This window comes from Camelus ferus, chromosome 36 (genome assembly GCF_009834535.1).
Source record: "Camelus ferus isolate YT-003-E chromosome 36, BCGSAC_Cfer_1.0, whole genome shotgun sequence".
NCBI lineage: Eukaryota > Metazoa > Chordata > Mammalia > Artiodactyla > Camelidae > Camelus > Camelus ferus.
This window is the reverse complement of record NC_045731.1, coordinates 13,572,288-13,644,376: the sequence shown is the minus strand read 5'-3', so window position 1 is coordinate 13,644,376 and position 72,089 is coordinate 13,572,288. Positions and strand designations below refer to the sequence as shown.

Genomic DNA, 72,089 nt, shown 5'->3' with positions numbered 1-72,089 from the left:
TCGCATGCATATTTTTACCTTGTGTCTCTGCTTTAATTTGATCTATATATTTATTTCTGCTATTTCCAAACTCTGTAAGTATTTTTGGTTTGGCAATTCCACAGCATCATCTGCGAATTGTAGCTCTCACTTCCTTATAAGTCCTCCCTGATCTCCTCTGTCAAAATCTCCTCTTTTAATCAGTCCTACGCCAAACCAGCTCCTCAATGAAGCTCAGTTGGATTAAGCCTATAAAACTCCAGATGTTAAGATGAAACCCTTTAATGTTTGTGGATGTGCCCGTGATGAATTAAGTTATGCATTCATTTGCATGTTTTGCAGTCCAAAATCTCTGATACGATGTCACATCTGAGGCAGGAGGGAAGGGGGCAGGGCACAACCATCAACCATTAGAAGAATGACAGTCGATTGAGGATAGAACATAAACTGGTTAGAACCAACCAGGCCCAAGATGGTAGAAGATTTGACTTCCAGTAGACCTTGAGCCTCATGGCAGACCCACTGGTACTACAGTAGCATGCTAAATGACACACCCATAGGTGCCATGACAGTTCCCAGGCTGACCATAAAAAGCCAAAAAGTGAGCAGGGACCCAATTCCTGGAAATCTCTACCCCTTCCCCAGAACAGTTGGAACAGTCCTACCGCTCATTTGCATATGAAAGTACCCAGCCCATAAAAATGAAGAATCCCACATCTTAGAGCCTCTCTCGCCTTCTGAGAAGGCCCACACTCTGTCGTGGAGTGCGTACCTCCTTAAGTAAATCTACTTTAACTTTACTAAGGAATGTGTATCTCCCAGGGCCGCTGTTCCTTCTGAGACTGACCACATTCTGTCAATGGAACGTGTATCTCTCTGAATAAATTTGATTTCTCTTTACTATGGCTAGCTCTTGAATTCTTTCCTGCATGAGACAAGAGCCTGTTCTCCAGTAACACACCCATCTCTGATCTGAAATCATTTTAAGTTCTCCCTGACATTCTTTTGGCTCATGACTTCTTATCTACTCGCCTCTTCTATTATACATCTGTTCCCTTGGTCAGTTCGAGTATAATCACATTTCTTTTCTCTGAAAGCTAACATTTTACTTCTCCTTTACCTAAAAATTCTTTTATATGCTGCTATTTATTTAAGTGAACTAGGTTTCTAGAGAACAGTGACCTGATTTATCCTATTTTGTATCATCCAAAAGCACTTCATTCAAAAGCATTTGATTCATCTTTGTTGAATAAAATAAATCACAAAGTAGATCATACCATTTCTGCTGCTTTTCATGCCTTTTCTATCATACTAGAAGCTCTACACAGGTGTGGGTTCCATAGCTTCTTTTTCTATGCCTATACTGTGTCTCAACCTTTTAAAAAATAAATACATTAATTAATGTATAATGTACATGCTGAAATTTTTTAAAATAAATCTTTACTATACAGCTCCATGAATTATTGCAAATAAAGTATAATGGTGTGTTGCCAATACAAGATGGAGCAACAAGCACACAATTTACTCTACTGCATGAAACAATAACAACAGAAAAAAGTCTATATATGAGAAAGTAATTTTTAAGACACTAGATGTCAGGTAATTAAAGAGAATGATTCTTAAGGTATGGGGAATATATAAAGTGAACTCTTCAACTGCCTGACATTATTATCTTGAGAGAGTTTAAAAACGGGAACAAGGAGAGGGAATTCAAGCAAAGCTCAGTGAACTTCCTGAACTGAGGAGTCATATTGAGACTGTGGGTAGGACAAGGCAGCTCAGTGAAGCACTGATCAGTGTACGCATGTAAGGACACAGCCTCAAGCTGAGGACCATGCAGACTGACTGGGGGAAGCACTAATCAGCACTCAGAAGGGATAGGAATAGTGCCTGCTTCTCCAGGCCACGCTGGAAACATCACACCCAGTGGATAACCAGGTAGGATGCTCAGAAGGGTCTTATCTCAGCAATGGAAATTAATTAGTGCTAGATTAAATGCTGCTCTGTTCTCAATTAAGCCTCAAAAGAGAGACTGAAAGGATTAAATGGATTCTAAATAACTTAATTGTATCCTGGAACTAAACATAAGCATATTTATAGAAATACAAGGATATTGAGCACCCAATAAGGTAAAATTCATATCTAGCATTGAATAAGAAATTTACAAGATGCACAAAGAAGCAGGAAAATATGACCCAATGTGGTAGAAAAATTAATCAATTAAAACTGTACCAGAACTAACGCAGGCATTAAGATCAGCAAAAAAGGAAATTAAAGCAACTATTTTAACTGCAACTTGTATGTTCAAAAATTAAGTAGAGATATGGAAAGTATAAAAATATAGTCAATTTGAATTTCTGAATATCAAAGTTGTAGCATCTAATGTGAAAATACACTGGTTGTAACTAATGGCAGATTAAATGTTGCAGAACAGAAGATGAGTAAACTTAAACACATAGCAATACAAACTATCCAAATGAAAAGCAAAAGGCAAAATTTGAAAAAATAACATTAGTTCAGTGGGCTGTAGGAAAATTCAAGCAGACTAACGTATGTGTAATTCAAGGTCCTGAAGAAGGAGGGTGTTACAAAACTTATTCAAAGAAGTAAAGGTTAAGGACATTCCAAATTATATTTAAAACAACAACAATAACAACACAGATTTAAGAAACTCAATGAAACTGAAGCACAAGAAATAGGAAGAAAACCACATAAGGAATATCATAACCAAATTGCTCACAATCAGTAATTTAAAAAAAAGTCTTAAACAATCAAAAGAAAACAGACATAGCACACAAAGCAATAATCATAAGAATGAGCATAAATTTCTCGTCAAAAACAACACAGATGAAAAGAAAGTGGAGCAAGACGTCTGAAGTACTGAATGGAAAAAAAAAAAGCCAATCTAGAATTTTACATCCAGCAAAACATTGGAAGAAGTCATCATCCAAAGACTGGCACTCAAGAAATGCTAAAAAAAAATGCTTGAGGCAAAAGCAAAAATTCTTGAGGACGTGCAAAAAAATGATGAACATGAGAAATGGTAACTGCATGGATAAATATATGAGATATTTTTCTTATATTTAAAATCTCTTTAAAAGTAGTTGACTGTTTAAGCAAAACTAACAATAATGTGTTGTGCAGTTTAGACAATACAGTATATGTAAGCAAAAAAATATGAGAACAATAGCACAAAAATCAGGAGCAAAGAAATGAAAGTATAATATGGTAAAACCGGGGGTTGGGGGAGGGCTCATTTCAGAGATGCAAGGATGGCTCAATAACCAAAAATCAATCAACGTAAAGCATCATATTAATAGGACAAAGACTCCAAAAAATCTCATGGTCCTATCATTTGATGCAGAAAAAAGCACTTGGCAAAATTCAACACCTATTTATGACAAAACTGTCAGAAATTAGACATAGAGAACGTCTCCAACATGATGTACAACATCTACAAAAGATACACAGTTACCATCACACTTGATGGAGAGATAACTTAATGCTGTCACCCTAAGGTCGGGGAGGTCAGGGCACCTGGTCTTACCTGTTCTTCTCTCTTTCAGTCGACACAATCCTGGAGGTCCCAGCCACCACGATAAAGCATTTTTATAGCTTTCAGAATACATGTCTTACTAGATTCCAAAAATTTTATTTAGGAATGACTAAATATATTTCATTTTTAATTTTGGTTCCTAGTGTTCATTACTAGTTTATAGAAATACATTATGACTTAGTATTCGACAAACTGTTTAATGTACTACAAACTTACTTATTTTTTTTAGGAGTTTTATGTAGATTCTTTGGGATTTTCTATGTAGACCATCATGCGACTGCAAATAAGGACAGTTTGATTTCTTTCTTTCAGATATGTATGCTTCAATTTCCTCTTCTTGCCTTATTATATATTATAACTACTTATCCAAGGAGAATAAAATGTTATGCCCTACAAAGGTCTGTCTGTGAATATTCACAGCAGGTTTATCTGTAATAGCCAAGATATGGAAACAACAAAATGTCTATCAGCAATTTAATGTATAAAAAACTGGCACATTAATACATGTATAAATGTATAAACACACATGGAATGTTAAGCTCATCAGGAAAGAGGAATTAACTGCACTCATAGTCTCAAAATAAGCATGCTGAGTAAAGGCAGTCAGATGAAAAAGAGAACACACAATATAATTCAATTTGTAGGAAACTCCAGAAAGTGCAAACTAATCTATAGGAGTGAAATGGTTGAGTCTTATGATAGGTGTGCATTTAACTTTCAAAGAATGTTCCACACTCTTGTTCCACTCAAATTGTATTGTTTCTTTGGCATTTGGTTATTTATTTTCTTTTGTTAGGCCTGGTTATTTTTTTTATTAACTGCTGGACATTTTGTTTAAAAAACTGTAGGTAAAATGCTATATGAGTTTACCCTCCACTGAGAATTCAATGTTGCTTCCGGCAGGTGGACGTTCTAGGGCAGACGGTCTCTATCTTTCAAGAATTAAAATTATAGCAATGAGTCAACAAATAAAACTTCTACATACCAATGCTTACTGCTAAAAAAAAAAAAGAATTTAAATTTTACAAAGATGTGCTCATTCTCGCCAAGATTGTTTATGTTGTTTTACCCTTCATCCTGAAAGATAGCATATTTGAATCTAACTGAAACCTGACAGTATTTATCCAGGTTCCTCTTTAACTACAACTTAGTTTCTCCATCCTGGGGTTACTGAAAGTTAATTTAGCATTTCAGTTTCTCAGTCCCTAATTTTTTTTTTGACATCATTGCCAATTACCCAGAACAAAAGGACCCCAAATTCCAAGACCAACTCATTTGACTCCTGTGTTCTTTGAGATGTTGATCCTACACATTTCTGCTACCTTCAAACTTTTGTTTTTTTCTTGTTAAACTTTCCCATTTGTTCTTGGCATAAACTTTTCTTGGTCTTCTATGACCTGGAGTGGAACTTGTTGAGGATTTTGAAGCTCTTTGGAATCTGGAGAATAAGAATGTCTAGTTTAAGATTACTGTCATCAGTGTTTTCAGTGTTCACCCTCTGGTCTCATCTTCTTCCACCTGCTTTCACAACTTTATCCTTTCATTTTGTCTTCTTTCTTTTCAGTCGTTCCACTCCTCTTCCAACCCATTCCTCCCCTATCTGGTATCCTAACTTTTCCTTCCTTAAATCTCTTACTAAAATTTGTACTTTGAGGAAGACATGATAAACTCATTCTCACTGATCTCCAAATATCGATTCCACAGAGTTTCCTCTTGACATGAAATATTCAGTGAAATGGAGCTAGCTTTAAACTATCTTGTGTGTGAATTTATTATGGGACTAGAGGTTATGAACATGCCCGAGCTTCTGTCTGGAACTTTTGTTGTGTTAGAGAAACTTAGAGTAAATTTTCTGGAATTCTTTCTTAAGTAAGATTAATTCCTTGTAAGCAAAATGAAACACACCAAAGCAAATGTAATAGCATATGGGCATTTATGTGTGGTCAATTTTCTCTATATAACACAATTATTTTTCCATGAGGTGCCTAGAGTGCAATTCTTTTCTACTTCTCCTCTGCTTGTTGTTAAAAAAGATCATTTCAAAGCCAAAACTAGTGAGGCAATACCCTAGAAAAGAACAAAGGGAGGAAGTAGAAGCTATGTTATTTGTTTGTGGCGTTAAGTAGCTAATGCGATCCAGTTCTGTGGTTTTCGAACTTCTCCTTCTAGGGAACGGTGACATAATAAATACCACTAAAAGAAACTCAATAGTACCTATTTATGGAGATAAACCCTAGGATGAGATGCTTTCTACAGATACTGAATAGATTGGAGAGCATCAGATTGATGTGTAACTGGGAAAGCCATACAAAGAGGGGTGGTTGTATTTGATCTTGAAAAAAAATAATGGTAATTTGATAGATTAAAAATGCAAGGAGGGGGTATTAACTGCATTCCATAGGAATCAATATAAGAAAATATTTTGAAGTTGGAGAATTCAGAATATGGGAAGAGACTCGTGAGAAGTCTCAAATAAAGGACAGGGTGCGCGAGAAGGACTGGCCGGCCGGGTTGTAGAAGGTGAATTTTATGGCTGATGAAAAGTAATTTGGCCTCTTTGTGTACAATACGGAGCCACTGAAATTTTTGACTAACAAGTTAGACATTAAATAGATATTTAACACACCAGGCATTTTAGACCCTACAGGTGTGGTCACAAGGGAGTGACCCTCAACTCCTCTTCTGTGTTGACAACCACACAAAATAGGAAGTTTCCTTTTAGAGAGTGATTTTTAGTGCATGGGATCCATAGACAAACTCTGAAGCACGATGAATGTGCATATCAACTGTCACTTGTATGTGGGGTCTCTTAAAACAGAAGGGCTAGAGCTTTCACAAAACTGTGGGGACCGTGGCCCTAAAAACCTGAGGGATAAGATCAGAAAGCATGCTTACTGAAGAGGATTCCATGATAGACCTTGAAACAATTTATCAAGCAAGTACAGATGGTACTAGGCATAAGGCAGAGATCTTTTTCAGACAGTTTGTGTGTTACAGCTGGGGCTGTTAGGAAACATGCTGAGACGGGGTTGAGGGTGCAAAAGGTTTATTGGAGATTAATACCTGGGATAGATAACAAGAGGGAGGAAGCAAGACTGGACGGGAGTGATGCAGATCGGACAAAATCTTGGCCAACTCAACCGGAACCTCCAGAAAAGAGTTTGTGCATTAGAAGAATCTCAATGTGGAGACAGAAAGAAGCAACCTAACACTAAACCACTTTGTGACTCACTGTCTGGGAGTGAGTCTAGAAAGACGTGACTATTAACTCAAAAGCTGAGATGAATCCTAAAGACACTCCCAGCTGGAAGCTGTTGGCTAAGCTACACTTCTTGCAGTTGAACAGTAAATTGTTTCTTGAACGGAGAGCCGAGTGGACACTTCCAGGGCTGCCACAGTGGATGCAGCCTGTGCGTGTTGTCGTATTTGCTGCTAAAGAACTTACGATAATATTCATCGTGCACCTTCAGTTGTAATTAAGGCACAGAATTGAGACAGGAGGGAAGAAGGCAGGGCACAACCACTGAAGGAATGGCACAGCCACTGAGGACAGGACAAAGCTGTTAGAACCAAGACGGCGGAAGGTTCAACTTCCAACAGACCTTGAGCCTCACGGGACACGCACAGGCGTCATGACAGATCCTAGACTGACCATAAAAGGTCAAAAGGTGGACTAGGGGCCCAATTCCTGGAAATCCCCCATCCCTTCCCCAAAGTAGTTGGAATAACCCTCCCACTTGTTAGCATATGAAATGACCGAGCCCATAAAAAGTGACCCCCCCACCTAATGGTCGCTCTCTCTCTCGCCTCTGAGACAGCCTGCACGCTGGCTTTGGAGTGTGCATTACTCTTACTTTAAACTACACACCCTTACACTTCACGATCTCTCTCCCTCTCACCTTCTAAGATGGCCCGCATTCTGCCTACGGAGTGTGCATCTCCTAAGCCGCGCTCCCTTCTGGGTGAGAAGGACCCCACCCTGTGGAGTGTGTCTCTCTCCAAATAAACCTGCTTTCACTTTACTATGCCTCATTCTTGAATTCCTTCCTGCGAGAGGCAAGAACCTGTTCTCTGGCAACGGAATCATAGGCGTAAAGTAAATTTTCAGCATGTGGAACAAAGCCCTTCTTGCTCTTCTGAATGTAAATATTGATTTCATGCAGACTTAGTTCAGAGAAATGAAGTGAGTGCTGCAGCCCACAGCAGTGCATCAATGTGCAGGTAGCTATGGTCTTCTGTAGGTTCTTCCGTTTACTGCAGTACATGAATAGTCAGCTACAAAAATCTGGATGCTTATTTATAATCAAGTAAAGGATTAAATGTCCACATGTTCAGCAAAAATTCTATTTACACAGGGTAGATTTTGTGTGAGCCCTGAGTCGTACTACTGACCTAAGTGAGCTCACGTCTGAGTTGGGGTGGAACCTATGAGGACAAGTAGAGAGTGGCGGAAGCACAAAAGAACGCATAGGAGGCTGGTGCGATTCAGGTGAAAGGCATTTTGGTGAGGCGAGGGCTGAAACTGTCACAAAAGATGTTTTTTATTCAGGCTCGTTACTTTGTTCTCAGAGGCGGAAGTTGATCACACCAGCTCTCTCAACTGGGGACAAGTTTAGGTCAGTCAGAAAATTTATCACCCCTATCCTTTGAGAATAAAAACAGTAAATAAATGCACTTTAACCGCACTGAAAGTTTGGGCAGGTTATTTTCTTTTTTCGTTTTGGAATCTTACCAGGGAGTGTATATCTAGAATTCCTAATCACTCAAGGGTTTTGCTTTAATTCCCTCACAGCATCAGTTATACCTATTGGATGGCTACGAAAGTGGTATTAACAAAGCCAATGAGGAATTTCTCTGTATTTTCAGGAGAATACTAGCTAAGCACTCACACCTATGCCTGATCTTCTTCTAACACTTTACAGTACATCTGCCAGCTTTAGGGCTATGGATGCTGAGTAGAGGATGTACAATGCTTTACAGAAAAAAAGGCATTCCAGAGAATTTGGTTTCAGGTGGATGATTAACTATCTTTGATTGTCCGCTCAGTCCCAGCTTATTTCCTTTGTTCCAAAATGAGAATTAATGGCTCTTTCTTTCACTCTCAGAAGTGTCTGGGTTTGCATAATATAGTATATTGTCACCTTGGTGACAGAGGCAGCCCCCCATTTCCTTTGCCTTTAGTCGTAGGACAGCGTGCTTTTCCATCAGGGAAGTCTACTCCATGGTATGTTTAAAATCATCATCTTAGATCTGAGAGGTCAGAGACTATATCTTGTTTGTTTTGTGGTTGTTGGTGGTACCCAAAAGGCTTCACACCTGATTGGTGCTCAAACGTGAACTGGATTGAAGAGTCCAGTAACAAAACTGAAAATAAACTTGAATGAAAAATGCATTCCTGGCAAAGCACTAAGAGTAACAGTAATAATGGGTCAGTGGGTAACGAATCTTTTGAAACATGACAGAGGTCACCTAAGATTCCATACTGGAATATGTTTATTGTTGTGTTGTTTGATTTTTCTCCCTTGGTTCTGAGATTCCATCTCCATTCCAAGTAAACATTCCTTTGAAAGGTCTTTTCTCTCCCCCAAATGGTTAGACGAGCATCTAGTCTCACTTCCTTTGCTATAACACCTATTAATCACCACAATTAATGTTGTTAATATTGTTTGTTCATTCACTCTGTAAAGCTCTTCTTGATAGTGTTTATTGAAGTAACAAGAAATATTATTATGTTTACTGCTAGGATGTATAATTTTCAGTTTCAGATTTGGGGGTTTATATACTCATAACTGTATGTAGAAAGCAGAGTACCTTCTCTCTCCACATCTTCCAGGACTACATTTAAGTGAATCTTAGGACAAAGAATTTTAACCACTGAGAAGAACAAAAGGAGTTTAACTTCCAAGAAATTAATAAAGATGTCCTTGAAGATATCAACAACAATAGCTAATTTATTTGTACCCAAAGCAGTAACAATCTTCTAGTGCCTGTTGTTAGCTAGTAGATGCAAAGACATCTAAAAAAGAAGATTGCAAATATAGTCCATCTTCACTGACTTGTTCCAAATTAATTTGCTCCCCATTTCAGCCCTCTGTAGATGAGACAGGCTATTATAAGAGGGTGCTAGTGTGGACAAGTATGAGCAACAGTGTCTCTTTTCTTCTAAGGAAAGGCAGAGGACACGTTCAAAGACCTCTGTGGATCATCGTGGCCGCTGCGAGGTGCCCTGTCTCCCTCTCTGCGGTGGTGACACCTTGACACCTGGAAGATACTGAATGTGGAGTGGTGGTGTCCATTAGTCAAACACATTTCTTCAGATCTGTTTTTAATATTTTTATAAACGAGGTCATGTGTCCATTTGGGTCTCCCCAAAGGGAGATGTCAAGACAGCTAAAAGTTCAAGAGATTTATTGTGGGAAACACTCCCGAGGACAGTGGAGAGCAGGAGCAGGGAAGCAGAGCCTTCAGACCACAGTGCGGTCCGACCCGGGAGGAGGAGAGAGGAAAGGAGGAGGATTCTGCGTAGAGACAAAGTGCTGATCAGGGTGATGGGGAGCCCCTGAAGCCAAGCTTTCCATCCAGGGAGACCTGTTCTGGACAGGGCTTGCCCATCTCTTGCCCTCCCACCATGCTCAGTCAATTGATGGGGAGCAGGCAGGGGTAGGGTGCTTTTATCAAAACGCTCTGCTGGATCCTTAAAGTGGGGCAGCTGCAGGTGCTCAGGGAACAATTCCCCTCCCATCAGATTCTCTCTTTATCTCTCTCTCTCTCCTTTTTGCAATTTTATTACTTTTTAAAAAATTGTAGTCAGTTTCTGGAGTACAGCATAATGGTTCATTTGAGATTTGCAAACAATAACTACTATATATAAAAATTAGAAAACAAATTTCTTCTGTGTAGATTCTCTCTCTCTCTCTCTTCTTTTTTTTAAATTGAAGTACAGTCAGTTACAACGTGTCCATTTCCAGCGTACAGCACAATGCCCCAGTCATGCATAGACATAACATGTATTCGTTTTCATATTCTTTTCCATTAAAGGTTATTACAAGATACTGAATATAGTTCCCTGTGCTATAAAGAAGAAATTTTTTTTTAATCTATTTTTATACATAGTGGCTAACATCTGCAAATCTCAGACTCCCAGATTTATCCCTTCCCACCCCCTTTCCCCCGGTAACCATAAGATTGCTTACTATGTCTGAGAGTGTGTTTCTTTTTTGTAGATGAGTTCATTAGTGTCCTCTTTTTTTTTTTTTTTTCTTTTTTTAGACTCCACATATGAGTGATGTCATGTGGTATTTTTCTTTCTCCTTCTGGCCCACTTTACTTTGAATGATGATCTCTAGGTTCATCCATGTTACTGCAAATGGCATTATTCTCTCTTGATGGAAGATTTGAGTGGTCCACAGTCATGGCTGTCACAGGTAAGTTTCAAAGCTTGTAACGTCTTCAACTCTAGTTCTTGGTTAAAATTCCAAGGAAATCCCCACCTAGATATCCTTATTTCCCTCTCCAGCCACATACTCTCTTAGAAATAACGGGGAAAGAACTGAAAGAAAATCTGTCCCCAGATTCAAAATATCCTCACATGATTAAAATTTGAGAACTACTTTTTGTAAATTGTGAATGTTCTTTAAGGACGATAATTTCTCTGCAATGAACTTGAAAAAACTTAGCTTCCAACTACGCCCCACTTCCTAATCCCAACTGTTGAATCAAATGCTGCTAAACTGTGACCCTAGTCTTGCTGCCTCCGTATCCTTCTGCCATTGTCCCATAGCATCTGAGAATTAAAACAGTGAACAAGTCTTAGGACAAAACTGAACTTTGGTCTTCCTCAACCTGTTTTATAAAATCTTTAGACTTGTTACTCTGCCAAATGCTCATCTTGGAGTTATAGTCACACCACAGCATTTGAACAAAGGCTCTGGCCATTGGTTTTTACTGATTTATCTTCTTCCACAATCACTATTGTTCTAACTCTCTTTCTGACTGTCTTTGCTCATTCCTTCCTGGGTTCAATTCTAAAATATTCCTTAATTCCCTGGTTGCATTGCAAGTGAATAAAATGTGCCTTCTGGAAAATTTTTCTGGGATTTTATTGTTCAACAGTTTTCGTCCGCACAGTGTGAAGGTTATGTTTCCACATTATCGAGTTCCCCTAAACGGTACAGATCGTCTTTTGGCACCTGGCTATGGTTAGACATAACAACACACCCTAAGGAGCCTTTCGTGACAGCTCAGTCCCCAGAACGACTCACAGCCCGTGGGACTGAGAAACCACGTGTTGATTTCATAGCTCAGTGATTAACAGAGGAAGCGTTTGCTGGTTTCTTCTAGAGGTGCCTGAAGCAGTTACAAACGTGTGGTTCCTATAGATTTAGTTTTGTGTGAGAAAAATCAAGCACACAAAAAAAATAATGGCATAGTTTGGAGATGATAGAATAATTCAAAGACTCTTCTTTTCTGCAATAAATCTGTTATCTCCCTGTTGTCTAAGATTCTTCTGAAGGAGAAGGTCTAAAACCCACAGCATTATAGTACACTCATTTGTCATAAGCAAGCATGTGGGGAGGAAGATTAGACTTGATATTTTAAATCGTTTTAACCACTGACTCGGAGCATCTTGGAGGTAGGACCCCTGGGTTTCTGCATTAGCTTTGTTAATAGTGTCCTGGCATATTTTGTCACAGAACAGAGCTTGGACCAGTTACAGAATTTCATTTACCAAATGGGACACAAAATTCTAGGGGGCAGGACTGCAGAAATTGGGAAGGGCCTGGCAGGACCATTTCGGGGATGCAGGTGCTGCTGGGCTGTCAGATAGGTTGTTGGATGAGGGGGTTAGAAAGCAGACCAGCATGAAATAGAAGCCCAGTTAGATGAGCTAGAAGCAGGTGGAGAGAGATTCTGGTTCAACAATTGGCTTAGGAAATGACAATGGAGGAGACTTGAATTTTGAAAAGAGCATTGAGGATGCTGTGAATGGAGCAGAGGAGGCTATACTGAGGGGGGAAAAAAGAGAAGAAAGACACTGTGACTTCATCCTTCTAGGTTATAGAATAGCTGACTTATTTTGACAACTTGTGTGAGGAGCTCTGCTAAGAACTGTTCACGTGGGATGTGAGAGGACACCTGTTACCCCACTGATCGCCAAGACTGACTTGTCTGCTCCGCCTGGCTAGGCGGGTGTCCCTCACCACTCCGCGGAGCCCCTCCCCTGTCGGCCCGCATGGTCCAAGAAGGCGTCCCTCATGAAGGAGGACCTGTTCTTCCATCAGGGGTTTAGGGGTGACCATGCTCCCCTGCTCGAACCTCCAAGCAAGCCCTCAGAGCCCATTTGTAGGAGAACAGAGCATAGTCAGTGTTTTTTTAAAAAACACATTTTAAAATTTTTCAAAAAAGAACTTTTACAAACATTCATGAGTTATGATCTTGTGTGTGGTGGTTCAAAACACATTCTCTAGTGCCAGAATATCTGGGTTTATAGCCTGGTTCTCATTTCCTAGCTGTGGGTCTTGACCTAGTTAATTAACCTCTCACTGGGTGGCTGCAAAGATAAAATGAGTTAATTTGTGTAAAGTATCTAGAATAGCATGTACTGAGCTCTCAGTGAGTAACAGTTATTATTTTATAGCTGCGACATTCAAGGCAGAGAGTTTTAACTTGATCAAATTGGTAAGTTTGAAATTTTCCTTACTCCTTGCTTACTCTATGTTGTTTTGATCCAGGTCATGTTTCTTTTCACCGCGCTACACACGCCCCAGGAATGGGCACAAAGACCGTGGGTTAGCCTTTCAGGAGCTGTATGCCAGCTCTATTCAGGGTTCGGAGCTTGGATGTCTGGACTTTAAAAGGAGCTAAATGAAGGAGGGTGGAGACGGCTCAAGAAGGTTGGAAAAGTGTCCAGTGCTGCCTAGCTGACTCCATTACCTCTGCTTCGTTACAACCAGAGAAGCCCGGCCACCATCTGGCCCAGATCAGCTCACCCTGCTTCAGTGCTGTTTGTTTAGTGCATTAAAGGTGTGTTGATGGCCACAGATAACTCCAGTTGTGATGATCCGCCTCTTCTATGATTAGTCCTTAATTTCCTTAAGTGGTTATGCAAAGCACTCAGCAGTACTCAAGGGGGAAGACTGCAACTTTAAAGGCTTTTAGCAGCCAGGACGACAGCATCTTTGGAAGCGGCCAGATGCAAGAAACAGCGGGAAGTCAGCAGTCGTGCTGGTCTCCAGAGCACACACCTCGTGTCAATGCACAAGCCTCACCTGGGCTGCAGACAACTCCTCCATTTGGAAGATGAGAGGTCGGGATTCAGATCCTCAAAATAATCCAGGAATCCTCATTTTTATGGGAGATTCCTTGATTTTCTTAAATATTTGATCAAATTAAGGAAAAATGAATGCTCTGGAAGTCAATCAAAACATTATCAAAGGAGTTTGGCTTCTAATTAAAAGTCTGGGGACCTGGTAGAGAGTCTAAACATAAAACGTAACATCTAAATGACTTAAGTTTTCTCCCTCAGTTCTGATCAATTCCTTGAAAGAGACAACTCTAATGTGACTGAATAACTGATGACCAAGTTGACTTTTTCAACAGATACATATTAAGTGTCAGTCACTCTCCAACGTGTCATCGATACAACAGAGAACGAAACAAAGTCCCTGCTCTCATGGAGCCCACGTCCCACTAGGGGCAGACAAATAAGTAATACAATGATTTTTTTTTTCCTGGAAAAAAATAAAACAGAAAAAGAAGATAGGAAATGCCAGAAATGGCATGGTTGGGAGCATTCTTATTTTATAGACAGTGGATAAAGAAGCCTCCAGGGGTAAAATGAAATTTGAACAGAGAGCAGAAGAAAATAAGGGAGCCATCAATACAGATTCTAGGGGAAGAGAATTCTAAAGAAAGAGAGGGAAGTACAAACACAGAATTTTTATTTAAGGGACAGTGAGACCAGCTGGCTGGGTTCACAGTCTACAATAATTCAGCGTATTAGTTATGACCTATCTTTTAATAGTGTTTTGCTTGTCCTTTGGCTCATAAAGGAAATTAGGAAAGATTTTGAATGATTCCTAGACACTGGCCAAATAGTATCAAAAATTCCACACTGTTACTTTCATCCATCTTTTTACCAAGTGAGATTTACATTATTTTTCTTTAAAGACAGCGCATTACTGGACAGTTCATAGGTCACTTTCCTCCAATGAATATTCCTTGAGTATAAAAAAAAGATAGCATTAAATCACCAATAAGTTGCATTTCAATAATACTACACACTCATGCGTCAAACCATCACCATACTCTAAACAACATAATAATGACGATGAGAACCACACTGTCTACTAAGGAGTATGTGGTTGACATATTTCCTGTGAGCAAGGTCTTCTCCAGTGGCAACAAATGGCTCATCAGTCGTCTCCAAAGCAGTCTTTCCTCCACAGACCTTGCCCCACGACGCCACAGGCAAAGGGCCAGGCTGATGAGCAAGCCCGCGCTGTGTCTGGGGATGCTGTTCTCACGTTCGTCTCAGCACTGACCCTGTTGTCCTGAGCATTATTCTCAGTCCAGATGAGCTAATCTTCCCGCCCCCAAGAAGGGAGCCCCTTTGGCTGTACGTGGCTTTTTACATAATTGAGAAGCACCGGTTGTTCGTGGGTAACCAAGTCTCTGAATTTTAAGACCCCCAGAGCAGGATCCAATTTTTCAACTTTGAAATGTATGAGAGCTTAAAATGTTAAAACCATAAGGTCCCAAGGTGGAAAGCCGATTTCAAGCATGTATAGTTCATGCCTATATTTGATGCTTGTGAAGAATCTATATTTGATGCTTGAGAAGAAAAACTTTATGTGTTAAACTGAGTATTCGCTAAAATGTGTGATGTCTCTCTCTGGCTTAAATGATCTATCAGCTGAAGATACAGCTACGTGAAGGCTCAGGGAGTCGTATGGGACAGACAGAAGTGGACGGCTGGAAGTGATGCTTGCCTCTAAGGCTAAAAAGCCCCGATGGAATCAACTGCTTCTCCACAAACTCATCAGAAATATATTTTGCAGGCAAAGATTTATCCTAGGGATAGGCAAGAGGAGAAGAATCATGATGTGCAATGCTGGACAGTGGTGATAATTTGATAAATCAGAGAGAAAAATGGCACTTTTTAAATAATCCTTCCCGTGTTTTCACCAGTAAGATCTTAACAATGTGATTTTTTTTTTGCTTCTGTTATTATTTGATCCAAATCCTTTATTATATACTCAGGCTTCAGTGTCCTGGGGACTCATAGGCCATATGTATCAGTGAGATCGAAAGTAAGGTGACATCCGCCACAGTCAGCAATAAGGGTGCCTCGATATGTGGAGAAAACACTGCAAGAAAAACTGGGATGTAAGTTAAAAATCCTTTCACTCAGTCAATCTCTGGATCTAAGTAACAGTTTGAGATAAAAAATGTGCTTTTATAGAGTGGACAATACTTTGGTCAAGTGGAGAAAATTCATGCCATTAAAATTACTGATATATTCTTTCATGAATCCAATCATTTATTCAGCATTTTATAGTTTAACTCATTTATTTATTATCCCAAAACTCAGGGAGCGTCTAAGGAATGCATGTTGCTGAAATTTTCAGAGGAGAAGGCAGAGTCACGTTCATGGGAAAGTAAATTCAACGTCGGCTGGGATGTATGCAAAGTGTGTAGAGTGTGTATGCTGTGACGGTGTGGCAGAAAACCTGCACTCGGCTGACAGGTAAGTGTAGGTCCCAGGCAAGAGAAAGGGCCTCATGAAGAGGGATGTCGTGTAGAAAATTCCACAAATACTAACATGTTAAAACTGTTTCTCAGAGAGGTGACGTAACATGGCCATGATCATACAGCTGGTGATGGCAGAGTTGGAAGACATGTATTTGGGTTTAGGTTAGTGATTATCACCTGGGAGAGATTTTTTGCCCCCAGGGGAAATTTGGAAACATCTGGAGACATTTCTTGGTTGGTTGTCACAACTTTGGGATGTGCAGCTAGCTTCTAGTGGACAGAAGGCAGGGATGCTGCTAAACATCTTCTGATAAACAGGATGGTCTCCCACAGTAAAGAGTTGTCTTGTTCTAACTATCAAGTTCCAAGGTGGAGAGACGTGGTGTAGAGGAAGGAATATAGAAAAGGAGGATGGAGACAGAATCAGAGCAAGCAGGAAGAGGAGAGAGGATGGGAAGGAGGTGTGGACCACACTGTGACATTCTGTTCTTCACTCACTTCTGATACAGAAGAGAGCCTCCAGTTCTGCACATTTCCTTCTGGGGCGGCCTTTCCATGGAAAAGCACCTTGTGAACAGTGTTTTAATTCTGGTTTACTAGTGCCATATGTGAAACCAAAAGCAAGTTTTTCTCCTCAAATTGAGTGTGTCCTTCCATTGAGGACACAGGCTGGCCAGGATTGAATAAAATCAGAGTAAACCTCAGTGTTACCTCCCTTTCTCCTATAGGAACAATGTCTGCCCAGGGGAGACGGAGGCTAGCAAGTGTCCCACCCCAGGAGGAGTCAGCTGAGGCTGATGACCGAAGACTGGCATGATGAAGAAGGCAGGCATCACTTTAGACACCTGGGTGACTCCCAAGAGCACCAGATGCACCTTGTCTGCGCAGAAAGGACACCAGTTGTGTGGGCAGTTTCCCGCATCGGCATGAACTCAATTTACATCGTTATTAGGTACTTCTGGATGAGAAGTCACGGAGCCCATTTTATGAAATAACTGGATACTCTTGTCAAGAATGCCATGCAGGCATCCCTGGGTGTGGCTGCCCACACAGAAGTAAACTCGTGATCCTTTCAAATTAAGACTGCTAGAAGTCACACACTCTTCCAATTCAGAGACAGAATTTGCAAATAAGATTCATAATGCCACTCTCTTACAGAGTTACACCATCCTGTTTAGGCAAGAAAGTCTTCCTACGAGGTGACATTCCTTGGAGCGTTAAGCCTCCATAAGGGAGTCTCGTATCAGGAATATCTGTCAATTCAACCGTTTTGTTATTCTTCACATTACAGGTCAAAATACCACCAAACCTGAGAGTTTAAAGGCACTTGAAAGTTTCTAAAAGATTGCAAAGTACGTGTAGTAAATATAAATATTAAAGTTAAAAAAAAAGACTCTAACTTTAGTTTCAGGTAATCAAGCAAAAAAAAAAAGAGAGAAATTAACTCCACACTGGGGCAGGATTTAATTTTTTCTGAAAGTTAAAGAAAAGAGAGTCTGCTTGATCCTGGCTCTCTCCTCTCCCTTCCTCTTCCCCACTGCCATGTGGCAGCCCTGGATAGGGAGAACTTTTACTGCTGTAAATTGTATTTACTTCTCTGAATTCCTGAGCCCTGATACTAGGTTCTCTGTGGGAGCTCGATAAATATTCATTGATGGGGATGGTAATGAATACTAGATTTTTTTGGCTCCCTGCTTTCTGACTTTAATCCAGCCATTTCCTTCTCTCTTCCCTGGGGGAACTGGCAATCTGTTTAAAGCATGTTTGCACTTTGGAATCAGGAGAAGCCAGCATAATTATTAGCTCCCAGTGATTCTCAAACTGTCAGTTAATTCTCAGGTCTTGCCATTTTCTCTGCTCTACACACAGAGCTAAGTTTACATATAAGTGAATTAGGTATCACCTTGAAAGATTTATTTCAGACACGAAAAGATGGCTAGAAAAATTCCTTTCTCTCTCAAAATATTGTGCTCCTGAACACACCAGTCTATGGTTGCCTTAAATTTTATTATTATCTAACACCAATTCTTTGGACTATAAACTGACCTGCCTTAAAAAAAAAAAAAAAAGCTAATTACAGAGCAAATTAAAGAAGCCAATCTGAAAAGGCTACACTCTGTATAATTTCAACAATATAACCTTCAGGAAAAGGAAAAAAAAAAAATGGAGCAGTAAAAAGATCAGCGACTGCTAGTGGCTGTGTGTGTGCGTGTGTGTGGCGGGGTGGTTATGGCTAGGCAGAGCACAGAAGCTATCTGGGGCAGTGAAAATACCCTGTAGGGTACCCTAATGATAGATAACCCTCATTATACATCTGAATAGATCCACAGAATATACAGCACCCAGAGTGAGTCCTAATGCAAACTATGGACTCTGAGTGATTATGTGTCAGTAGAGGCTCACCAGTTGGAACAAAGGTACTGTTAGCAGACAGTGAGACCCCTAAATTAGGAGGCCATCAAAGTGTGAGCTGGTGACTGTGAAAGAATCCACAGCAGATACAGAGGGACAAAGTGAAAAGCCGCTTTATTGCTCAGAATAGGAAGAGGAAAGAAATGTGCTTTATTGCTCGAGCGAGGAAAAGGCACTGGAGGGGGAGCCGTCAGCCAAGAGGGCTGACTGAGACGGCTCTAGCTCTGGGCCGGGCCAGGTGGACTTCTATGGGAGGCTTCTGCCATCATGATCTCCTTCCCCGTGTGCTGGAGCCAACTGCCTTCTCTCCCATCCTCGCGTGGGCTTTTCCAGTGGTCATGGCAACTGTCAGCTGTCATGGCGCAGGTGGGTGCATCGTTTAGCTGATATATTACAGTGAGAGTGTAATGAGGCTCAAGGTCCAATGGAAGTCAGATCCTCCACCATCTTGGCCTTAGTTGGTTCTAACCAGTTCTTGTTTCTTCTCTCTGCGGCTGCATCCTGAGACTTAGAGAAGAGTAATTGGTTTCTATGCAAGGGAGGGGCAGGGGTATGATCCTGGGGGCAACAACCTTGGTAACACTCTGCAAGCTAACTGAAGGAGAGGCTAGGGAAGAAATCTGGTCATCATGCAGCTACTTTTTCCCTCTGGTGGCTGTTACAGTATCTGTAAATCAGTTCAGGAATGTGCAGCAGTCAGTGAGTCTGTGACTCTATTGTCTTTATCATCAACGGCTTGAGCCTGCTCTTCTGTAACTCAAGGAGGCCTGGGAGACGTTATTTTTATAAATAAGAGGCAGGGGTTGGGGGGACGGGCACCTGCAGGATCCTGCTGGTGTCAGTACCGCTCTGTTGGGGGATGTTGATAATGAGGGAGGCTATGTATGCGTGGAGGAAGGAGATACATGAGAAATCTTTGTATTTAATTAATGTATTTATATAAACTTCTCTTCAGTTGTCTGTGAACCTAAAACAGCTCAAAAAACATAAGCTCTTAAGCTAAAAAAAGAAAGAAAAGAAAAAGCTATTTCATGTAACTCTGAGTGTGGCAGGGATCAGCATGGGGGAAGGACTTGGTTCCGGTCTTAGCTCTGACCAGCTGTGCACCTTCACAGAAGCCATTTAGTCACTTTGGGACTTCATTTACTTACCTAAAGATTGATGGGGCTGGAAAAATGTATGTCTAAGTTTTCTTTGATCTCATGCTAAATTTCTGCTCACACAAAAAAATAAAAACGGCTCTCACATAGATAAAAGAAAGAATATGTGCTAAAATATTATTTATTACTTAAATGAGAGAATAGATAAGATGTCACAACCCATTTATAGAAGAATTTAAAGAAGAATAGCATTTATAGGTCTAGAAGAGTGAAATAAATATAAAAATGGAGATCAAGTTAGCTTTTTCCACCTTAAGGAAATTGGTTGAACTGCTGCTACAAAAAATTTACATCTGTGTGCAGAAACTATGCTTCACTGCTATCAGCTATCTACAACTCAGAGAGTTGTGAAATAGCTCCCATGGAATCAGAACCTCAAAACTCTAAACAGTGTGTTCTAGAAAACACAGTTTTCCATCAAAACACAAATTTCCCTTTACATTACAGAACAAGCACCAAGTACAAGGCACGGCCAAAGTAGGTACTCAGGATTTGTGATCTGTCAGAATTTCTCCCCGACTGATGACTTCTCTGCGGTCTCAGCGTCCAGGTCTGTTGCCTAACGTTTGGGATACTCAGAAAGCAACTGGCTCTTGTTTCTCTAGCCGGGTATCAACTGGATGACACAGAACAGTTTCCACATGAACTTTCGGTCAGACGGCATTTCCTGATCCTGGGAGGGAGAGTCTGTTTGTCTTTCCCCACTTCTCCTCCTTCGAGGCAGTGCAAGCTCCCTGAAAGACAGCAGGGGTGCTTTATACCAGAGGCCTTACCTTCATCTGGCATTGGTGGTACTTCGAATTTGGGCAGGGCATCGCTCAAGTGGGGGAGTGCACGCTCAGCATGCACAAGGTCCTGGGTTCAATCCCCAGTACGTCCTCTGAAAATAAACAAATAAAGCTAATTACCTCCCCCCACTAAAAAAATAGTAAGTAGCAGAACAGGGGTCCATTCCTACTTATGACTCGCTTTTTATGAGGGATATACCTAAAGACTGCAGGTTAAATTAATACGTCCCTGTCCTTCACTAACCCTTACTTTCTATTCGACAGCTCACCGGGACCCATGTTTTCTTTCCTATGTTTACCTCTTACTCTAATGAGGTTTCTTTTCTCTTCCTCGCTTCTCTCCTTCCTGTGTAGGTCCACTGACTCCAACAGAAACTTAACACTTGGAAACAGACCCAACTCTGCCTCTGAGCTGTTCTTTCCATTACTTGTTAATAAAAATTCTAAAGCAAACAGATACGGTTTTATGATTAAAATGTTACATGGCTTCGCCAAAATCAGGGGTGCATGTGCGGGCTGGGCTGTTGGTGCTGTGCTGGAAGGCATCTTCATAACTGGAGGCTGTCACTGCTTCCAAGATAATTTTCAAGAACATCAAGGATAAAATTGATCTTTGTGTTGAAAGTGCTAACATTACATTTTAGACTCAGATGAATGAATGTTTTTAACAGTATTTGCTTTTCTAGATAAAAGGCCCTTACCAATATTTGTTTTCTAGGCGTCAATTCCTTTTCAAGGCCTTATTCTCCTACAGAAGTGAAAGTGAGGTTTTTTTTTCCTTCTAAATTCATTTCTAATTTAGTTTCTAGACCAGAGCTGGCTAGGATTCTCATTTTTCATCACAGGAGAGAACATTGGCAAGACAGTTGTGCTTCAAGCAGAATTTCACTGGACTGGAACCCAAAATCATTTAACTTGAATGGATGACACCTTGGCCGGTCCTTATCTCCTGGGTGTGTCTGTGTGTTTGGTCACAATGTAACTTCCATAACTGGGGTTCCTTCCTGCAGTGAAGAGTCGACTGAATTATAGGAGAGTGCCAAGAAGGGCTAATTTAAGTCAATTTGGACTAATGCAGACTTTGAATTCATCAGAACCTTGAATAAAAATATTTTAAAAGAAAACCTGTTTTATTTCATTTAAATCAGCCATAGCTTAGAATTAGGATGGTAATTTATTTATTACAATCAATAGACTAAAAAAATGCCAGCGTATCAACAAGGTATTTTCAAGATCAAGAGTGCTTTAAAGCAGCCACTCCTCATAATAAACTTGTACTTTTCTGTAAAATGATTTTGATACTAGTAATGGGTTGGAAATATCTGAATTTTCCATATTGCATCAAATATCAGTGTAGGGCTGTACACACTGTGAAGGTTTAATGATCACAACAACAAAATCCATAATATTGACTAATTATTATCTGTCAAATATTTTATCAAATTTATCAAGTCAATATTTTGTCAAATATAAAGGCTGTAAACGTACACATTGATTTCACCGTCATAATAACTATATGCAGCTGACGTCTTTGTTACCCGTTTTACAGGTAAGGAAACTAAGGCATGGTGAAGCTGAGTAATTGGACCAAGGTCTAATGGTAAGCAAGTATTTAAGCCACATTTGAACTCCAGCAGGCTGGCCCTGTACCCACTTCTCTTGACCACTCTGGCACTCTGCCTTTGACTAAGGGGTGATGTACTTTGGGTTGATATCTTCAAAGGTAAACTCAAGAGAAGAAGAAAATTTTGATATTCATGCGATGTCTCCTGTGTCCAAGGCTCCCTGCTGGAAAATCGACGTGACTCATCTTCACTCCACGTATGTGCGAGAGGTACGGTTCTCCTCACTTTTCGGACGAGAAAATGATTCTGAAAAATCTGAATTAACAATCCAGGTGGCCAAGCTGGGACGCTGGGGAGTCGATGCTCCCTTGTGTCTTTGCATTCCAAAGCTCTGATTCTTTCCAGTCCATTGCATTGCCTTCTAAACACTTCCTGAAATTTATTTGACCACAGGTCAAAATAGAATAATTAAGCTTTCTTTTACCTGGTACTACAGGTAAAATCAGAGTACTTATTAAAAAAAGAAAGCTTTTTTAAACTGATAATCATGGCTGTAAACAGCCTGGTTTTGATTAATCTATAGCAAGTAAAGAAAAACAAAACAAAACAAAAATGGCAAAATAAGTTTGCTGTTACTGAACTAAATATTATTTGGTTAAAAGAATACTGAATGGTGTTTTAAGAAAATTAAGTTTAAATCCAAGCTTTAAAATTTACTCTGTGTTTAAGAAAATTCTTCACTTTTTTGGAACTTGTTTACCCATTAAAGACAGAGTGTGACCTATGGGGAGTTTTCATTGTTCTGTAGAATCTTTCTCCCAACTGTAAATCATCTGCTCAGATTAAAGTTTATGCAGATGACCTACATGTCAACAAAAATGAAAATGTTCTATGAAGTGGAAGAGGTGGGCCTGACACTTGCCCAGTAGGAATTTAATTTTGCCCATTCTATGGCCGTTAAGTGACTACAACCACACAGTTGAGAAAACAATACAAAATCAGTCACAAAACTGTGCGAGATCTCTTCCACCCTTGGCGTTCTACAACCAGCGACAGAAAGCCTCAGCATTTGTTTTCTGCGTGACACGAAAGATGACGGTCATAGTATGTGCAGTGTGGTCCAATGTATCGAACCGGGTTAGGTCTTTGAATTAACATTATTTCCACACATTTCACCTCCATTCAACACTGGAATGTAAGAAGTAGAATTTCCTTTATATGGTAAACTTAAATCCATTTTATTTTTCAAAATATTGTTCCATTCATAAAGTTATGCATTAATAATAATTAGTTATAGATCACTTGAACCATACCTCAAAAAAGGACATACCTCCAGTGCAACACACTTGCATTGAGAGATCATTGATTCAACAATTGACCTATGCCTTAGATGATATTTTGGGAGGAGAATCAAGCACACGGAAATGATACTCTCTGCAAACAATAAAATTCTCAAACAAGTTTCACAAATGCTCAGGGAAGAAGTCCTTAAAGCCTAAGATAAGTGCATCATGCAGCTACTTTAAGGCGTCTCTAAAAACAACATTCATGCAAGTGCATGCAATGGTGTTAGTCAAGACTCTGTCCTGGTAACAAACAGTCTCGAAGTATCAGTGGCTTCAAACAACAAAGGCCTGATTTTTTTTTGCTTTGTAAAGTATGCTAAGGGGTCAGGCGATTTTCCAGATGACCAACTCTCCTTCATTCCTTAGAAATAGTCACTTCTTGGCTCATGGAAACAAGGAAAGAGAGTGCTTTTATCTGAATTTACACATTTGACTTCTTAAATTTTGTTTACCAAATTAAGTCATTTAGGTAAGACCGACATCAAGAAGATGGGGCATCGCGATCTCCACTTGTTCCTGTAAGGAAGACAACTGGAAACTTCGGTGAGCAGCACTAGTATCTGCCGGAGCTGGAAGTGAGTGACAGTTGGAGCGCGTGCAAACGTCCTGCTGCCTTGCTTGCTCAGCAGATTTCTAACTTGACCCACTTAATCCCTAGAGACCTCTTTTCTCACCCCTCGTTTGACTCCAGATATTTTAGGAGACATCTGAATTTGTCACAACTGTTAGGGTCCAGCTATTAATGACTTTCCCCATTCTTACTGCCCTTAACTGTTGTGAGAAAACTGACACGCAGTGTGATTCTGAGGATGAGTGTCACCTTCCTTGCAGTGGTCCCTCCCTCCCTCCCTTCTTCCTTCCTCCCTCCCTCTCTTTCTCTTCTCTTCTCTTTCTTTTCTTTTCTTTCTTTTTCTTTCTTTCCTCCCTTTTTTCCTCCTTCCTTCCTTCCTTCCTCCTTCCATCCTTCTTCCTTAACTCACTCACTCTTTCTCTTTTTCTTTCTTCCTTCCTTCCTTCCTTCCTTTCTTTCTTTCTTTCCTTTCTTCATTCCTTCCTTCCTTTTTTTTTCTTTTCTTTTTTTGCCTGCCAATGAAGGAAACCAGAGTCTAAATCAGAACCCCTTACGTCTGCCTGTTTATTTAGTTCCTGTCTCTCACCCTTGTGTCCATTCTTCCATTAGTGTGTCCTTTCTTTGCTTCCATCCATCTCTGACATCACATGGCACACAGCACATAACATTGTATAGCACATAATTACTGAAGGTTTAGGAGTAATGGGCATGGGGGAATTGTATAACAGCAGGTGATAAAGAAAACCCCCAGATTTAACAGTACATCTCCATCCTCAGAAACATGTTTTCTATGTTTACTCCCCAGGCACAATCTCTCACCATATTATTAAATCCCCTCCATCCTCTCCCCCTAAGGGTTAGTTAAAGATCTACACGTCCTTGTTAAGCTATTTCATAGAACAGTTTCCTATCTCTAGACAAGGCCATTATCTGCATATCTTGAAACTCACTGAAGTGCTTTACTAAATAAGAAATTTATTTATTTATTTATTGGCTTAGACATAGAAAGAGCCAATCAGCAACGATATGTGAATAAGAGATGTATTTTTTCTTTCATACGTTCTGGACTGCGGATGGAGCAGCCTCCCGGGGACGTGGATGTCAGATGGGGTTCTTCCTGTTACATCTGTGAGATACGCTGTATACAATGGACTTCACAAGATCTCACAATTATCCCCAGATCTTTATCTAGTACTGGCCACAACCTTGTTCTTTCCTTACTGGGTAAATTTCAAAGCCCCAAAAGTTGCATGTGACTCAAGAAAGCTCCACGGAGTTCAGAGAAACTTTGAACTCCAAGTGGCAGGGAACAGAATTGAAAATTTCACAAAAACACCTGTATTCCCAGGGTCAGCTCGGCAGGGACCAGGCAATACAGAACAGGTGAGAATGGGAGCTAATCAAGAAAGGAAATCACTTCAGACAACATCATCAGGGACAAAAGCCGTGATTCACCATCAGGGTTGGGTTGGTTCTTATTTTAACCGGAGCATCCCTTTTGGTTTTCTGTGATGCTCATATCCAGTTCAGAAGAATGTTCCACTACAGGCTTTCTTCTTGTGTCTCATAAATAAATCAGCAAGATAAAAATAGCTGCTTCTCTCAAAGTTAAAGCAAAAAGAAAGTAAAGGTTTCAGCCATCTTCCTCTTCTCTTCCTTTTCTGTTTTCTTGTGGTAACATCTAGGTAACTCCGAGGGCAAGAACTGTTCAGGGATCAGTGCAGTCTGATTTTGAAAGAAAACATACATAATGTGGACTATTTTCTTTTTTTAAATCTGGGACTGGCCAGCATTTTGTTGGGAATATAACTCATTTTATCCTCTGACAAAATTCACTTGATAATAGAAAATTTTGAGGCTGTAATTACTATATATCTCTTTTGCTAGACTAGAAACAGTGCTTCTGTTAGAAGAAATCCTAAAATCCACACAGGGCTATGAAAGTAAACCAAAAATGGCTTTTGTACTTGTGTCTGTGGTTACAACGATCCCCGACGTTTAGGGGAGCATCCTGTAAGGGAGGGTTGGAAATGAAAGCCCCCACGTGGAGAAGATTCTGGGGAGCAAGCTCTATCTTTTACCTTTGTATATAATTTACACATATTTCATTTAATTTCAGGAATTCAGCTAGCAATTAGAGGTAGCTTATTCTTCTGAAGTCTGCCAACACCTCCTGGATCACTCTTTCCTTATTCTTCAGAAAGATGCCGGAGTAACTTAGATACTTTGTATTGTGTAAGTTTCCTTTTCTGAGATAGTCTTAGAGCTTTGCTATCTGGAGCATTCATTTAATGCACAGGGATTAATGTGGTTACTCTGGAATGATCTAAAGCATACTATTCCATATTCATTGAACTTCACATAACTTTTCAGAAGCTAGGGGCTAAATTATCTTTTTTTTTAAATTTTTTTTTTTTGACAGGGAGGTAATTAGGTATATTTACTTATTTATTTTTAGAGGAGGTACCTGGGATTGAACCCAGGACCTTGTGTGTGCTAAGCATGCGCTCTACCACCTGACCTATACCCTCCCCCTACCCCAGGGCTAAATTATCTTTATCCTCACACTTAGTTACTTAGTAATTCCAAATTTTGGCTAGAGGATTTCTTTATATTTTAGAGCTAGACACATCATGGCACACTTTAAAATGCCACCATCACTTTCAACTTTGTCTTAGGATATGGAAACTCAGAAAGACCTTAACTCTCATCCTTAGAACGACAACAAAAACCTGGGTAATGCACAAAACTGACAACCGTCTTGAAGACATCTGAGAGCTGAATTTACAGAGAAATCAACTAACCCAAAATGTCAGAATGATGCTCTTCAAAGAAGAGAGTGAATATTAGTGCTTGCTTATGTGGATAAAGAGTGTTGCCTGCCATTTTAGTAAACACTGGGTGCTGTGGGCATACAGCCACCAGCCACCACAGCGGCCTGGACGGTACACCCTGAGGAGAGTTAAGGATGAAGAAAAGCAGTATACTGGCCCTGCACAGCTCAGGCTCACGTCGAAGAAGTCGCTTCAGCGAGCCCAGGCTCTTGCATCCCCCCGTGCCTTAGAAGCGTGCTAAATTCATTAGCTCGAGATGTCTGCTTTTCTCTAATCAGCATGCATCTTTTGATGTTTGACTGTCTGGTTTTTGTTTGTTTGTTTGTTTCTTGTTTCTTCAGTTTTGTTGTTGTTGTTTTGGGGTTTGTTTTTTGTTTTGCAAAAACTGCTATATAGCCTAGCTCTCTCCTTACTTCTTTGGAGCAGTCCCTCAGAGCCTTCTGAGAGGCTGTATCCAGCCTTAAGTCCTCAGAAGTCTGTCTAGTAAAGCACAATTCTCAGCTTTTAAGTTGCGCTTTTTTTTTTCACTTGACAGTTTTCTAAGGAAGATACAGATCATCATACAAGCCATTAAGAATAATTTTTAATAAATGTAAATCAATAGCTGAAGGCTGATTGTGGGCTACCATAAAAATAGAGAAATATGGAAACTCCCAAATGCAAGAGAAATTTACTCCATCTCATATGATCTTCTCCACTGACATCACTGGTTCTGCAGGAGAGATGTTAAGGACAGGAGCAGGAAACTACAAAGAGCATCTCTTACCGTGAAGTCCTGGGGAAGGGGAGCGACAGCTGCTGTGGGGAAGGCTTGAAACCTTGCCTGCACACCTCCTCCCTATGTCTCCACAGAAGGGAAGTTGTAATCAGCTCAGAGAAGGGCAGTGAAGTCTATCACATACAGGGTACAAATACCTATCAAAACTGGTGAATGGGGGAAAAAAAGATATACAAATAAAACCCCTTCTTTCCTTGGAGAAGGGGCAGAAAAAAAAATCCTAGGGCGAGATCCTTAAAGACCCCCTACCGCTGGGGGCACGGCAGGATCACGGAGAAAGACCTACACACGACACTCAGGGACATATCGTCCATCTAAGACTGAGACTGAGCCAGAGCGACAGTGAAGACCCTCACACTCATGCCACCCCTCCCCACGCTCCCACCGCAAAGCTAGCAAGAGTGAGGGGACAAGTAAGAGCAATCCAAAATACCGCTTGGGAAGGACCGGGAGCGTGCGGCAGTATGCTTTCTGTGATCCAGGCATGAAGAGAAAATGTAAACAGAGAACTGAGCAGACATTACAAATGATCCTCTAGCCCCAACCCTGAACAGAAGGTAATGTTAGAAGAATTTGAAGACTGGCGATGCACTGAGTAAAACCATGATAACAAAACAACCCCAAACCCGGCTCGACTCTTAACTCAATTTACTCAATCCTCCATGCAGAGAATGAGAAGGAAAGGAGAGCCCATTTCCAAGAATAAGTAAGATTTAATTTAGTCTCAACTGCCTTATGGAAGTTATGTCTCTTTTAACCAAAAGCTAGGAAACACATGAATGAATAGAGAAAAATCAAAACAATGATAAAGGACAAAATTATCAACAGAGTAGGATTTAAGTGTTCACATGGGAAATACAAATAATTATGATTAAGATGTTAAAGGCCCTAGTGGAAAAGGTGTATAGTATGAATGAACACAGGGGGATTTCAGCAAAAAAACAGAAACTGTAACAAAAAAATCAAATATAAATAGCAGACATAGAAATATTGTGACAGAAATGAAGATACCAAATAATAGAACCAAAAATCTTACACAAGACAAAACAAAATAAATCTTCCCCATCCACCCAGACACACCCACATACAAAAAAAACCCCCACACACTACCCTATATATACAAACTAAAAAACTCTTGAAGACCAAAAATGGATTAAAAAATCTGGAATGTAATCAGAGAGAAAATACACATATATAGAGGAACAGAGATAAGAATTACGAATAATTAACAAAAACTATCCTTTGTTCCTCTATGTATCTTCAAAGCATAAAAGGTGAGTATTAATTTTTTTTTCAGATAAAAACAACAGCAGAGAACATTCACTGCCAGCATCCCTGCTGTCTAAGAACTGTTAAGAGGAAGTTCTCCAGGCAGAAAGACGACGACACCAAAGAGAGACTTTCATCTACGCAAAGAAATGGAAGAGTGCATCACTGAAGGTAAATAAAATATTATTTTTTGTATTTTAATTGCTTTAAAGAGTGATTGCCTAAAGTACAAAGATTACCAATGGCTAGTGTGCTTATGTCCCATGTAAAAGACAAAACATATTAAACTGATGTTGGCAAAGGGATGGAGGAGATTGGACTCAATTGCAAATAGCACCGTTACTCTACATGTAAGGTGGGACTACTTCTTGAAAGTAGACTGTGATTGCTTAAGTTGTAGACTGAAAACTGTGATAAACCACAAAAGCATTTTTTAAAGAGAGACAAATAATAATTCAATATTGGAAATAAAATATATAAGACACTCAGTCTGAAACGTACTGCTTTCAGGAAAACTGAGTGGGCATATGTTTCCCAGTTTCCCTGAGGGCAACGAAAATCTGTAGACATTATATATAAAACCAACGTAAGACTCTGAAAAGGGAAAGGAAGAGGGCAGGCCTCCTAGGGAACTTGAAACCCAAGGAATGACATGGTGATGAGTACTCTAAAACTTCTTTTCGCTTCACATGTTCCAAACGTGGAGCGGAAGCTGCTGAGCACGCTTCCTGACTTGCAGATAGCTCCTTTTTTTTTCTTTTCCTTTTCCTTTTTTTTTTTTTTTTAAAAGAAAGGCAGACTGCCATATGCAGCCCTCATTTGGATGTGTCTGGAGTCTTGGAAGCTTGACTACCCTACAGTTTCCTATTAATGGACCTTGCACACTTGTTTGGAGTTTTCAGAAGGGGTGTACAGCCACTCGGATCCCCTTAACCAAAGGACGGTCCTCCGCCACTGGGGAAGGACCTCTTCTTCCAGGGAGCCAGCAGCTTGATGAAGGAGGCATGTGGAGTGGTGAGGAAGGAAGGGGACACCTGCTTAGACAGCCAGGTCAGCCAGGTCAACCCTGGAGCTCAGTGGAATGGCTGTAAGTGGCTTGATGGCTGCAACATCTTTTTTTTTTTTTTTTGATGTGGCAGGCAACATTTTTCATTCACACTATATTAATAATAATGATGAAGATTTTAAGGTTAAAAGCATTACTTATATCTCTATATAAGCGACACAAATTCAACTTACCAGGAAGACCAACAATTAAACCTGTATGTGTAAGACAACAGCCTCAAAACATATAAAGCAAAAATGGACGGAACTAAGAAGAGGAAACCAATCTGTCGTAGTGAGAGATCGAACACATTTTCATTACTGACAGACAAAATAGATGGAAAATCAGCAAGTGTATAGAAGAGGTTAAAGATTATAATAACACTTAAAAATCACGTTGGATCAGTTCTGGAATAGTAGAATGAAGAGTAGGTGAACTTGACCTCTGTATAAAAAAAAAATAAGTAAGTAAAAGCAAAACAACTAAAATCAACCATTTGAGACACCTGGCAATTGAACCAAGCCGCAGAATAAACGGAGCACCACCTAGCCTTGGGGAACTACTGAACCCAGGGAAGACGGGAGAGTCTGGGGCATTTTAACTTAGGCTCTTCCCTCCCCTTCCAGCGCTCCTGTTACCAAAAGCTGGCAGCGCTGGGGACAACAGAGACTTTTGACCACATCTGGAGATCTATTAAAAGCACCATCTCTAGGGCATCATCAATATTTGTTCAGACTCACAGTTCTCTGGTAAATTTCTGTTTTTAACATATGGTGGCTATTTGATTTGATTCCCAGTTCAGCTGGAGAAGGAGGGGCAGCCTACCCCTAGGGCATTTCCAAAACAATAGCAAACTGCTGGCTGCATCTCAGTTGCCTGAGGTGGTGATGTCAGCTGGGGCCAACAGGAGCTCATCTGGGAATTGAAAAGGAAATCCTGGAAAACATGTGTGGTCCTTTTGCCTGGCTTCTTTCACTTAGAATAAATTTTTATGGTTCTTTAAATCACTTTGGTACTTTTGGCATATTTGTCAAATCTATTAGAGCACTTTCTTTTACCCTTCAAGTGTGGGCAGGGGAGGAAAAATTTTTTATTTATAAATATAAATATAGAATATAAAATAAATAGAATATAGAAGAAAGAATGCTGATACACAAACTTTGGTATGAATCTATCTTTTAAAATAAAAAGAAGATATGGAGCCAGTAATAGTGAAAAGAGGAATGACTCAGTGGGAAGGAGAATAATCTCAACGTTAACTGTAACAACAATAATAGTAATACAGGCAGCTGGTCTATTATATGTGTCACTGAACACCAGGCACTCCACTAAGCATTTGGAACATATTGCCACATTTACTCACTTAATGCTCACATCAACCTAATAAGGCAATTTTATTATATTAATTCATAGATGAGGAAATATGTGTTCAGAGATGTTAAGGTCCCACAGAAACTGGACGAAGAATTCACTCTGAAGTCTCTGTTCTTCATCTGACCAATAAAGAAGCCTGTTACAAGAGGACAGGGTTGCACAAATGGTGCAAGAAGAATGAGGGTGAGAAAGTGAGACAGGAGGGTGGGGGGCAGGGCACAGCCACTGAAAGAATGACTCAGCATTTAGCACCAAGATGGCAGAAGATTCAGCTTCCTGTGGACTTTGAACTTCATTATCTGCTCATTGAAATACAGTAGCATGCTAAATGGCACCCCCACAGTTGCCAGGACAGTTTTAAGGCTGACCATGAAAGGTCAAAGGGTGGGTGATGGTCCAACTCCTAGGCATCCCAGCCCCTTCCCAAAAGTAGTTGGAATAATGCTCCCACTTGTGAGCATATGAAGTCACCAAGCCCATAGAAGCTAACCACCCCCACACCTTATGGCTGCTCTCCCGTCTGAGTGAGACAGGCTGCACTCTGTCTATGGAGTGTGTATCTACTTTTACTTTAAACTGAGTATCCACTCCCCGCACCTCATGGCCTTTCTACTGTTTTCTGAGACAGCCTGTGCTCTGTCCATGGAGTGTGTATCTCTCTGAGTAAATTTACCTTCACTCAACTGCGGCTCGCTCTTGAATTCTTTCCTGGGTGAAGCCAAGGACCTTCACTTGGCAGGGCACGTCCCAGGGACTCACCCGAGACCTGGGACACAGCCTTCCTCTTGCCCCACGTTTTCCTGTATCAGAAGTACCATCAAGTACCCCTGTAAGCCTACGGCCTCCTTGCCAGGACAGCTAAGTTCATGGTGAGGGCTGGAACAGCTCCGAGAGCAATGGCCTAACTTTGAGTGGTGCAACCTCGTGTTTTAGCTTTTTATTCCTGTGTTTTAACCATAGGTGCGGTCTAGTGAGTCCGGACACAGATCAAGAGACAGAAACTGGAAAGCATAGTTTTACAGTTTCATTATTCTCAGAGTTGCCAGGGAAGAGCACAGCCTCCCTGTGTCCTCAGAATTCTGCTTCTTCATTATTTCAATAACTCATTTTTGCTTTGTTTCTGTTTTTATTTTATTTATTTACTTATGCTGCAATCTGAGTAAAACTGGATTTGAAAGTAACATGACAAAGGCAAACGTAACAACTTGCGAAGGCGATGGTAGGCCACAGGTGCAAAGTGCGCGGAGAGCTTGAAAAGTCAACCGGCAAGTTGACGGCAGCGTTAGCTAACTGGACTTCGATATTTTTCCTTGGTGAAATCGAGATTCGCTGCTTCTGCTTGCCTCTGTTAATTTACGTCATTTTTTTTTTTATTACACTATAAGAGAACTTCATGGTTGAAGAGGCCAGGAAGGTCCTGATCATATTGGAACATGAAATCGTCGAGGCTCAGAGATGAGCTTTTTCTTGGGATGTGATGGACTAGAAAAAGCCCTGGAGAGGGAGAGGCTGGAGATCTAATTCAAAACTCAATTCTGCCACCAGTCACTGATCTTGCAAAACATCGCTTCTCTGGACCTCAGTTAGTGTGTTCTGCCCCTTCTATTACTACCATTAAGTGCAATTTTTTGAGTGCCCCAAAGAGTTACAGCACTTTGAAGTTAACATATTCCTTTATCCATAATGACTCATTTAATATGCACAACGCTATGAAGGCAAGAAATATTTCTGTATTATTCTTGGTTTTAAAAAATATTGAGGAAACTAAGAACCAAAGAGTTGCATAACATCGTCGAGATCTTGCAGGTGGAGTCAAGTCCAGGTCTGCTTGACTCCAAGGCAGGGAATATTGTCTCTATATGACCACTTTATTATAACTGTGCTGACTAATTGGGTTATTGTCACTGTCTACATCTGGCAAATGACAACAGAACACAAGATAATTAATAGTTTATTATATAGTTGCCTTGTCTACATAGCACATGACAAGTATCTCCTGTTTCAGATCAAACATTTTTCCAACCAAACTGAGGTTAATCTGGCTTTAAATTTGTTGAGGTAGTTGTTAACCTTCATATAAGGGAGAACATCTGGCTTTCTATTATGAGGTTCCTTGCCCTCTTTCTTTTTAAGCTCCATTCCCCAAATATTTCATTTGAGTGGGTTCATATGGCTTTTTTCCATTTCCACAGGCTATTTGTACATTCTCAAGGGTCTTAGTCCCCTTCAGTATCTCCTCACCTTCAGATTCCTTAAGTGAACTGTGTTCTACAAGAAAGCTGTACGTGGTGTAGGACTACATTTATTTATCCAAAGATCATAAATTTGGGGGATGGAAATGCTGAGCTGTAAATCATAAACTTTTTTTTAACCTGAATTTTTCTCATTCCCAATGAGGTCTTTGTGCCATGATACACATTTTCCCCAAATAAGGTAATCCCCTGGCCTATTGCATCAAGCAGCCCTGTGTGATTCCCCACTTCAAATATTCTCTTCCTATCAAGCAGGACCTGCAGCACAATAGTGATTCGGCCTCCTCGAGTTGGACCCTGAAACAACCAATGAAAGCAGGCTTAAACAGAGCTGAATGATCACTCTTCTTTTATTGTCAGAAATTGTGATGCTTGAAAACTTTTGCCAAGCGATTTGCAATTTTTATTGAGAATTCCAGGAAACCAGAGATTTCTGGGTAATATGTTAATCGCTGAGAAGAAATCTTCCCCTTTGGGACCAAAATCTGACTTCTAATTCCATAAAAATGTCAATAAGTCATTAGAGTGCCCTTTTCTTATTTATATGGTCTCTTTTGTTGACACAATGTATGAAAATGAAGGGAATTCTAGCATTGTTTCAGGATAAGTGTGTTTTTTTTCTTCTTGTTTACCTATTTTTAGACATCACACACTATTTCTTGTTTTCTGGAGAGAAATTCCCTTTTCTCGGAAAGCTTGTCCCCTGGCTGTCCCCATGGAAGCTCTTGAGATCCTACCGACCAGGTTCCAAATACTGTGCATCAAAGTTCATAAGCCAAAGAACAGATACAGCACACGTGTAAGGTGTGTTGGCATTTACATTCAAAACAGTGTCAGAGCTTCTATAAAGGAATGTTTTCTCAAAAATAATGTCCTATGAATTTTAGAACATTTCTTTGATAATAGTCTCTCTGTAGCTTCTTGAGCTTCAGGTTTAAAGACTAGGATCCTTATCTTGGCATCCAGGATCCTGTACAGTCTTGCAGCAGGGTAACTCTCCTCCATTTCCCATTATGGTGCAGACACAGGAGTCCTACCCACGCTTCTGATTCGCCACAGCGATGGAACCCGATTTGGGGACCAGCTTTGACAGGGAGTTTTTTAGGATATCCGGGCCTAATTTCTAAGGTTCCATCTCCTCATTAATCAATGTTTCCGACCTTCTGGCTTTATGTTTCCTATCTAGCCAGTCCCAAAATCTGTCTGTGGTTATTGCACTGGCTTTCTGGGTAGGAAAACATCAGGAAAAGTCATGACACTATTCATAAGACAACGCATTATTTTCACTTTGCTCTGTTTTAAAATCTATCATCTGGGGTTTTAGAACTCTTCAGAGGTATTTATAAAACTATTATCTTATTGGTGGCTCCCCATCACATCACATATTTGGGCTCAAACTTCTTCCAAAATAAAATCGAATATATATATATAGAGTGAGAGGGAGAGAATAAAATCGGATATGTATCTATATATATATCTATATATATATCTATACATCTCCCTCATATGTTTGAGGTCTTTGTATGTGAGAAGTATATAGAACACACTCCTAGACTGTATTAAGATAGGAATATATTAGGATATGAACACCGTACATGGTTAGTAAGAGGCATCAGAAGGGCCTCGAGCTGTTAGAACAGCTCTGTTAATCAGGCACAGGTGCCGAAGGGCTCATCCTCGAACGGGGTGCTTCAGAGTCTATTTCCATGAGTCCGCTACAGAACACTCACACCGTGCGTGCCATAGGAATGCCCTTCGGCCTGAAAGTACTGTTTTGCTCCCGTTCCTCGTTGGGTCTTTTGGAGAAGGGAGGCTAGAGCAAATGCCGACTTTAATACAGACTCATTAACTCCCCTCTCTTCGTGACCACCTGCCTGAAGGAGGCTGCCATTCTCCCCCTGCCAGCAGACACGGCTCCCTGGGGTAGTGAATGTTGATTCTGTCTTGAGGGAATCAGCCCCAGCAGGGGGCGCTGATGAGCACTGGGGGGTGTGCAGGGTCAGGGTAGCCGGGTAGATTATGAATAATTTCAAAAGAGCCAGAAATTTTCCTGTGGATTTCTTATGATTCTCCACTTGCTCTCCAAACCTTTTAAAATTCAATATAGTTGTTTCAAATGAATTCATTAAAGGTTTTTAATGCTATAAACAACTGTATGCTAAGAAGGTTTTTGTTGTTGTTGTTGTTGTTTTGCCTAGATGCTAAGAACTTTTTTGGTTTTTTATGCCTAGAATATCCCTCCTAATGTGAAGAATTCTGATTTCCAGACTAGTGCATGGGTCTCTTTTTCAGCCACTCCAGACAGATTCTTCCATCCTTTCTCCCTCTTTCTTCCTCCTTTCCTTCCTCCTTTCCTTGCCTTCCTTCCTTGCCTTCTCCTCTCTCCCTTGGTTTTACAATACCACTATGTCACTAGAAAGCAAATTATTTCACTGTTTTCCCTTCCATTGGCTTATGCTCCCCTCTAATGCAGAGGTTGTATCATTCCACCCCTCAAACTCCAGTATTTATTAAAGATAAAGTATACAGTATGTGGATCCATAAATGCCGAGAGAAGGAAAACATAGGGAACGCTGATGATTGAGACAGGAAAAGGAAAAGCTAGGGCGAGGGCACTTTTGCCTGGGGTCAGGCTCCTCAAGAAAGAACAGAAAGGGTATTGGACAAGGTGGACACCAGAAGAGCATAAACGGTTAATGAAGCAAAGGGAAAACAAGCTGCCAACCTGAAAATACCCTCTGGGCTTGTCTGCAAGTCGGGACAGTTTTATGGGTCTGCAGCCCGTGTAACTGCCTAAGCCCACGTGGTTGGGAGGGTCCTGCACTTGGTTTAATGTTTTGATACTGGCGTCATGAAATTCTTAATAGTTTTTGAAAAGAGGCCCCTCATTTTAATTTGGCACTGTGCCCTGCAAGTTATATCGTTGTAACTCTTTAGCTCCATTCAGCCCTTTGGAGATTCGCAGAATCACAGGGTGAGCTCTTAACCACGCCCTCCATTAAAGCGGCGCAGAAAGCACGCGTCCCTGGCCCCTCGGCGCCCCCCACCGGCCTCTGCCGCACATCTTGGCGACACCTGAAGCTGAACTGGAGGTGGGGAGGGGTGAGCATTAGTGAACGTTTTTACCCGCCATGGAACGGGTCTAAAACAGTGATTGTTTCTTTTGCATTTGGTGTAAAACTCATTTTGGAAGACTTTTGGCAAGGAATGAGAGTTAAACTGGGTTAAGGAAACCTTACACGGATATTCAAGATGGGGTTTTAGGTACGCGTCCCTGGAGTGAGCGGAACTGCTGGTTCTAATCGGGCTGCAGGGAGAGACAATCTATTAAGCGGTTACAAACCACCGGTGTTTAAATTCCACGCCTGTCGTTTACCAGGTACGTGGTCTTAGGCAAATTCGCTCGTCTCAAAAGGATTACCGTGTTTTCTTACTCATAAAGTGGGGATAACATGAGCTGGACTCACAGGGTTGTTTGGCAAACTAAATGAGGGTAAAATGAGGGTAAAAAAAAGTCCTTATAGCAGTAGATTGTACATAGTAAACACTCCGTAAAATAATTCTTATTATTAATATGGCACAAGAGGTGGCCGAATTCCGCAGTTTGTGGGGAGGGGTTCAGAATACCTTTGCAATAGGTAAGGAAGAGGAAGAGAAATAGATAAATATCTCATCATGCAGACGTCTGATCTTGAGTGCGTTTCGACCTTGATCTATGTCCTTAAGCAGCTCTCTGATGCTCCTGCAACACGGGAAGGCATTTGTGCTGCAGGTGCACAGCGCTGGGAGATGGGTCACTGGAGCAATGCTACGTGAAAGCGATGTTTTTTAGAAACAAATTCAATTTCTTCTGATGTTTCCCCTTGACTCAGAGCTGGGAATAGGGTGAGATTTTAAAGGCTCACAGGGAACAAATGGAAGTTTAGCAGCCATCTGCTGTTCCCAAGGGGCATCTGGGAGGCTCTTCCCTGAAGGACACATCATCTGAACTCTCCCCGCCGCTCTCTCGCTCACCCACACACTGGATTGACCCACAAAGGCACATGCACACATATGGTCAGACCTCAGCAAAAAGGAGAATTGGGTGGAATCTGTCTTCTTTCTTCCCCATCTCCTAGCTCCATTCCCTATTTCATCTTCAGGATCTATTCTTATCCTTACTTGTTCATCTGTTAATTGTTTCATTCAACAAATATAATACGAAATACCTACTTGTGACAGGCACTCTGCTCGTTTCTGAAGATACTGTAAGCAGGTCAGATAAGGTCTCTCCCCCTCTGGCAGGGAGAAACAGACAGTAAGAAGACGTTTTTAGAACCCACTCGATTATTAATAATTATGAAAGGTCTATGAAGGAAATTAAGGTAAGGAAATCAAGGTTATAAGACAATAAAGAGTATGGGGAAATGAGTTTAAAGGGGAACACTGAAGGTGCTTCTCTGGGGAGGTGGCATTTGAACTGATCTTAAGGCAGAAATGAGCCCACTGTGCAAAGAAATAGAAAAAGAGCCCGCCAGGAAGAGGGGACAGCAAGTTCCACTATCCAGAAGCAGGGAAGGGGGTTGGCGTTTTGAAGAAACAGCAAAGCAGCAAATGCTCCTGGGCTGTAGAGAGACGGGGGCAAAGCAGAGAAGGAGGTCACGGTGAACATTCCGGGTCACAGTTGAAAGTGCTGGACTTAAATGTAATGAAAAGTAGAAGCCACCGAGGACCTTCAGTCGGAGGAGAGAAATACAACGATTCACATTAAAAAAAAAAAAAAGATCACCCATTGCTGAAAAAGCGGCAAAAATGGAAGCAAAGAGATCAACAGTCATCCATGCAAGAGATGATAAGAATTGACCAAGGCGATGACAAGGAGATGAAAATAAGCAGATTCGTGAAAAACTGGGGAAGCGGAACTCACCCAGCCGGGGACAGATTCGATGAGGGTTTAAGGGAGATGAACAGTCACGGATACAGCTCTGTGTTTGGTTTGAGCAAGTGAAAGATAATGGTATGACCAATATCCGATCAAAATCTGTTCTCCGAAAAGGATCAAATTAAAAATTGTTTTCCATTAATGAATTTTTTTTAACTTCCTGCCACTGTACTGTTCGCAAGTGCTAGATGCACTTTTGTGAATACAACCAACGGAACACAGTGCGAAGTGTTTGGGTCTCTGAGAGAGCTCTGCGTTTCAACAGGGACTGGAGAGAGGCCTAAGTAAAAACGGTAACACTCTGCCAGCAGGCCCTCTGGCACGTGCGCAGTTTTTCCTTCTCTATTTGCCCTGTATTCACGTCACACGGGCTCCCATCTGTCCTGCTCTTTCTTCCCGTGAGGTTTCATCCACCCCTCCTTCTCCTGTCTCCGCCGGTCAGCAGTGCCCACCCAGTGACCCCAAGCCCTCGGGCTTGCCTGAGATAGAGGATGTCAGAGCATGAAGGATGAGAACTGAAAACCAGGCGGAGGGGGAGAATGGCGGTGGCACTGAATTTTGTCTTCCCAAAAGTCTTTTGCTTTTTTGTTTTGTTGGACAGTGTTTTTTTCCACCAGCATAGTCAGGATCAAAACTCATGATCAAAACTCAATTTTGTAGAAAATTCAGAGCTTCATGTTGATCAAGTTAATTTTCGACCCCGTGTTCTCCTCGTTTTCCTATAGCTATTATTTTCTTATACTCTCCTTTCTGACCTCTTATTTCTCTTTAAATTTTGGGGTTTTTTCCATGCGCCCTCCACGGTCATTTCACTATTTACTCTCGGTTCTCTCCCAGGACAATTCTATGCCGTCACTGGACGTTAACAACGAGCTGTCTGCTGACCAGTCACGATCCTCTATTTCAAAAGCTGACCGAGGCTACGGGCACAAGTCCAAGACCTCAAATAAGACACCTGTAAAATGAGCTTGATCTCATTTTTCCTGCCCTATTTTTAAAATATGTAATATGTATCCAGAAACATTACAGTCATCTTTAACTCCTCTTAGATGATTTTTAATCCTTGTCATTTTAAAAAGCAACTATTTTTAAAGGCTTCTGAAGCATATTTTAATTCATGATCTTACTCCATTAACAGAAGATGCAATTATTTTGATAAATGATACTATTGTTCAAATTGTTTACTGTAACCCTGTTCAGGACGCCAGTCTGCTCAGAGATTATGTTTCCTCATTCTCTTAGTGTCAGCCTCGGTCATCAAGTTTGATGTATGCCACTTAACAAGCTAAAGTCTGAAAGGCTGTTCTGAGGACAGCCTTCCTCTCTTTCCCTCTGACATGACACAGGTGCACGCAAAGCAGAGCATATCCACACGGAGAGAAGAAGGTAAGGAGCTGAGTCCTAGATGGACTATTATGGTCAGAAACAGGAGCAGACACCAAACCTTTATGTCTGTAAAACACTGAGGTTTTGCCGCACTCATCACAAGCGGCGTTTGCAGCTCACTCTTGGGACCATGAATTCCTCGGGATAAAGGCAAACCAGCCCTTTCAGCCGGTCTGTCCATCGGTTAAGAGGAATGAGCCCAAACACGGCGCACTCGTCCTCGTGGTATTTAGACACTTGTGATTTCTGGAGGGAATGCCACAAAGAAGTTAAGCGGATGGGGGATTTAGAAAGCTGTGGGAACTTCATCAGAGTATCTTTGTACCATGAGTTGCATGAAATGAAAAATGAAACCAATGAACAATAACCTCCCAAAAGGTAACTGTGACGATGGCATAAAATTAATTATATAAGGTGTTGATCAGAATTCCTGACCACTGTTAAGCGCCTCGTGCAGCTTAGCTGAGGAAGGGGACCCCGGACGGTGGGAGGGTGTGAGGTCAGTAACACGTCGCTCATTCTCAGAACGATCAAGGCAGAGACTGACGCCTGCTCTCCGCCCCTTTGCCCCTATTGCACTAAAATCATATCTCATTTACTTTTCAAAAAAAAATTAGAACATCAGCCATGAGAATCTTAATTCTCCTTGGAGTAGAAATGTCTCCCACTGGCTTGTGAGGGTACCGGCACCTCGCACAGCCTCCGGCGTTGCCAGGGAGAAAGACGGCACTGGACAGTCCTCTGGACCATCCCTTCCCACTTTCACTGATGATGGAAACATTTCACTAAAGACAAAATTTCTATTTAATTCACTTATTCGAAGCTTGCCCCAGGGAAGGCTCAACCTTTCCAAGTCATTATAAGTATGAAAAGAATTTGAGTAATATTGCTATTCTTTTAAGAATAATATTTAGGTTAGTCACTAACAGGCTTGTTTTCCATAGTTTGGAGTTTAGCCGGTCAGTGTACTGACGCACTGATGGACTTTCAGAAAGTAGAAAAGAGAGTCCCTCTTCACTTACTGCGACTGGCCCCTCTGTTTCGAGTTTTCAGGTCTGATGCTAGTTCTTCATTTGATTCACAGTGTGCTCTGGAGATGGTTCAGAGAGGCAGCAGGGCTCGTTAATATCTTGCCTTGCCACGGTGACAACGATTCTGCAACACCAGTTTGTCATGAAGGATGGGTTTTAAATATGTATGGAGCGAGCTGCTGCTTGATGGATCACAGCAATGGCCCCTTCAATGAGAAAACCATCCCATCCCGAAGCCAGACATCCCTGCACAGGTGACACTCCAGGACTCTGCTGTCAATACGCTTTTACTTAAAGTAAAACTTGACTGATAACCAGAACGCTCTAGCGTGAGAGGTGGAGTCATGCCCTCTGCTAAACTGTGACTGCTGGTGAGGATTCAGCTTGAGAAAATCTTTTTCTTTCTGCCCAGTGCTAGTGGATGGAAGAAGCCAAATTTGTACCACATGGTAAATGACGGAGGCTAGTGACATTTGTTCTTCAGTATCATTTCATGCACACCCCCCCCCACAAACCTGACTAAGGTGAGATAGGAGTATCTTAACAAAAAGAATGTATCGGTCTCTAGTATGGCTGAGGGCTGGAATTTTTTTTTAGGAGAGAAGAATGTGAATAAATTACTTTCACCTCCCCAGGGGCTCATAACTCCACTTCCCTGGATCTTACGACTCTCCCTCCACTGCAATTTTTTTTTTTTTTGAGCCCTGTAATGAGTTGTCCAAAGATATGTTGAAGTCCTAACCACCAGTACCTCAAAATGTGACCTTACTTGGAAATAGTGCCATTGCAGATTTAACTAATGAAGGTCATCCTGGAGTGCAGTGGGCACAATCCAGCAGAACGGGTATTCTCAAAGAAGGAGAGACAGAGTGAGAAGAGGTCCCTGTGAAGACAGAGGCTGAGATGAAGCTATGCTGCCACAAGCCACAGAACACCTGGGGCCACCAGAAACTGGAGAAGTCAGAGAAGGATCACGTCTTAGAGGCTTCAGAGACAGCATGGCCCAGCAGACATCTGGATTTTGGAATTTCAGCCTCCAGAGCTATGAGAGAATAAATTTCTATTTTTTTTAAAGTCACCTAGTTTGTGGTTCCCTGTTGTGGAAGCCCTGGTGAGACAGAGGGCAGGGGGCAGGGCACAACCATTCAAGGAGTGACACAGCCATTAGCACCAAGATGGCGGAAGACCCAACTCCCGGGAGACCTTGTGCTTCATTGCACGCTCACTGTAACACAGTAGCACGCTAGAGGGCTCTCCCACTGGTGCCGTGACAGCTCTGAGGCTGACCCTAAAGATCAAAAAGTGGGTGATGGCCCAACTCCTGGGCATCCCAGCCCCTTCCCCAAAGTAGTTGGAACAATCCTCCCACTCGTTAGCATATGAAGTTGCTGCGCCCATAAAAACTAACAGCCCCACACAGCGGGGCTGATCTCACTTTCCAGATGACCCCAAGCTGAGGCTGCCTCCTCTCACCTCTCGTGCTGTCTCTCTCACCTTCAGAGATGGCCTCTACTCTATATAGTGTGCATCTCCCTGAGTAAATCTGCCTTCGCTCTACAATGGCTCATGCTTGAATTTTCCTGCGTGAAGCCAAGGACCCTCACTTGGCAGGGCACATCCCAGGGACTCAACCATGACCTGGAACACAGCCACCCCCTTGAGCCTCATTTTCCTGTATCAATACTACATTAAATAAAACTTTTGATAAGTGTCCTATTCATGTTTGTAAAGTTTCAGGTCTTATTTTTAAGTCTTTAATGCATTTTAAGTAGGTTTTTGTTTATGATGTTTGGTAAAAATTCAATTTCATGCCTGTGTATATAATTTAAGTTTTCTTACCACCGTATGTTAAGAAGACTATCCTTTCCCCCACTGAATATCCTTGGCTACCTTGCCAAAGACTACGTGACTGCACACTCCTGGGTTTGCGTCTGGGCCCTCTGTCCTGTTCCATTGGTCTCTACACCAGTATCATACTGTTCTGATCACTGTAGCTTAGTAATATGTTTTGCAGTCAGGAGTATAACTTTATTCTTCTGTCTCAAAATCTTTTTGGCTCTTCAGAACCTTTTGTGGTTCCCTATGAATTTTAGGATTTTTTTTCTATTTCTACAAAAAATATCATTGAAATTTTGATAGGGACTGTATTTAATCTGTAGATAACTTTGGGTAGTACAGACATTTTAACAATATTAATCTTCCCATCAATGAACTCAAGATCTCTTTCCATTTACTTGTACCTTTTAAATTTTGTCTTAGTCATGATTTGTAGTTTTCAGCCAACAGATCTTCCGCTTCCTTGGTTAAGTCTGTTCCTAAGTATTTTATTCCTTTTGATGCCATTATGAATGGGACTGTGTTCTTAATTTCCTTTTCAGATTGTTCATTGTTAACGTACAGTGACACAACTCATTTTGTATGTTGATTTGTATCCTGCAAGTTTTCCGAATTTGTTTATTAGTTCTAATAGATTCATGTGTGTTTATACGTGTCATCTTTAAGATTCCCTACATGTATCATGTCATCTTCAAATAGAGATCATTTTACATTTTCACTTTGAATGCAGGTCCATCAGTTGTAGCAAAGGTGCCACTCCGCTGAGACATGTTGCTGATGGTGTAGGTTATGCGTGTGTGGGAGCAGGGGTATGTGAAAACTCTCTGTACCTTCATTTTGCTCTGGACCAAAACTGCTTTTAAAAAATAAAGTTTTAATTTTAAACACAAAACAAACTACATTTAAAGAAAAACACTTCTATTCTGATGGAAAATATGACAAAGTGATGACAAAATGTCAGAGCGGCTACCAAGAGGGCTCGTCCATACACAGTGAATAGCAGTAGATTTCTATTTTTATTCTTGGAAAATTAATCTTTTGAGGGAAGAAGAGGTGAATAGGCAAATTATCTTACTGTTCAGTCCACACTTGCCTGCTTCTCTCAGACACAATCATCACCCTTGGTTGGAGAATACAAGTCAATGAGGCCCTGAAGCTAGTTTCTTAGAGCTGGTTTTTGGAAGTAATGCCGATTTGCCACCTTAGCCTGGGAGCCAGAGAGCCAGAGATGGGAGAGGAATAGAGAAGATCTCCCCACTTATAATTAGTCAGTCCTTTTAGAAGTCTTCAGAAGTCTTCACAAACAATGCAAGGACACTTCAGAGCATGGCCTGCTTGGAACAGGTGCTTGGAAACTACATGAAACTCTGACCATGATTATCCTAAAATTGACCTATTTGCAAACCTAATAGGCTGCCACTTCCCTAGACTCAGAACAATCCAAATTCTGATACATTCACAGAAAGATGTGGTTGGGTTCACCCAAAGTATAGCCACAGTATTTCCTGAACAATATTCTATGTCAGCAACAGCCTTGGCTCCCCATGGTAGGAGCTACTGTAACACCAGCCAAGTTAAAAATTAAAGTGTTCCATTAAGAAATCCCATTGGGTTGAGGAACTGTGGCTTTGATGACCACTGCAGCAAAATGTGGTCTGGATTAAGTGAAGGTGAGTTAATTCCTCCATTTTTCCAGAAAACTATATGAGTTGTCAATTCAAATCTATTGATATGGGCAGAACCAATGTATTTAATGCATTTACTGGTGACATACCGATTACCTAGTAATCACGTAATATATACAGTTGATTTGAATTATTTTTTAAATAAACATTCTAATCTTCAAAATAAGAGTAAACATATTTTTTTGGTGATAGTTACGTGCTAAAGACCGTGATAGGTAATTTCACAACCCATCACTTAATTCCTCAAGATAGGTGTGTTTATTCACGGTTCCCACTCCCCTGGCAGAGCCTTCTGAAGGTAAGAGAGTTCAGTGATTTTTTTTTTTTTTTTTTTTTTTGGCATAGGTATCACACACCACAGCCAGATGAGACACTACTTAACACAACCTAATCGTAGCTGCACGGAAATGCAATTGTACAGGTGAGAGATTCCTGAGAGATGACGTGGTCAAACTTTCTGTAAACACAGCAGTGCTGAAGCACAGACCTTCAAACCTTCCTGAGAGCAGAATTCACTGCCTCACGGTGTGGTGATTTCCATCACTGGGTGGCTGCACATATAGAAACGCCTTATGTGCACCACACGGAAATGGCTCCCTAAAGCTCTCACCAAATCAGTTTGACGTTTGTCCTTCAGAACTGCATACAAAACTTAAAAATCTCCTTCCACAGGGGCCCCATGCTTCTTGTAATTGGAGTTAAAATCATAATCTCTCTCACTAAGACTCATCTCCCTGGTGGACTCAGCTGTAATAATTATTTCTCATTTAAAGGATTTTAACTTCTTATACAAATATTATTGCTCCTATCTAAATACATTTACCTTGAAACATGCAATGTTAATTATGATATTACATAGTTGACTATACAAACGGAGTTGGCTGTATGTGTGTATCTATCCATCTATCTATACGTACAGATCGTCAAGGCATGTTAAACACGTTGTGCTATGACCTTGGTAGTTGTCCATCACCTCCATCATTCTGGGTTACATAACCCAACTGTGCAGTTTTCATTTTGTTCACTTTTCTCTGCAAGTCCTTTGAGATGATTCTGAGTAGCTCGTGTCATCCAGGAACTAATTCTCCACCTCCCTGTTTGAACACAACTGGTACATCATAATCTCTGTGGCATATACTCTTATCTCAGGGATTTCATTGCAAGTGGTAACTTTCAAAAAACGTGAGATATTTACTTGAACATTACAGTGAGTCAAAGTTTTACCTATGTAACTAATTTACACTCCTGTGGTCTTTATTAAATAAGAAAGAAAACATGAAATGGCTCGTAATTTTTGAGCAATGAAAATGACTGTATTGTCAAATATCATGTGTGTCCTGATTAAAAATAGGTAGATGATGATGATGATGAAGATAGCTTGATAGACAGAAAGAACGAAAGAACAAAAGAACAAAAGAACGAACGAAAGAACGAAAGAAAGAAAGAAAATCCACAAATAATACGTGATAATGATTGGCAAGTTTCAATTTTCCAAAAAAAAGTTAGAAATTGTTTTATACGCTTAGTTTTGTGAATGTGTATGAAATTTTCTAGATTCTGCAGCCAGAATAAAAACTGCTGAGTTATACAATGTGTTTTTTTTTTCAAGTTTGCTGATTATTGACAAAATATTTTTCAAATTGGTTATAGAAATGTGTACATTATCAGCACTGTATTAGAATTCTTCTAGCTCCACATTCGTTGTCTTGTTTCTTACTTTTTTCCCCAGTTTTATTGAGATGTTATTGATGTAAAACACTGTATTAGCTTTAGGTGCCCACATGATGATTTGGTATATGTATATATTATGAAATTATTCAAACAACAAGCTTCATTAACATCTATCACCTAACAGTTCCACGCTTTCTTCTTGTGATGAGAAATTTTAAGATTATCATCTACTTCCAAATATACAATACAGTATTGTTGACTATAGTCACCATGCTGCACACCACATCCCACAGCTTATTTATCTTACTGGAAGTTTGCACAATTTGACCCATTTCCCCTGGTGCCCAAACCCCCAGCTCTGGCAAACATTTATCTGTTCCCTGCTTCTCTGAATTAGGATTTTTTATTTTCCATATACAAATGAGATCATAAAGTATTTGTCCTCACTGTCTGAGTTATTTCACTTAGCATAATGATCTCAAGGCTCAAGGTCCACATCTGTTACACCCCCCTCCACACACCTCTCTCTCTCTATATATATATATCTAGATAGATAGATAGATAGAATCATAGAATCCTGCAACTGTCAGGATTTCCTACTTTTAACATTTTTTATTGATTTATAATCATTTTACAATGTTGTGTCAAATTCCAGTGTTCAGCACAATTTTTCAGTTATTCATGGACATATACACACTCATTGCCACATTTTTTTTCTCTGTGAGTTATCATAACATTTTGTGTATATTTCTCTGTGCTATACAGTGTAGTCTGTTCTACAATTTTGAAATCCCAGTCTATCCCTTCCCACCCTCCACCCCCCTGGTAACCACAAGTCTGTATTCTCTGTCTGTGAGTCTATTTCTGTCCTTTATTTATGCTTTGTTTTTGTTTGTTTGTTTGTTTTTGTTTTTTTCCTACTTTTTATGGATGCATTCAAGCCACATCCTAGCTGTCAAAACTCCAAGCTGACACTCTCACACAGCAATGCCCGAAAGTTACAGGAAAGGCCAGGGTGACTGCTCACACTGAGCCTTTCATCATGGGGTAAATCAGCCCCAGGAGCTCCCAGCTGCCTTCCCTCTCTGTCCTGTGGCTACGTGCAGACTCCTCTCACTCACTGTCTAGGACGAGTTATGATTTATCATAAGGCTGCCTTACCTGAGCACGATGCTAAACGGTATTAGAACAAAACCAAGCTCCTCTTAACCAGTGAAAAGGAGGAAACATTTTTTGGTAGGAAGTCAGAAGTTTCTGTCATATGGAGTTTCATGTTTTCATGTCAAATATAGGGAAAATGTAGCACATTTACTGAAAAGAGTGATTATTTAGGTTTGTTCTTATTTCAGTTCACCAATAGAGCTTTTTTTTAAAAAAAATCAATGATTACTTTCTAATATCTTTCAATTTCTGTGATTTAAGCTGATTTTTAAAGGCATTTGCTCCTAATTAGTAACATAACAATCTGTTTTTTCCTCCACAGTTACATTGTCAACATAAAATGGTACTATTTCTGAGTCACTTCGTAAAAATTTTAGGGGAAAAAAACCAGTATCAGAGAAAAGTGATGGATTCCCCAGAACAGCCTACACTGTAGGAATCCCAATAAATAAAATATATCTACATATTAATGAAACTTAATTTTCCACAGATAAAGCAGAATTCATCTATACAAAGATGACTTTTTAACGTCAAAACTAAGACATACAATTTACAAAACAAACATACAATTTAATGTATTAGGATGACATTATGCAAATCTCCTTGGATTTCCATTTAGAGACTGTCTTGAGATTCTATGTCACTTTTTTTCTTTTTTTTTTTTTTTAACATTTTTCTATTGAGTTATAGTCATTTTACAATGTTGTGTCAATTTCCAGTGTAGAGCACAGTTTTTCAGTTATACATGAACATACATACATTCATTGTCACATTCTTTTTCGCTGTGAGCTACCACAAGATCTTGTATATATTTCCCTGTGCTACACAGTATAATCCTGTTTATCTATTCTGCATATGCCTGTCAGTATCTACAGATTTTGAACTCCCTGTCTGTCCCTTCCCACCCCCTGTGATTTTTCTTTTCTTTTTTTCTTTTTGGTAGGAGGAGAGGAGATGAACTAGTTCTTGGGACCAGGGTTTAATTGATTCCCATGGTTCCAAATAATTTCTACATGGAGTAGCTATTTACAGACTACTCTTGTTACTAAGGATTCAGGGGTCAAGAGTAAGTTTTGATTTAAAAAAAAGTGTGACCTCTGTCTTTGTTGTCTAAACTACTCCACATACAGTTTCATAAGAGAAGTTCCAGGAAATTTTTGAGCAATAGTATCATTACTGCAACAAATACATAGACTTATAAATTATAAAGTGAAACACTTATTCAAATCTATTTGTTTTGCTCTCACTGTTGTTAACCTGTGTAGTATCTTTTATACGTCCAACAACATACACATATTTTAAATGCCTGGAATGTTTTTGTATCAATAACTTAGTCATTTGAATTCAAGGTTGCTAAGTTAATCCTCAAATATCCACTGATCTTTCACACTACTGTCATTTGCCTGACAACTGGAGTCAATCCAGTGTTGTCTTTCTGATGAGCCTGGCAATCCAAGGACGTGAAATATGAGACGGACAATTTCCCTGAATATCCTTTCTGGCTTCAGACAATAGGAATCTTGGAATGTGCTGAGCTTGCAAAACAGGTAACCCAAATAGGAAACGGATAAGATTTCTAACTTAAATCGGCCATTATAGGAAATGAACAAAAGCAGCTTCCATTTCCTGAATAAGGAGTGATTTGTTCCTTTCTCTGGATTGGCTGGCAATCGATACGAAAGGAGGGAAAGAGACGCTGACAGCAACCCTCTGCCTACGAAAAGCAACACTTGCAAGCCTGGTGTAAGACACTGCAACTGTGGCATCTGGGAAAGAAATAAGTTGCTTTTCTCACATGATTGAAAGTCTATCTCTGCACAGTTAAGCCTTGTGTTCTCTTATTCCTAGGAGGTAACTTGTACATTGGGGTGAGGTCTACATTGTGTAAATCAAAATGGAAAAAAAAAACAGTTAGAGACTTGGAGACAGGGTGGATTTCCTGTTTCCTATTTACTTTTGTCAATGTGTACACAGCTGCAAAGCGCAGACTCAAGCATGCACACACATATACACATCTGCACACCCATTGTCTAATGTGCAGAATAATTCTCTAATTTGCCCACATGGTTTACCTGGTTTGAATTCCTCTTCTTTCTGTCTGTATCAATCATGCCATTCCTTCTGCTGCTTTAATTACATCTTATCGTATGAACTCTGTATATGCCTCTTTTATTTTCTACTCTCATTACCCACACAATTAAAATTTTAATTGCATCTTGTATTATACAGTTTGCTACCATTTTTTATAAATGTTATGCTTCTCTTCTGCATTAAACTATAAATGAACTGTGCACAAGGAACACATATTAATTTCTTAGAATCTTCCACATTGCTCTGCACACAGTGCAATTCAAGAATAATTGTGAGTTGCATGAGTTAAAGTGCATCCCTCAGTGCTGAGCACATTGAAAATGTGTAAATGAATATACCTTGATTGATCTCTTGTCATCATAGACCAACCGCTTTTTTCTAGGTTGATCAAACATATATATTAAACATATATATATATATATGCAGTTATTTACACAGTGAAAGGCACAATTTAAGAGCTCGGTTATAAAGTCAGTGTAAAGATTTAAGTCATTCATACTCAACAGTTCCCTTACAAGTCTTTTAAACAACTCCAAAAGGACAAAGAAAAATTGTTTTTATTATATCTCACTAAACAAAAATTATTATTCTCTCCCCCCCATATATATATATATATACCACACACACACACACACTCTCATATACGTGTATTGGCATTTTGATGATTTTGCATTTAAGATAACTAACACATTCCTTCAAAGAATGGGGTTTAGATTATTGCTGGCCATTCTAAACCATTTAAAAATATTCGCACCTCTTGGCAAGTGATGGAAACGTTAGCTGTCTTGATTGTGTGGTGGTTTCATTAGTGTGCACATCTATCAGAATTCATCATATTGCTCAGCTGAAATATGTATACTTTACTGTACAGGAGCCAGACCACACTAAAGGTGTTAAAGTGTGTGTGCGTTTAGCATTTACTTAATTCTGTGTTCACATTAATCCTCAAACTCTGAACATGTATAGTAGATTTTTTTTTCCTTTATAGGCATTAAATGAGATAGTATGGTTGCGGCTCACCTGTGGATTTTAGGTGTTCATTTATAGATTGCGCGTTCATCACAGAATGCATGTTCACCATTCATTAACCCAGTGCCTACTGTGCACGGGTGGTATTCTAGACAGTGTAAATGAGAAGGCAGCATTGATCAAAGCAGACAAGTTTTTCCCTCCCCTAAAACTTGAGAGACAAAAAATAAACACACAGAGCAAGCATGCATCAAATAGTGCTGATGCTACAAATAACGTTCTCTTGGGTGTTGTTTAGACTGAGCTGTACAGTGAGTCAGTCTAAAGGCCCTCATGCAGACAGCAGCCAGCGCTGTTGCCTGAGGAGGAGGCGAGCTCTAGGGTGGCACTTGGGGAGGGAAGGAGAGAGTGGTTCTCGATGTGATCAAAGAGGTGGGCTGATCGTCTAGGCCCTAGAAGACAAAACAGAATTTGAAAGTTATTTCAAATTCCAACAGAAGCCATTGGGGTTTCCAATAGGGAAGTGACATTGCCAGTGGCCTTGAGATGAGTTAAGGCCGTGGGACCCAAGGCCACGATCAAAGCATGTTTGTAGTATGCAGTAAATAATGGCTTAAATAAGTAAATAAATAAAGTAAATAAATCAATTATATAAGATTTAGAACAAAGAAAACAGAAGTACTCATGCGCTGGAGACATTGTGTAAGCCTCATGAACAAAGAAGACTGCACTGCGCATGTGTAAGCAGAGAACAGATAAAAGCAGGACAGGTGCATCATAGATGTGCACCTCCCTGTGGCAACAGAATAAAGTGTTGTTAACCCCATGGTGTCGCCTGCTGAAGTCTGTCCGGCCTGTATGGCAACTCTCGTGCATTTTTTCATTTGGGCCGCTCACCTTCTAGAACTCCATGTCAGCCCCCCTCGGCTGACAGACATGATAAGAGTTCTATTTGAGCAAAGATTACTCAGTCAGGCTGCTGTGCGGCAAATGCACTGCAGGGGAATAAAAGTGGAATCAGGACAACTAGCTAGGAAGCTCCTGAAGAATTTCAGTCAAGAGATGATCTGGAATAACACAGCAAGTTGGAGGTGGAAACGGAGAGGAGTGGATAGAGTCCGATGATACTTTTGGTATTAACTGTGGAGGAAGTGTGATAATTACGGTGTGAATACACAGTATGTGCGTGTGCTTTGCTTTTTACTCCCACCATCACTGCATGCACACAGCCCAGCTTATCATCCAGAGCTTCACGGAACAGCAGACAGATGGCCTGGCTATTAGAGAAATTGTTCAAACCTTCTGTGCTTCAGTGTTCTCATCTGTTATGGGAAATGATAATATCACATAATACAAAGATATGATGGCAGGGTTAATATATATACAGTGCTCATAACACTGCCCAGTACTAGTAAATGCTACATAATATGATGAAGATAATAGCTATTTTTGAATGTCTGCTTTGCAGCCTCAATAAGATTTAATGGAAAGAAGGATGAGTCTGGAACTGAAAAAACCTGTACCTGAATTTCTGCTCCACAAAGCACCATTTCTTTTTGACTTTGGATGTATTGCTAAATTTCTCTGAGCTGTTTCCTCACCTATAAAAAAGAGATAAATCCCATATCCCAAGAGTAATGTAAGGACAAAATGAGATGTTTGTAAATCACGCAACACTGATTGGCACGGTCAAGAGACTTAAATACGGGTTCCTATGGAAAGTTGAATGTGTTCAGTTCATTCATCTTTCCCTTCCATAGAATTTACTGATGTTGATCTAAGCCATGTGACTTTATTGGCCAACTCCATGTTGCCCAGGTGACTCAAGGACAGTCTTTCTAGATTTTAGTTTGCCTTCCTGTGTTTCTGCAATGTATTGGGAGAATACGACCCAGTTAGCTGCTGGTGCAAGGAAAATAAAGAAACACATAAAGCTTCTCTGAGGCCAGTCTGAAGTCTGGAACCAAGCTCAGTGAAGCCACAGCCCATCGAAGGTCTTGTGAGCAAGAAAAGGAGCATTTATTGCTGGAAGACACTGGCATTTTAAAGATGTTTCTTTTGCAGTTTTATTGCAGCAGAAGCTGATTAATTTTTTCCTTTCTTCCTTTCAAATCGTACCAATTCCCAACACGTTCAATTGTACCTGAAACGTAACCATTTCATATGGTTTAAAGAACTTTCTGGTTCTCCTGGACTGGGACTGTATTTGATATTAATTGTCAGTAAACTCGGATTTGGTAACAGGGACCATGTGGCTAGCACTGTGGTAGATTCTCTTTGAGGGGAAAAAAAAAAAAAAGACAAACACAGGAAGCTTGATAAACTTAGGATCTCTCACTGGAAACATTCTCCAAGTCCTTCCTGAGGGCCTGTTTCTCAGACATGCTCCAGAATCCTAGTTCGGAGGTAACTGGAGGAGGTAGGGCAGGTTTCGTGGACGATGCTGGCGCGGAGTTGGACGTAAAGGAAGGGCATGTGTCGACAACGTCACCTGAATTCTGAGTCACTTTAGCCCTACGGTCGCGGGCGATGGAAAGCACGGGGTCATTACTCACTGTATAACTCTAGCTTTTCTCTGAGGTCTCTCTGCCAGCCCCAGGGCCAGAGTCTCCTGACGGCAAACCCATCTTCCTACCTAATGGGACCTGAGGGAAAGGGGTTTGACAAGACAACCTTCAGGGTTTGATCAAAATTATTTTCTGACCATTGTTTTTGTCTTTAATGAGCTAAAGTGTCACTTTCCATTGACAGTTGAAAGGGGAAGAGAAAAGCGAAGTCCACTGATTTACTGTTTTATTACATTTCTGACAGGAAACAGAGGAGAGCTACGGCCTCACCTGTAAAATCACCCATCTTTCACCTCCGAAGCGTTCAGATTTGAACGGGTGAGTTACTTACCCTAACTGTCAGACTCCGTGACCGCAGACACAGGGCCTCTGGCGGGAGATGGGAGGGAATTCTGAGCAGGTGCAGCAAAGATGTCCTCTCCCCCAACCTTCAGACTCTTCCCAAAGAAGGAAGGATGGAAAGAAGGAAGAGGAATGACGACATGGAGGGAGGAAGGTGGAGTGAAGAAAAGAGGACCCTCCATCTTTGAGCATTAGTGTAAGCCAAGCACGCATGTAGATACTTCGTGCTACATGAGGAATATGTGACTCTCTACTGGGTTGACTGTACGTCTTGTCCCTGAAAACTCTACGTTAAAGTCCATTTTACAGATGGTGGTGAGTTGAAATAAATCGCTTAATATCTTGCCGCTAATGATAAACTATTTTTAATGATGCATGAAATAATTAAATAACAGCATGATTTCAGAAATAATCATCATCTCTTTTAAACCTGATAGCAGCCCTGCGAAGATATTTCATTGTTATCCAGTTCTGGAGGAAACAGGTTTATGAATGCTTAACAACAGGGCTAAAAAAATTTTTTTTAAATCACACAGCTTAAAAACGGCAGAGCCTGGCTGTCAAACCAGGGAGCCCCTGCATTTCCACTTCTAATTAGCGGACCTCATTATATGTAATGAGATTATAAAGGCAAAGTTCACTTGTTTTCCAAACATGCTTTGGAAGAGAAGTGGGGATGGTGATTATGACAGACCTCCAGCAGGGCGGTTTCTGGGCTGGTTCATGCATTTTGCCTAATTTAAAGAATTTCCAAGGTTTTTGTTTTTTAATCCCCCCCGCTTGTTACAAAGTAAAATCTCTCTTTCCCACCTCTCAACTAACCACTAATTGCATTTCTCCTATTTAGCAGAGATGCATTTCTGTCAGCTAAACCAGTGTCCCCGCTCTGCTCAAGAAGCAAGCTTTCAGCGGCAATTAGAAATAACCGTTGTGGTTTCTCCACCTCCCTAAGTCTGACTCCCAGCAGCAGCACAGCCCGTCAGCCCATGAAGACAAGGATGTAGGGGGGAAATCTTTTGAAAATCAAACACCACTGAATGTAGGATCCAGTCATCTTTACGAAGTCCGTCTCTGGGCAAAGCAGAATGGGTGATGCATAAAAACACACACACAAAAAAGTGGACTACAAGGGTGTTATCTTCAGACAAGTGTGAAACATGAGAGGAATGAAGTAAGGAGGGCAAGGGAGCCACTATAATTTGTGATCTGAGACGTGAGCCCAAAGGATTCTGCAGGTTTTACCCAACTTAAAACTCCAAGACTGAATACATTCCTTTGGGTTCTCAGTTCATGAAGAGACCCTGTTACATTGCAAACTGTCTTTGAAGTGTTGAGATGTAGCTGTGTGTGTGTGTGTCTGTGTGTGTGTGTGTATGAGGGAGGGGTCTATGCATCTGTGGTGGAAGGAGTGTGAAAATCTTATTAGGACCGCTAGTGCCTTTACCACTTCAGTGCCTGTTGACCCGGGTGCGCACAGCAGGGCTCGGGGGAGACGGCTCAGATGCGCTGGGCTTTGCTAGGTTCCTCCCTGTGCTGTCTGGCTGTAGAGAGCTTCACTAAATCTGCTTCTGTCTGACTGTAGCAGGGTTATAATGTGGGAAAGGGTAGTAAGAAAAAAAAAAAGTCATTCAAAGACTCAGGTTTGCAACAACTGGCCGAAAACATATGAAAAAAACTAAGTCAAAAAGAAATGAAGACAAACATTGCACGCACCCTATCAAAGTATCACACTGACGCTCCTTCACGTCATCCGTAAACACAGACGCGAACGGTCTGCCCACTCGGAGTTCAGCCTCCTCTTAGTGACCACAGGCGTTGGCATTCAGTCGTCAGGCAGGATGAATAGGCATCTCCACAGTCAGCAAGAGGCCTTCTTGCTCTAAAATCCTGCCTTCCCTCCCTTCTTACACCGTCACTACTCAGGGTAGCAGGTCACCAGAAAAGACAAGGACGTGGCCTCCTGGAAACTAAGCCCTCGCCACAGCCCTCTCCTGCTGGAAGGCGGTCACAGCTTAGCGTAATTTGACCGCAGAATTAGGCAGCTCATCTCATGGCCCAGAGCAAATGAAAAACAGGACCGGAGGTGAGGGCCGCGATCAGGAAGCTGCCTACGGCTTTGAGCCGAGGCTTACGGAAAGGGACACTGAGAGGTGACCGCGGACACGGCTCAAAACAAGAACTCTTAGGAAGAGTCAGTCCAAGGGACCTATATCCCAAGGTTCTGTTTGCACTCAGACATCAAACAAGGACTGCTGCCCTTTTTGACATCAATGTCAGGTATCAGAAGTGCCACCGTCTCCCCACCCCACTGCGATGCTCCTTAACAACACAGTATGAATTCTGAAATGTCAGCACAATTCCCCTGCTGGAGTAAAGCTTCTCCATGTTGAATTCTCCCAAACTCCGGTGGCCAACTTCAGTCCGGTGTTCAGGGATTTGGTTTCCTGCTGCACCACCTTTGCTGTCCTTGACTTCAGTCATAACCTCAAATACAACACCACATTCTCTTCCCCACAACACTCATCTTATCAGTTACCTTCCCCTAAAGGCTCCTGCAGCCAATCCTGTTTGGACGTCCATGGACCTACTCAGACGTCCCTTGTATTTCCAGGCTCTAGGCATGAGGATGGGTGATTCTGGGAGCAGGCTCCCCCAGCCAGAGGGGGAAACCTGTTCTTGTGAGGTCAGCAAGGACTTTCGTTTTCATGCTGCCTTTGGCCATTCTATTGGATTATTCTCCAGCAGGAAAATGTTTTGAATAATAGTATCTGGAGCTTGAGATTTGGGGCTGCTGGACTTAAGGGGAGAGAGTGTGTGCAGGGAATATAATCAAAATGAGTTTACACTGAAGCGTGCTTCCTCTTTCCCTTGCAATTACCTCAAAAACAAGTTTCCACCGAGGGGTCCCCAAAAGCCCCCTCAGAGGACACAGCGACGCAGATGGGAAGCACAGATATTATGTGTGCAGAGGAAGAATCACCTTCTCGAGACTGTCTCTCTTGTCCTAATTAAGAGAAGATGTTGGAGCTGAGCAGGAAAACATAGACTGTTACAGCGGGATCTGGCTCCCGTGATCAAAGGCATCCTCTTGGGGGAAGCCCTAATCACGTCTAAGCCAAAGGTTACTGGCTGGAAAAAGTGAAGCACAGTGACTTCTCGGGAAGAGCAGCCTGCGTGGGGCAGACAGAAGCTTACTCCAGGACAAAAGTGGAAACGAGGTTGTGTGGTCGAGGAGCGTTCCGGCGTGCAACAGGCACTAGGACCAGAACTGGACGATGACGTCAGAGATTTGGGGACCAGTCCTGATTCTTTTCCAGTGTCACGAGGGGGATCACGGTTACATGGACTAGCGTCTGCCTAACACACCTGATTAAAGTCTGGTGCACCTGATGTGTAAGGTAATATGTGCTGTTTGTCAAGCCTCCTTCATGGGGTGGTGGTTAGCGTCTGCAATCTGCCTTCAAGAGGGGTTGGGTTAAAGTCCTGGTTATTCGCGCTCTTACCAGATCAGCCTTCAGCACAGGGTTAGCACTTCCCTGAGAAGAGGTTTTAAACATGCTACACTGGCTGTTCTCTGCTTGTCTCCCTGCTCCGACCCAGGTCCACCCCCCGTATTCCCTGGGAGGCTGGGACTGCGTCGCCCCTTGTCCTCTGCTTTGAGACAGGCTGGGCGCACAGGCAGCAGGCTGTAAGCCAGGAGGGAAGACACTTTTCAGTATTTATTTCACTCCCTGTATTTTATTTATTTATTATTGTATCATTTTATTTTTTATTTTATCTTTGTGGGGGGAGGTAACTAGGTGTGTTTAATTTTTGGAGGAGGTACTGGGGACTGAACCCAGGACCTCATGCGTGCTAAGCACGTGCTCTACCGCTTGAGCTACAATCTGCCCCCCCCCCCCATTCCCTGGTTTCTTGCCTCAGCTCCATGGTTCCGCCAGTGGCTAGGTTTGATGCCTGGCAGGTGACCTTCCTTCTCCGATTCTGACCTCTCTCCAGGCAGCAAGACCTGTAGGTGATGGGGTCTCCCACACTTCTGTCAACATCCCTTTCATTAAGCTCTCCTTGTTTCAAGTCTTATGAGTGTGAATTTTGCTCTTCCTGTAACTCTGGCTTTCTTTGTTCCCCTGGGGATGGTGGGACCTGTGGTCACATGAGGATGCCGGAGAAGTCAAAGCAGCGGAAACCACTGCATAAGCCCTGTGTGCATCAGCCTCGTGGCCTTCCCCCAGCAGCCCTGCTTCCAGCCTCACATGAAGTCTTCAACACTGACATGGTGTCTGCAGGTTCACTCTCCAGGTCTCTGTCAAACCACAACTCAGAAAAGTTCAGCCAATTAAGCTTTTGGCTTGACTTCATTTGTCAAAATAGCTTCTTTAAATCATGGGAGAGCAGAGACTACCCATTCATTCATTTATGCATCCATTTGATTGTTCAGAAATTCACTCAGTGAGCTTTCAGGATATGCCTTTCTGCCAGTCTTCTGACTGGTGGGGAGCAGAAGGTGCACCCCGCTGGTGCAGTAAAGAGAGTTTAACAAAAGCCCTATTACCACTCGGCCTAAACGATCAAGAAGAAGGATCGCTAGTGCTGTGGGGTCAGCCGATCAGGAAGGAGCTGCCGTTACAGAAGATTCTAGGAGCTGCTCAAATAGTGGTTCCTGGGAACGGGGAGAGAGGGAGAAACGGCTCCTATCTTTCTTCCTTTCCTCTCTCAAATTTTTAGAGAGTGCCTCCTTTGGATTAAACCCAGTATTAAGCCATGAGGCTAAGTCATCCGGATGAGTCAGTTTGTAGGGGTCAGTCTCTTGGTGGGCAAAACGGGGGGAGGAAGAGACGCTCTGGGTGTCTGACAAATGACAGATAACTGCCTTCCGAATGATGTAGAAGAGGAATATTTAAGTCCTGATGTGGAAGATAATGAGTCTTGCTCACAAGAAGCTCAAAATATAAAGGCATAGATTCCAGAGGCATAAACCTGTCAGGTATTTAATGATGTTGACCCCACTAGTCAGAATTATCCCCTTGGGAAATTAGGACTGTCCTCTATACCAGTAAATTCTTGTTTTGACCTGATCTAAAGACACACTGACGGCAACATGGCTTCCTCCATGCTTAGTTTGGATAGAGAGGGTTGTGCATGAGCTGATCATGTGCCTGCGACCCCCTCTCCCTGACCTGGCCCTTAAATACGCTGTAGATTGGCAAACATAAATATCAATAATAACTTCCAAAAACATGCGCTTTTTATAGAAAATATCTCAGTGTGGCACCAAATATATTTAATGATAGTCCTAAACATCTTTGGTTTCTCTATAAAGGGAAGCCAGTGTTCAGTAAATAATGTTCCCGTGTCTTACTTCAGGAATGGCCCAGCTACTCCACAGACTTCCATCATTTAACACATGTAGCACAAATTTACAATTTCAAGTTACCAAATGTCTGGAGAGATCGCCTTTAAGCGGACATGCCTAAAACAGAATTATTTCCAAAGAGTTCATTCAAAAGCTTTTACAGTTATTTGCGTTTAGTTGACTTAAAAGAATTGCGTCAGATCAAGTGATCTTTGGACTTTGTTGTTTTTCTGACAAGCTCTGCAACGGAAACATGAACCGACCGGCCTTCAGGACACCTGGGTGCAATAAAAGACATGTGTGTGGGTTGCACCACCAAGCCGACGCTGGCTTTAATGTCAGATATTAATGTAACACTGAGTATTTCCTAGAGCACATGAGCCTGCAGTTTGCTGTCTGGCTTCGCTCACGCTTAGAGGTACTCAGCCTGTGCTGACTTCCAAGTCCCTTCAACAGAGCTCTTTCAGGTATTCATTTTCACTTAAAGGTGGACAGAGCCAGAGATTTCACAGGTTTCCTGCCAGAGTGTAAAAAAAATAACTTTCTCCTTGAGAGCCCAGGTAGATTATTTACATCTCAAAGGCACAGGAGCAGAAATGCAAAGTCCTCCTCTAAGGGTTTATACAAAACCCAACCATCTTGGCTATTCTCAGGGGCTTTTTATTTTCCCAGTTCCTAAATATCCACTTCAGTTTAAGATATAACAGTAACAGACCAAAATATATATGTATATATCCTTGGGTCACATTCACGTGTCTCACTTTCAGCAAAACTAGGAGGGGAGAATAGGACTGGGGTTCAGGTATCAAGACATTCATGCACCCAAGATAAAAGCCAGATTGCAAGAGGCCCACTCTGATTTAACAATGGAGCCATCACTACCACCGCTCTCCAGATCTCAGGGAGCACTGAGGTCACACAGTGTTGTCATTTTTTTTTTTCATTTGTGGGAGCAAAGCTGAAGATCTCCTAGTTTTGCAAAATATACTCTAGGAGGGCTTCATACAAGATGGAACAGACCTCTGATCATCCACACTTAATTATTCATGGCCTATGTTATCAAATATCAAGCAAACAACAATTCAAAATGATCTCTCAGGGTCACGAATGCCCTAGTCCCAAAAGGGAGCTTTCCTAATCAATGCCCATCAATCCAAATGGGGAGACCCCAACCAGCGCCCCACCAGAGATAGAGCTGAATAAAGACCAAGGCTAAAAACAGAAAATCCCCACCAACTCCCCACCACACGCGAGGCCAATGCAATAGGGAAGGACACGCTGGTGCTGCCACATGCGAGCCCTGGTCCTCAAAGCCGTCTCAGCTGGCCAGCGCAAGCTCTGACACACACGTACAGACAACAAACGTGGCCCCGCAAACAAAAGGGCAGACAAGCTGCAGTCCCCTAGAACTTAGTACCGGGCAAGGGGCACAGGAAAGGGGAGAGAACAGTCCGGAAGGTAACAGTACACCTGCACTCAAGATAAGGGGCTTCAAAGGGTTTTACTTTCTCTAAATTGGCGTCAACCAAGAAGCAAAGGACACAAACATGCCTGGGCGCTCAAGGGACGTGAGCTGTCAGGCAGTCATAAGACCGGGCCGGGATGCCAGCAGGAGAAACAGAGGCGCAGCGTTTTTCTCTCTTGGGTCAGCCCGCCTTCAATTCTCCAAGGTGTACACCAATTTACCAATTTTTACTCTGCTTATAAAAACCCTTTATTTACATTAACGTTCAGTCTCCCATTTGAATTCTTTGTTTTGGGTAACAAGAACTGGGGGCTTTTCCCTTCCTTGTGGTAACAATTCCATTTCCACTCCCAGGCAGAGGCCTCCAAACAGACCCGCCCAGCTCTCAAAAGAGAATAGACCCAGAGTGGCTCCCAGTGAGCCCAGAATGGCTCCCTCCTTGCAAGGGAAGTGGGCCCAGATGGAACAGGTTGAATTTTCCTTCCTGCGCGAGCCGGAGGGGCTCACCCTAAAACCACACACACAAAAACACAAACAACAAATGAGCTACAGCTGCACAATCAGACAAAGTGTAGCCTAAAATTCCACCTCCACTCCCAAACAGAGGCCTCCAAACAGAAGGGCGCAGCTCCCGAAAGAGGAGGGACCCAGAAGGGCTCGCAGTGAGCCCAGAGCGGCTCCCTTCCTGCTGAGAGTGGGCCCAGATGGAGTGGAGAGAACTCCCAGCCTGTGTGAGCTGGAGTGACTCACCCCGTGTGACACTGAATGTGGACCGTAGCTTTGGAGGATCCTCGGCTGCAAACAGCCTCCTGCCGTGGGGCGGCGGGCATCTGTCCGGGGGAGTCCCTCCAGGCTCCTCGGAGCGAGGTGAGGTCCGGGGGCTGCTGGGCCGTGGCTGGGGTCCGCCAGCCACGGGCACAAACTCCTGCGCTGGCTTCCTCCAAACTTGTTACTGCAGGCGCGTTCCTGCGCCCGATGCGAGGCCAAACGAGCTGAAACGTCAGAGTGCGGAGCAGAGAAAGGCTTACAGCACGGCCGAGCAAGGGGGACGGGGCGGCTCGTGCCCAAGAAAACCCCCAGCTCCCTGGAGGGTTTCAGCAAAGCGTGTTTAAAGTCCAGGTGAGGGACGAGGCTCACAGGTACGGGGTCAGCTGGTGCACAGCCTCTGGTTGACGTTGAGGGCACAGGGCGGTCAACACCCTCACTCCCACAGGCGCCAGAAGGCCTGGGGGCCATGGGCTCTCCATCATCAAGCAGATCATTTCTTCCTTCTGGTGACGGTTTTTAGCATCTGAAAAATGCAGCGTAAGGAAGACGCAGTGGGTCAGGCCCCCTCGGCAGACATCGGGCGCCCGGTGACTCAGCAGTGTTACCCCGCATGCGCAGAACCCCGTGTAGCTACGTAATGCGGACGTCCGCGGCGCACGCGCCGTGGGGTGGCGCACGCGCCGTGGGGTGGCGCACGCGCCGTGGGGTGGCGCACGCGCCGTGGGGTGGCGCACGCGCCGTGGGGGCCCCCGCGGTGCACGCGGCGGCTGGGTGCCGGCTTGGCTTGCGTCGCCGTGTGAGGCGGCGGGACTCTCCGCTGCTGCCACCGCGGAAGCCTGTGCGCGCCGCTCCGCAGTAAAGGCACGTCAGAGGCGCCCAGCTCCGTGACTGCCCTTCACGTGAGCCCGCCAGGCCTCCAGCGGCTGCAGCGCCCGCAGTGCACCCAGGACATACGCGCGAGACGCTGTCACCCGGGTGCTGGGGGCCGAGCTGCCGCAGAGGGAGGCCCCACGGCGTCCGGCTCCGGACAGAAGGCCTCTCACCAGGCGGAGCTTTCCGGGAGCTCAGTTCTCGGGCGCCGGCTCAGGGCCAGTCGCCAGCACAAGCCTTTCCTGGGACTGGGCAGGGTTTGCACAAGCCCTGCTGAGCTGACCCCTTTTCGCCCGCAGGTAAGCATGCCGCCTTCGATCTTCTGATTCCGCTTTCAACGTGAGCAGCATTTAGGGAAAAATAACACAAGTAGCAGGCGTCTCTGCCTCCTCTGACTTGAAGCCAGCCACCCGCAGATCACGAGGCTAATCACGCTGTCCCTTGTGGCCCCAGCTCCTGCTTGTATTTCTTTCCGCAGCTTCAGGGCTCAGGAAGCCTCTTGTTACAAGTTCTCATCGTCTTTCATGTTCTCTCCCCTTCCGTCACCAAACCTCGTTTTTAGAAAAGCACGCAGATGGCCACCCACTGGTCACAGTGAGATGAAATCCCCACTCCGCTTGTCTCGTAGGGAGTTTACGCCTCGAAGTCCAGCTCGCTCTGTCCCACGAGGTTTGGCCCCAGATAAAGGTAGAAGGAAACACCTGGAAAGTTACCACGTTGTGATGACAGTAGTCCTATTACTCGTGGATGTAACCAGTGTCCAGGTTCTCGTCTCGCCCAGAAAGAACTCAGAGGCAAGACGCGGTGGCTAAAAGTAAAGTGAGGATTTATTAAGGGATGGACCGGACACTGTCAAGGGGAGAGCCGGCAGGCTCAGGGGAGCGGGTGCCCTGAGTTTCTTTGGCAAGTTGGTCACATAGGGTGTAAAAATGAATGGGCAGAATATTCACTGGGGAGGGAAGGGTTTGGGGTCACATTCCCTGATTTTCATCCCAGCACCACCTCCTCAAAAGGAGGAGGGATTTTTGTCCTTATTTATTCTGGATCGGAAGTGTCCTGGCGTTGGTGCATGATGGGTACTTCTGATCTGCAAGGCTAATTTTATTGAAATGAGGGCAGAATGAGCAAAAGGTCACATTCGGACCCTGGAGATCCCTGCCCTTTCCCACCTTTGTCAGCCTCCAGACTGCTCATCACCCCAAAAGGTGTGACCACTTATCAGCCCAGAGGTTCCTGCTTTTTCTCCTCTGCCCTGGGACCCCTGGTGCTTCCATGACGTATGGTTTCCTGCATTTAGCCGGTGCCCCTCCTTTCTGCCCAGGTCCTGCCATTTGGCCTGCGCCCCGCTTCCTCTGCTCACATCCAGCTCTCTGCCTGCTCTGACAGTCCCAGCCCTCTGCCTTCGCTGTCTGCTCTTCCACCTTGGGAACCTTATTTGACACCATCCCAACACTGGCAACTTTGACTCCAAAAGACTTGATGACTGATAATCAATTCACTGCTAGTCATGTGATAATTAAACTGAGCATAAGAGTTCAAAATGATATTCCTGATCTATTTTTTGGCTACAATGTCTCTCTTTCCCCTTCTCTGTTAAAAAAACATAGTTCCTCAAATAATAACTTGAAGGAAGAACGGTGAGGCCCGCTCTATATGCATAAGTAACGCAGGACCGCTCCCCACTTGTGAATCAGTATTTCTCAGATATTCACCTTTAACTGACAAACTTTTATTTCTTTTTGAAATAAAAACATCAGCAAGGAAACAGACTTAATAGATTTCACATTTTGCTCTTCCCTCTCTCCCTGGCTGAATTTCCACTGAGAAAAATCATCGAGACCCCCAAAGTGACATGATTGCAAGTGGGATGGAAAATCACACATGAAATTTTGAGAGTCAGCTTCATATTATGTCTTCCCTTTCTCCCTACAAAGTCTCTGGGAAACACACACACACACACACACACACACAACCATTTGTAATTTGGAGATAAGCAGCTGTGTTTGGGACAATGTAATTACTAAAACACTCTCCACTGTGAGTGAAGAAATGTGCCTGTGACAGTTTGTATCAATCCATGTGTTTATTGGAACGGCTGTGGGCTGCAGTATATCTTTATCAATCTGCATATGCAAATCGGGCTGTTGAGCACACCGTGTCATCTGTGTTGGTAGCAGAGGTCTCTTGTCTCTAAAAATAGGAATAGAAACCTAGTTGTACAGGAACTCATCCTACAGCCCTCTTTGGAGTGTAGATTTGCCTGTGACGACGTGACAAAGGCGAGCAGGGCCCCTTAAGGCATTCCCAGCCCTGGATGTTTCATAGACAGAGAGAAGGAGACATGGCACAAGCTATTGCACTTGCCAAACCAGGCCAGGTGGGTGGTCACCTCGCTGTGGTGACAGCCTGGGGCTGGGTTTTTTTTCCTGTGCAAAACTCCCAGCATGTCAGAAAGTTACAGACCGAAGTCTGTTGCCTCTGGCGTATTTGTAAGGTAAACAATTAAAATAGAGCTTTTGCAGTGTTTACAGTGTAGAGAGGTTTACAGTGTACTTTTTTGTAGCAAAATAAACGTGGCAGATGTTTATAAGGAATAAGACAGGGTTCGAACAATGTCCCTGACCTTGAGATACCATGGAAGGAATTTAGAAAGACAGAGGAAAAGTTCAGCTCCTCTTTCCAATTTCCAGTTCCTTTCCCCAGGATTTCCCTCCTCGAGTGCAGTCTCTACACAGAAGCCAGAGTGACCTTTATAAAACACAAACTGATCAGGCCATCGCTGCTTAAAAATGCTCAGTAGCCTCCCATTGTATTTAAAATCCCAAATCATACAATAGCCTTCAGCAGCCTTCACTGTGCCCTCCGCCTGGGTGCTCACTGCCTCTCCTGGCGCAGCTGGCTTCTTCCTCCTTCTCCTTCTCTTCTCCCTCCAGGTGGAGACCGGAATGTGTAAAGGAAGCCTGCCCTAAAACCCTTCATCCACTTTCCATCTTAGCGCCCGGTTGCTTTCCTGTAATTTTATGTAACTTTTAATTACACACGCATACCTGTTGTGTCTCCTGCTCACTAATACCCTTCCTCTCACCTGTGCAATTGCATTTATTGTCAGAACCCTACGTATTTACTCACCTGCAGCCTCAGTCCTACCATATTACAATCACTTGCCCTTGTGCCTGGGACTCAGTGATGAAAAGCACCGTCTTTGTCCTCCAATAGCGTGTTCTGGGTTTTAAAAAAATTCTATTAATTTATTCACACTATGCGTTGAATCTAATATGCATTAAACTAGGTCCTTGGGATGCATTTATAAGCACGTCAGACAGATTCTGGCTTTTATGAAGGGTTTATTTGCAAAGAAAAAAAAAGACAAATAATCACCTGCGAGAAAATCAATTCCAATTTGGACAAGTGCTTCAAGGAGTTCAGAGTCCTAGGACTGCGTGTAAACCTGCCCTAGTCCTGAACGATGAGAAGGACTTGCTAAAAAAGGGGGAGAGAGTTCTCTAGAACAGGTGGTGAGAAAGCTCTGAAACAGGGACGTGCATAGTGTGTTCAGAGTCACGATGGGGGCAGGGAACTACAGCAGAAAGGGAAGAACGGTGAAACATTAGCTGAAAATGATGCATGTATCAGACGCAGCAGTCCTCAGGAGGCTGCCCCGAAGAATTAGAATACAGTAAAACAGCAAGAGTGGGTCACACAAGCGAGTGATGAGATTTTTGTTCCTAAAAGATTATTATCATTTTTTCTTTTTCTCTGTTAGAGTTGATCAAGTGAGGGTTGGAGTATCTTAAGTATCTGCATCTCCCTCAGTGCCTGACACATGGCAGGCGCACAAAATAGATTTGCTTAATGAATGACGGAAACAATGCAGGGAGAAAATATGGCTTCCCACAAAGACTGTACGATTCTTGTATTTTCTAATTGAAGCAGAGCCAGTTACAATGTGTCAGTTTCTGGTGCACAGCACAATGTCCCAGTCATACATATACATATATATATTTGTTTTCATATTCTCTTCCATTAAAGGCTATTACAAGATATTGAATATAGTTCTGTGTGCTATATGGAAGAAATTTGTTTTTTTATCTATTTTTATATATAGTAGTTAATATTTGCAAATCTTGACCTCCCAAATTTATCCCTTCCCACCCCATACTGTAAGATTTTTGAGGATAGGAAATGCGGGGTTGTTTTGGTGGACTTGACTTCCCTCCTCTTGACTCAACAAGAAAATATATGTGACAGCAGACTTCCTGTCAGTTTGCTAGATTAGTATGATTTTTACTTTTTCCATCTCCCAGTTGTGCCAATATTTCTCCAAACCCCTAGATCATAAATGTAGCTCCCACTCTGTGTGATGCTCCAATTCTTGCTGCTTCTGGAAATTGGAAATTAATTCTTAAGAGGACATGGCAGAAAGAAAACAAAATAGTCTTTCACAGCCAACAGCTGCACAGACACATGGGTAGGTTCCCACGCGAAGCAGACAGGGGAGGTGGGGGAATGTTATAGTGACTCTGCCCTGTGCCTCTCGCCTGGTTTGGACGATCCCTGACTTCATTTCCTGTAATCACTGAAATTGCACATTTGCTTAAGCGTGTGTGCGACGGCATATGACAAGTGCATAGAAATTGGCGGTCTGGTCATTTCCACGCCAGTCGATACTCCCTTCCACTCAATAGTGTGAGTTCTATGGTTTTAGTGTCTACTTACTGGTTCTGCCATTTTGCTATAAAACCTAAGTGTTGCACTTTCAAGCTGCGTCATCATCGCTTTATTAGCAGTGGAAATAACTTGTAAAATGTTGCGGGAATGTGCTTGCCAAAGGCCCTAGTGTGAGACTAATGAAACATTCTAACCCCGTGAGACTTAAAGGCCACGATTCCTTTTATTTCACATAGTCAAATCGTCTTTCATCGGAGACAACAATTCACTGAATGTTGGCAAAAGTCAGATTTTTTTGGTCTCCTGTGCTCAGTTGTGCTCTTTATATTCCTGTGAGTTTCACTTGGTTCATTGTTTCCTCCCTGTTCCCCTTTCCTAATGTTTCTTTTTGCATTTTGTGAGATAGAATGTATCTCAGGGTGTGTATTTTTTAATTGAAGGAAGGGCAACCTGTTGTTTTCAAAGGGCCTCTGCTGACTGGGTTTGTAGTGGTGGCACTGTCAGTGTAGACAGGAGAATTTAATTTAATCTGTGAAGTCCTACCAGAAAAGCTTAACTGTAAGCTTTCACTTCTCTGAGATCACCTTGGGTTGGCACAAAATCTTCCTCTTTATCTCCTGGTGTTAATCTCTACTCGGTGGTCAGTACCTTAGCTTTGTGCCCAGTGTCATCCCTGTGGACCTGTGCCGGCTGTCCTGTAATCTGGGGTTTTGATTCAGTCAGTCATCCTCTTTCCACCTTGTGGACCTGGTCCTTCCTGTAGCCACCAATGCTGATAAGGAGAAGGGTTCTCACCTTACCTGTATGACAGATTTTTAGTAGCCTGTTAAAGGAAGGCCTCTCCTAATTTTTCTTATAATTCTCTTTTGCGAAAAAAAGTAAGTGTCATCTCGTTCTTAGATTGGGGCAGAAAAAGTGATAACATACATTTATGAACCCAACTTCATTTTTTTTCAACCAGGAATCAACTTGCTTCTAAGATTGAGGATAAGTGAATTCTCCCTTCCTGTGTGAAGCATTGTCTGCAGAGTTGGGGCTGGTGTTTTCCTGGCAGTGTTCATCAGATAACTTTTGTGGGCCCCTGTGGAGTTCTCCTATTATTTATGTGAGAGGACCTAATGTCAGAGCAGACAGACAGCTAGATATGAGCAGAGAAAGGGGGACACAGGCCAAATGGCAGGACCTGGGCAGAAAGGAGGCGCACAGGCCAAATGCAGGAAACCACACATCATGTGAGCACCAGGGGTCCCTGGGCAGAGAAAGAAAAGCAGGAACCTCTGGGCTGATAAGTGGTCACACCTTTTGGGGTGACTGAGTGGCCTGGAGACCAACAAAGAAAGATGAAAAAAGGCAGGAATCTCCAGGGTCTGAATGTGACCTTTTGCTCACTATGCCCTCATTTCAACTAAAATTAGCCTTGCAGATCAGAAGTACCCATCATGCACCAACGCCAGGACACTTCCAATCCAGACTAAATAAGGACAAAAATCCCTCCTCCCTTTGGAAAGGTGGAGTTGAGATGATAATCAGGGAATATGACTCCAAACCCGTCCCTCTCCAATGAATATTCCATCCGTTCATTTTTACACCCTATGTAACCAACTTGCCAAAGAAACTCAGGGCAGCCGCTCCCCTGAGCCTGCCCGCTCTCCGCTGGAGAGTGTCCTGTCCATCCCTTAATGAATCCTCACTTTACTTTTTTAACCACTGTGTCTTGTCTCTGAGTTCTTTCTGGGTAGGACGAGAACCTGGACACCGGCTACATTTGCCAGCATCACTACCACTCACCTTGGGAGCTAAACTTCCAGGGACCTTCTGCTCTGCTCTGATGGGCCGCGTGTGGACACGGGCTTAGACTTCCATGGGATTCTCGTGGTAAAATTTCTGCTCAACTAAAAGGAAAATAAAACTAATTTTATCTGATTATATCTGCATTTCCAAATTAAAGGTTATACTGATTGCTTTTCATCATGTTTATTTTGTTTGATGTCAGATTGATATTTTCATCATTGGACCAGAGGCCCTCTTCCAGAGAAAAAAAAATCACCCTAAGATTGTGCAAAGAAGCCAATTCTCTTGCAGTTTAAATGCTTGGTGAAAAACCAACCACATGAAAAGATAAACCAGAAAAGAAGGATCATGTCTGTAACTAAAGTGAAATTGTACATTTGTCTAAACAGAATGGATTTACTAGATTTTCAGAAGTACCGTTCCCTGTTTTGAAAGGAAGTAAGACCAAAGCATATGTGATTGTAAGTTTGGGCTTGATTTTTCTCCACATGTTCATTTTCATTCAGAATTTTTCTGCTAGCCTCACAGATCATACCTTCTCATGGCAGAGAGCATGGCCCAACACAGGGAAGGCCCCCAAGGATTACTTGGGCAAACCTGCTGATTAGACATATTAAAATAGGATAGGAAGTAAGTACGTAGAAGTATTTACAGTAAAACAGTTTTGTTCCAATTTATGGACTTCTTTACAGCCACTCTGTCTCCTTCCACAAAGTAATAACACAAGACATAAACTAGAAGGAAGAAAAGGAAAAAAGCAAACAAAATAGAGGAAATATATCTTGGTTTCATTTGCGTCAAGGCAGCAATAAACTGGAAAATATATTCAGCTAAGGTGCTATTTGGGTTTTATTTATAAAGGCTACCATCTCCGACCTAATGTTCATTAGCTTTTGTCCTTGTTGCCTGGTTACAGGTTTATAATTTTTGTCTCTCTTGTTGCTGATGGCTCTAATGGAGCTTGCAGCAGCCGAGGGTCTGATGAAAGCACTTTAAATCTCTATTCAGAGATGCTGTTAACATTTGCGTGTGTGTGTGTCTGGTGCTGTCGATGACAATGATCTAGGGGAGGAACAGTATTTAAAAAAAATTCAGAAGCAGCTCGGGGGTCTGAGATGGTCTGCGTTTGTTTCTGTTATTAAGCGCATTGTTAAAAACTTTATAAGCAGGATGTGCTTATTAGAAACAGCACTGAACTAGGTTAGTATTCTCTAGTGTTCTCCCTTAAATGTACCACATTTGAGGTGTGGTGATTATATTATTAAAGGGTTTCCTACCCGAAGGATGCCAAGAATCACCTGCAGACCGAATAAATACAATGATAAAGTTATCTCAAAGTGAGAGAAACATTTAAAATCAAAACTGTGGTCCTGTAGTTGAATATTGATACTGACAACATAGAGGGAGGAATGATCAGATCTTGAAAAGTCTAATTTTAGAGGTTTCGGGTACACTGGCCTGGGGTGTCTTCAAGTTCTCAGGAGCACTTCCCGCTGTATAAAAATCCCCATCTCTTGTCGAACTTTATTTCTAGCAGAGTCAGAGGTGTTAGGTGGCAAATGAGAGGCAAGTGGTTGATGAGTGGTTCTCTAAACGTAGTTCCTAAACCAGCAGTAGCAACATCACCGAAAGTTGTTAGAAATGCAGATTCTTTGGCTCCGTCCTGGACCTATTGGGTCAAAAACTCATGGGGGATGGGAGCAGCAATCTGCGATTTAATAAGCAGTCTGTGATAAGGTCTTGCTCTGATGTTTCGGGACCTCCGGATCAAGGTGTCCCCCCTGCTGCACTGTGGACATTTTGGACTGAATAATTCTCATAAGAGGCTATTGTCCCTGTGAGCACACTAGGAGGTTTAGAAACATCCCCGGACTCTAATTTCTAGGTACTGGTACAGCTCATCCCAATTGTGACTGCTGAAAATCCAAGCTGTGACCCTGCCCAGTGACTCCTGAGGGGAAAGAAAAGTCATCGCTCGGTCCAGAACCACTGCTCTAGGTCAAAAACCTTAAACTTCATTTAGGAACCTGTTAAAAGCGAAGGTTTCTGTGCCCAAACCCTACAATCTGATTTAGTAAGCATTTGGAAAGGCCCTAAGATCTGTAGCTTCAAAAGGGACCATCAGGTTAGTGGTCCATGAGAAACAGAGCCTTTGAATCAATGGTTCACATTTTTAAAAAAAAATCTCTATGGGTGGGTAATTCAAATAGGCATCCATGTCTGAGCAACTGTTCTAACTCAGTAGTTTTCTATCCCGGGTGAACGTTGGGATCCTCTGGGGAACTTGTAAAACCCTCATGCCTGTACCCTGTCTCAGAGCAGTTACGTGAGGACCTCTGCATGGGGGGCTCTGGCATTAGAAAAGTGACTCTCAGATTTTGATGAGCATATAGTCAGTTACAATGTGTCAGTTTCTGGTGAACACCATCATGTCCCAGTCATGCATATATATACATGTATTTATTTTCTTGTTGCTTTTCATAAAGGTTATTACAAGATATTGAATATAGTTCCCTGTGCTATACAGAAGAAATTTGTTTTTATCTATTTTTTTATATATTTTATCTATGTATCTGTCTGTCTATCTATCTATCTATCTATCTATCTATCTATCTATCTATCTATCTATCTATGTCATTAACATTTGCAAATCTCATACTCCTAAATTTATCCCTTCTCAACCCCTTTCCCTGGTAAGATTGTGTAGTATGTTTCTGTTTTATAGATGAGTTCATTAGTGTCCTCTTTTTTCTTTTTTTCTTTTTTTAGATTCCACATATAAGTGATATCATATAGTATTTTTCTTTCACTGAGGTACAATGTGGAGTGTGTAAATACTGAGGAACGTTCATCACCTATAGATTTCAGTGCAGATCTCGTGGACAGATCTGGATTCTTCTATATCCTCCAGAAACATAATGGAAACTCCTCTGTGCACTGAAAGAAATTATGCCCTTTCAAATATTAAATGTCATCTTTCGCAATGCCAAGCACCATTAAATATAAAGTTGGAAAAATTTGCCAAGTTTTATTCCTCCCCTCCTTTTTTTTTTATGCAGTTCACTCGTACACACATCTTACTTTGAGAGATGCCCTAAACCTTTATACAAGAGTTATTCCTTCTGCAGCTGGTGTAGAGATGTGACAGGCTGGACTACAGTGTTGATTGAAGAGTGGGATTTAGTGCGGCGAGATGTGTTTGTGCTTTTGGACTGCATGCTTCGCGGCTTTATGGAAGGATGCACAATTTCCCCGAACATTTTTCAGCAAAGCTGAGGCACAATGCATCTTAACAAACTCTGTCTGGCGAGGAAGACACAGCATGCTGGGCCTTCCCTGAGGGCCCAATGCAAAAACATCTTGTGTCGAGGTTTCCAATCACAGCATCTCCCAACCTCCACTTAAACCAGCAGATTAAGTTTGCAAAGGACCTCGTGGGATGAGCCAACAGCATCCTGTGGAAGGGGCGGGAGGGCTGAGCCTGGGTGCCCCTGGTTTACTGCTGGCAGTAAGAATTAATAATGGATGCGCCGAGCATGTATTATTTATCAGACCTGATCCTGGACCACACAAATCTACTGAGGTCACCAAAGCTCTTTTATTTAAAATCCGGAGCCAAGCCACTAGAAAAGAAAGAACTAAGTTAACTAGATACTATATGGGAAGCATACAACTGTAAAAGCCTCTTTTCCTGGGGTAGAATTTTTCTCAGCCGGACGTGTCAACAAGTTCTCTTTCAGTGGGTGGGAGTGGGGAAGTGCAGACGGCCGCCTGGTTCAGGAGGATGATCGTTTAAGGTCAATAGTGAGAAAATGTAAGCACGTGACGTCAT

The 72,089-nt window shown here is 42.1% G+C and overlaps 1 protein-coding gene across 2 annotated transcripts; it reads right to left on the bottom strand.

Moving 5' to 3' along the window:
• Positions 1–19,963: 19,963 nt before the first annotated feature.
• LOC116661707 lies at positions 19,964–61,505 on the bottom strand. Of its 2 annotated transcripts, none has more exons than XM_032474212.1 (2): positions 60,911–61,505; positions 19,964–20,740 (listed from the first exon to the last, which is right to left on the bottom strand). In XM_032474212.1, exons 1-2 carry the CDS (start codon positions 61,394–61,396, stop codon positions 20,699–20,701), a joined length of 528 nt encoding a protein of 175 aa, XP_032330103.1. In that variant the 5' UTR covers positions 61,397–61,505; the 3' UTR covers positions 19,964–20,698. The 2 variants fall into 2 exon arrangements, with proteins under 2 accessions (XP_032330103.1, XP_032330102.1); XM_032474211.1 differs by having other exon boundaries at positions 19,964–20,593.
• Positions 61,506–72,089: the final 10,584 nt, after the last annotated feature.

Excerpts from the sequence above, each read along its gene's own strand:
- LOC116661707 (XM_032474211.1), bottom strand. The coding sequence starts at position 61,396 with ATGGCCCCCAGGCCTTCTGGCGCCTGTGGGAGTGAGGGTGTTGACCGC. Across the intron at positions 20,594-60,910 it reads CACATTCAGTGTCACACGGG|GAGCTTGCACTGCCTCGAAG; the intron begins GTGAGTCACTCC and ends CTGTCTTTCAGG.